This window comes from Rosa chinensis, chromosome 2 (genome assembly GCF_002994745.2).
Source record: "Rosa chinensis cultivar Old Blush chromosome 2, RchiOBHm-V2, whole genome shotgun sequence".
Classification (NCBI taxonomy): Eukaryota; Viridiplantae; Streptophyta; class Magnoliopsida; order Rosales; family Rosaceae; genus Rosa; species Rosa chinensis.
This window is the reverse complement of record NC_037089.1, coordinates 52,894,329-52,966,417: the sequence shown is the minus strand read 5'-3', so window position 1 is coordinate 52,966,417 and position 72,089 is coordinate 52,894,329. Positions and strand designations below refer to the sequence as shown.

The 72,089-nt window shown below is 38.4% G+C and overlaps 5 protein-coding genes across 5 annotated transcripts; 3 read left to right on the top strand and 2 right to left on the bottom strand.

Annotated features, from left to right (window-relative positions):
* The first annotated feature begins 13,522 nt into the window (after positions 1 to 13,522).
* LOC112184519 lies at positions 13,523 to 14,233 on the top strand. The gene has a single exon (XM_024322787.1). The coding sequence runs from the start codon at positions 13,523 to 13,525 to the stop codon at positions 14,231 to 14,233; it is 711 nt and encodes a 236-aa protein (XP_024178555.1).
* A 16,705-nt stretch (positions 14,234 to 30,938) lies between these two features.
* Positions 30,939 to 35,460, top strand: LOC112187453. Its single transcript, XM_024326243.2, has 2 exons — positions 30,939 to 31,184; positions 35,015 to 35,460. The coding sequence occupies exons 1-2, from the start codon at positions 30,971 to 30,973 to the stop codon at positions 35,152 to 35,154; spliced, it is 354 nt and encodes a 117-aa protein (XP_024182011.1). The 5' UTR covers positions 30,939 to 30,970; the 3' UTR covers positions 35,155 to 35,460.
* Positions 35,461 to 40,244: 4,784 nt separating this feature from the next.
* Positions 40,245 to 42,292, top strand: LOC112189723. The gene is made up of 3 exons (XM_024329076.2): positions 40,245 to 41,014; positions 41,184 to 41,356; positions 41,886 to 42,292. The coding sequence occupies exons 1-3, from the start codon at positions 40,376 to 40,378 to the stop codon at positions 42,049 to 42,051; spliced, it is 978 nt and encodes a 325-aa protein (XP_024184844.1). The 5' UTR covers positions 40,245 to 40,375; the 3' UTR covers positions 42,052 to 42,292.
* Positions 42,293 to 44,813: 2,521 nt separating this feature from the next.
* Positions 44,814 to 45,310, bottom strand: LOC112184518 (beta-glucuronosyltransferase GlcAT14C-like). Its single transcript, XM_024322786.1, has 2 exons — positions 45,061 to 45,310; positions 44,814 to 45,007 (listed from the first exon to the last, which is right to left on the bottom strand). The coding sequence occupies exons 1-2, from the start codon at positions 45,308 to 45,310 to the stop codon at positions 44,814 to 44,816; spliced, it is 444 nt and encodes a 147-aa protein (XP_024178554.1).
* A 14,035-nt stretch (positions 45,311 to 59,345) lies between these two features.
* On the bottom strand, positions 59,346 to 62,746 carry LOC112188899 (G-type lectin S-receptor-like serine/threonine-protein kinase SD2-5). The gene has a single exon (XM_024328128.2). It carries the CDS (start codon positions 62,108 to 62,110, stop codon positions 59,645 to 59,647), a length of 2,466 nt encoding a protein of 821 aa, XP_024183896.1. The 5' UTR covers positions 62,111 to 62,746; the 3' UTR covers positions 59,346 to 59,644.
* Between the last annotated feature and the right edge of the window lie 9,343 nt (positions 62,747 to 72,089).

Genomic DNA, 72,089 nt, shown 5'->3' with positions numbered 1-72,089 from the left:
TGTGTCACTCTCTCTCTCTCTCTGTCTCTCTCTCTCTCTCTCTCTCTAAAGCTAACTAGAGATTCCACGGATCACTAACGTTAACAGGTAGCAATTGAATAAAAAGAGATTACCTGGCTGAAAAGAATATCAAACCAACTCATCTGGCTTCTGCAAAACGACAAGTCAAATTTTCAGTGTTTTACCACATTTTAAAAATAAACATTGAATTGTTTGTGAATATGAACAACACAGTACCCTCCACTTGCTATTCAGAACATTGACAGCCTTCAACACCCGTTCGATTATCTTAAGATCTGCAAATAGATAAGAACTTAATTATAAACCAAGAAAAACATACCCAAAAATACCCATACTTAAAAAATCCCAACTCTAGATTGAAGATCCACTGAGTTCAAACCCAAAAATACCCATAAGAAAACCTTTTTTGAACCAAGAACTTCAGGGATAATCATATCAAGTTTTAGCTCATCTAAATTACCTCGAACCCAGCACTTAAAACATCTTAATAACATCCTAAAAGATTTTAATTTAACAAGAGAGGAAATTAAATAACATCTTAACAACACAAATATACTGATCAAGCACAAGTAAAAGACCGACATCCAAAGAAAAATTCCAAGGAACTTTAGAGCTCATATGTTCAATAGCCAACAAAGTGTCAAAATTTCTACTTGTTTTGCAAATTAAAAAAAAGAAACTTCAACTAGATAAATCACACCACCCACAAAGTTAGAAATGACTGACTCACTTGCTCTGCCCTTCAACAAATACCTTCAAACACAACACAAATTTCTTCTGCAAAAAAGACCACAAAGTTAAGCCTCGAAAAGCTTTTACTTTTCTTCAATAACAAAGAATATAACCCAAACCCTTTTACTTGCATATCGTTTCATGCCAGAGAGAGCTTATACAGAATACCTTCTCGCATGCTTCTCGGCGAAACTCACTATTGTTTTGAACTTTAGGGTTTTCAGAGGGCAAAATCTCGGTTTTGAATTTACAAGGAGACTGATGACGATCTCTTCCTTGGCCATCGATCTGGACGGTGAGCTTGACCCTTCCAGTCCTTGGCGATCTCGAAGAAAGAAAGAGAGGGCGAGAGAGCATAAAAGTCGGCCGGTGAGCCAATAGAGAAGATCTTCACCTTACTATAGTTGTCTGAATAGTAGTACATCGTCACCAACAAATAGAAATATCAGTCTGATGTGAAACACAGTTTAAATAATTTGATAAATAGAAAAAGAGAGTACCTTTGTACGAAGATATTCATCGGGGATGCCGAACTCTTCCGATCTCGTCGGCTCTGTACCTGACCTAAGCTTCGGCCGAGAATGGTCTGGATCCAGAAGACGGTGTTGACGAACCCATCACTTGTTGATAGCGCCGGTGATGACGACTTTCATATAGAACCGTTTGGTGTCTTGATCGGTGTCTGATCTGGTCATATCGGAGTTCGATCTATGTGCGATGTGCCTGTGTGAGAGTGTGATGGAGGAAGAGAGGCGGAAGAGAGAGAAAGAGGAACTGACGAACGAAGGGAAAAGTGAGGCTATCAGAAACTATTTATATCACGTTACTCATTAGGGTTCCTAACTTATAGCCAAAACGACGTCGTTAAAGCCTCTTCGGTTTTTGACACTGATGATATTTGGAATAAAAATATGTTAGGGTCACTATTGTCATTAAAATAATAATATGTTACGTGTACTGTTCATATTACCCACTGATAATCAGTGAGAGGGAAAAAAAACCCACTGATGTTTTATAACAGTGTGAAACTATTCATTTGTGACACTGAAGATTTTTAGTGGCACACAAAGAGGTGCTAATGGGGAAATTTCTAGTAGTGGAGCCAAAACGAGATAAGCTTTCGGCTCAGCTACAGTATGAGGTTTTGTATACTATCAGTATACCGTACCAACCGATTATACTTATACCAACCGACTATACATATATGTATAATCCACAAATATACAAAAGATTAATTTTACAAGAGGTGAGGTTCGAACCTCTTACAAGGAAACTCTGGTCTCAACCACTAGACCACAACATCCCTTTGTTATATTATATGCAAACACTAAATTTAGAGTGGTGCTCTTCACACACCCCCTCTATTTTCCTATTACTTTAATTCAATTTGTTTCTACAAATTACCCTAACTACCCTCTCTTGTAATTATGTTTTTTTTCTTTTCTTTTTTCTATTTGGCAAGTAAATCATGAATCAAATATCATTATACAATAAATCAATTTTAAGAGTTTCATACCATTGATTAGGCATGTGTCTGCATTTGTCTAGCTCCTCAGGTAAGTCTTGTTCAAACAATTAATTTTGAACTATACTCCAATTATTTATTTTTATTTTATTTTTGTACCTAAAAATTTCCCAAATTTGCAGATTGTGTTTGAAAATGGCTTATTGCCAATCTATAAGAGATGAGAAACTCAAATAAGGTAGGTGCAATATGGACCCTGAGACAACAAAGGAGTAAAGTATGCTTCTTACCCCTCCTACTTGTATGAGGATAAACTTTGCAATTTAGATTGATGAACGTAATTACCTTGGAAATATATTCCTTGTGTAATAATATAGTTCATTCCACTTAACGAACGTAATAATTTTCCTTCATTTATATAGATAAAAGAAAATTGATTTATTGGATAATAATATTTGATTCATGAGCATTGGGTCTTTGTACCCATTTTTTAATTTGTTTTGTTTTAACTAGCCTATTACTATGCGAACTTAGTTCATAGTTATGAGCTCACTTTAGATAAGTGAGCGATAAGTTCAAATATATTGGTCTATCATATGTACCACTGTGGCTCCTCCACGAATTCTTATCTGGCCATTGTTATGTGTAAGCGGATGGGTATGTAATGGCCTTCTTGGCATGCACTATTATCAATGAAATTTCATTAATTAAAAAAATAATTATTGACTTACTAAATAGAAAAAAAGAAAAAAGAGAAAGAATTAGAATTGCAAGAAAGGATAGTTATGGTAATTTGTAAAAAAAATTGAATTAAAGTAATAAAAAAATATAGGGGTGTTAGAATAGAGAACATATGTGTGTGAACAGCACCACCCTAAATTTATACCTTCCTAGGCTATAGAAGTTAAAAACAACTATTTCATTGTTTCCAACTTTCCATCCAATTGAATTCGAAAGACTCTCCCTTTCACACAGTTTCTATCCTCATCCTGCCTTTCATTCAATTCTTTCCTCCTCCGTCCATTTTTATCCAGTTCTTTCATCAATCTCTTCTTTCTTCTTTTACATTCCTCTCATTCCATTTCAGTTCTCAATCATCTGCAACATCAAGACATCAAATCAATATCATCTCCAATTCTCCATTAACAGATATGAAAAACTCCATCATCACATCTGCATCTCAATCATTGGATTTGCTGATTTCCTTCGATTTTTCCAAATCCGGGTAATTTCCTTCAATTTATTGCTAACATCGTTAATACCAAAATTCAAGTCGAATCGTGCCGATATCTCAATATATCAATCTATTGGTAACCGACGGCGGCAGTACGGTAACAGTTTGAAATTCTAGAAGACCAACGTGGGTCGATAACCAGTTCAATGATTTTAAGGTCGGTATTCAACCGAATCCAGCCCTAACTCAATCATTAGATTTTAGGATCCCACATCGATCAGGGAGGAGGAGGTGATGTAATTTTAGGATCTCATCTTTTTAAGAAGAAAAAAATCCAATGCACCCATACATTTGAATCGGTACGACTAATTAGTGGGCTTCACTTGGTACAACCAATCGATCTACCAATGATTATTAACAAATAAATAAGTTTGACCAATTCCTGTGCCTGACGACATGTTGCCATCCCTTTTGTGTCTCCTTTCCACATGCCTACATACTGCTATTTAAATTCTGCCTGAATTTTAATCAAATTCTAATCGAACGACTGAAATTTAAATCAGTAATATTTTATCATTCTCTTTATCCAAAAATTTCAGAAAATTCAGAAAAGATGTCTCAATTTTTCCTAGTATTTCACATTCACTTTCCTTCACTTCCCATTTATAAATTTGGCTTCCTATTTATAAATTTGTTTGAAATGTAATATTTTTCAATATTAATAATTAGTGTTTGATTAATCTCAAATTTTGAGCTTAAATAGTCTATTAACAGCAAATTGTCTTTCGTTGCTACATTGACAAACTTTAGATGAACAGTGAATTTGCAAGGCTAGTAGTTCGCTTCGGTCAATGCATTTGCTCTGAAATTACGCATGCATGCTCTATTTTGCGAGTCTATTTACATGCTTTAGCAATTAATCACATCTAAGAAGTTGACGTTTAGTATAAAGATGGTTCTTTACTTGTTTATTAACTAAGTACCATCCTAAGTTAACTTCATATTTATTTTCTTAACCAGTGGACTCCGGTAAGCCATATTCACTTGAGAGTAGTGATCAAGCTCTCCAGATTGGTTCAAGTCCTCCAGATTGCTTGAATATGTGTCAGGGTTGCACACCCTGCACTCCTACTCTGAAAACAATTCCACCTGAAGAATATTATCCACAAGCATGGAAATGCGAATGTGGAGGTCACACATATGAACCTCATCATTGATCCTACTACGATGTCATCACTACATTTATATTCAAATTTAAGTACGTAAAATAATTATTTAGATGAATAAAATTGAATCTGTGAAACTGCACTCCCTTTTTATTGTTATATAATTTTCTGTGGAATTCAGTGATTAATATAACAATGACTATGATTGGGCATTGGGCATTGGGAATAAGCCGCGCGTGTCTTGCTAACTTCTCGGTCGTCTTCGATGTAATATTGGACTAATTCTTTACATTTCTCAGCTAGTGTTCAAGTAAATCTAGAATATGTGTCTGACCGAAACTCTAGGTTACTTAACCTAGTTGTAATAGGGTTAGAAATTAGAGATATTCATAGATATCCGATTAATTGTACGATTAACTTTCCTTGTATAACTCTGATTCTATGTCTTGTAATCCTCTATATAAAGAGGCTCCTATTATCAATGAAAGCGTGACTCAATTATCTCCCAATTTCAGTTTAGGGGACTTGCAAACTCCCTTCTTCTCCCCCCCCCCCCCCCACCCTTCTTCATTATAGGGGAGACCTAATTAAGTCGAACTGTGGGGGTTCATGCTCACTCCAAGCTTGTAGCTTGTTGAGATCTCCAAACTTAGAGTCTGTAGAGAATTTATGATCGACCACTTACGTCATTGTTTCAATCTAATCCAATACCTCTTGGAATTGAATTTCTTGGAAGCGATTACGCTCAGAAATTTGTAATTTATTGGAAGTGACTACGCTCAGAAATTTTATATGTTTTCGTGGTAGCTTTTTCCGCTCCGAAACTAACACTTTTTCTTGTTCTCTTTCAGGATGAGTAACCTAAACAAATTGGACTTTGCTATATTGGAAACAATTGGCTCTGGATATCACAGGTGGGTTTGCGATGTCCTCCAACATCTCAAGGCTGATGGAATTCTGGATATGATTCTCGAGCCTAGCCAGGACGTGCTAACTGTTGAGCAAGCTCAAGCTTTGGAAGCAAATAGAGCAGCCTTAGAGGTAAATAAGGTGAAAGCCATCATCCTAATGACTCGTCATATGGATGATTCGCTCAAGTACAAGTGTATGAATGAAGAAGACTCCAGAAGGTTGTGGGTCTCACTCGAAGAAAGATTTGGCAACGTCTGTGACTCTCTGCTTCTTGACCTAGAAGTGAGATGGCATAGCCTCCGCTTTCTGTGATTTCAAGTCAGTTCTTGACTACAACTCGGAAGCACTTCTCATTAAATCCTTAATGGAATTCTGTGGTAAAGAGATCACAAATGCGATGTTGATTGAGAAGACTCTCTCTACATTCTCTGTCTCTGCATTGATGGTTTCTAAGAACTATCGAATTGATGTTACTGCAGGACGTTTCACAAGGTTTCATGAGCTCATTGGAGTTATGAATGTTGCTGAAAAGTATGACAACATCCTTGTGAAGAACTATAATTCGAGATCCGTAGAAACAAAGCATATTCTGGAATCCAATTATAATCGCGCCCCTAAGAGAGGGAGCCAATAGCAAAACCCTAATCTTAGGGATACTTCTGGACGTTCTGGTCCATATAATCGCTTTACTTGGGAAGGTAACCGCCAAAATAGGTGAAAACGGAACCGAAGAGGTCAATGTGGAAAGAGAGAGGGAGGCAACGCCAAAGAGATGTATGTTCTCAATGTGGAGTATCCGGTCATTGGGTACACATTTGTAGAGCTCGTGAAGTAATTGTCACCGCCTATAAAACATATTGTGAAGCAAGAGAAGCTCACTATGTGGAACAAGAAGATCAAGAAGATGATCTAGAGTGAAGGGTTGAAGACTACGAATCTGGCTGGGATCAATAGATCGCCAATTCTATTTAAGTCATTATTTTTCCAAGAGATGTAATAGGCTATTATAGTAAATGTCATTGGTTTAGTTTTTCTTCACATAGGCTCATCCAAAGTGAGTATGATGTCTAGGAAGGTTTTGAGATAAGTGGTACTTAAGCAAGTTTTGCTCCACCGACATCTCTCTACTCACCTGATCATATTTATTTTGAAGTTACCGAAAGAAGTCAAACGACTACCTTTGTTTTGCATTAGCTAGCATTTGGATTAGATTCTCCTAATGGTTAAGAGATAATGATGTACCCTGTTGGCTTATGAATAAAATTTTGAGTTCTTTTCATTGTGACTCAATTTTGATTCTTAGCATATTACTTTGTGACTATGATGGCTGGGTCATCAGTATTAATTCAAGGACATGGAATAGCCCAAGTACCCAAACAACACATTGATTACTATCACAGAAACTCTCTACGCTCATAGGGCAAATTGCACCTATGAATAGCCAACGGATTCCATGAGAAAACGCATGTAGAGAACGAAAATGAGTTCCTTCACAATGCCTCTAACGATTGCGAACAAAGGTGCATCTTAGAGAAGTTTATGTGTCCCTCTAGTGGACTCTATGTCACTATTCGAGATATTAAATCCAATAAAGTTATGAGAGAAGATCTCTTAGATTTAGACACATATTGGCTTTGTCACGACAGGATAGGTCATCCTAGTCATGATATGATGATCCATCTATTAAAGACTTCACATGGACATCCTTTCTTTCTAGCGAAACGAAGCATGAATCAAAAGTTGATTCTTGGACTAAGTATGATCGTCGCCGCTGCCTCTGATGCCACCGCAGTCCACCACTAGCCTAGGGCTGGCATAATCCCTATCCATGACGCCATGGATAGCGTACATCATGGTGATGACATGCCAGGTGATGTTGCAATCACCAACTTTACTTCAAATAGCATTTCAGACGCTTAGGCCCAACCAAAATCCTCATTGGTTGATTCTAAGACCTCTCGCTCGTTTGATGAAGCCCGTTCCTGAGGGAAATTAGGACTGAGATGGTCCTATGCAAAGGATATAAAAATACTCATTATGTTCTTACATAGAATCCTTAAGGATTCTATGGACTGATTCAACCAACCTGCGGACATTTAAATATCTCATAATGTTGGTTGACACGCAAACACGCTGGTCACGTATTATGCCATTGTCCACGTAAATGCTGCTTATATTACACTCCTAGCACATATCATATAACAACGGGCTCACTCCTTTGATCATCATATTCAGTCAATTGGACTTGACAATGCTAGAGAGTTTACATCAAAGACTTTCGATGGTTTTTGCAATGGGACTGATGTTGGACATCATATTCTCATGTACACACCCAAATGGTCTCACGAAAACGACTATGATAGTTGTCAGGATATTGGTAATGCGCACCAACCTCTTTATATCCGCTTGGGGTGATGCAATATCGCATGCAGCTATGCTAATTCGTCTACGACCTACCGCCACTCAATGTATCTCTGCGTTACAGCTAGTGATTGGGTACAAGTATTTTGTACTTACGCATATTTGAGTGAGCCATTTATGTGCCAATTGCGCCACCACAGTACACTATGATAGGTCCTTATAGAAGAATGGGCAACTACGTTGGAACTGAGATTCCAACAATCGTCCGCCACTTAATGCCCTTGCTAGGCGATCTCCTTACCGCAATATTTGCGGATGTCACTTTGATGAGACAGACTTCCCGTCGTTAGGGGGAGTTAAGAACATGGATATTTAGCAAGAACGATAAGAATTGTCATGGCCTGTCCCCACTATGTCTCATCTCGATCCCTGTTAAAGTGACGAGATCACACATCTGCTGCAAATATGCCTTCAAGGAAGGACGTAGTGCCACCCTACATGGAGGTAGGCATGGCGCCAACGCCAAAGAAAGTGGCACTCTGACGTTATAGACCTTGGCCCCAGCTAGGATGCGTGGGAGGCCCGTGGATTCGAAGGATACTTTGGCACATTCCTATCCTTTGATCATCAAGACTCAAAATCCATCTCATAAGAATCTACTGGGTTATGGTTATCGTTGGGGGACGCCTCAACGTCAGAACCTATTCCTGAGAATATAGAGCTCTTTGAAAATTACACTAGTGTACATGAGACATGGGATATAAACTCCATCATAATTGATGATGTAATTGTGCATGAGTCTGTTGAGTCTGATGATATCGAACCACGTTCCGTTGATGAATGAATGCCAACGTAGAGAAATTTGGCCTAAATTTAAAGATGCGATCCAGGTTAAGATGGATTCTCTAACGAAGAAGAAGGTTTTGGAGCCAGTGATGCCAACACCTCCTAACATAAAACATATTGACTAATGGGTCTTCATTAGAAAGCGTGTTGAGAAAAAGAGATAGTAATCTCGCCTTATGGCGCAAGGCTTCTCACAAAACGCCATGGAATCGACTACTATGAGACATATTCTCTCGTAATAGATGTCATTGCACTCCACTACCTTGTCAGTTTAGTAGTTTCCAAATAACTGAACATGCAGCTTACGAATGTGGTCACTACATATGTCTATAGGGATCTAGATACGGATTATACATGAAGGTTCATGGTGAATTTCATTTACCTAAGTCAAGTGGCTCTAGACCATGGAGCGCGTTTACAATAAGGTTGAAACACTCACTAAAGTGACTACTTTATTGGGAAAGGATATGCCCGCGCGTTTTCAAAATAATTTTCGGATTCTATTGCGGTTCATGTTGGACATGATCTTCATTGGAAGCCCTTAAAGAGTTAAGGGAAACCGCTGAACACTTGAAATCCGACTTTGAGATGAAGGATTTTGGGAGAACACGATTATGTCTCAGTTTGGAACTTAAGCATCATTTTGATAAATGCTTAGGCATTTTGACAAGGTCAAACCTTCAAGCACCCTTATGATCGTCTGTAGTCTTGATCTTGAAAAAGATCCTATTCGTCCAAAGGATGATGACGAAGATGTGCTAAAGGCAGAAGTGCCTTACTTAAGTACAATACACGCATTATTGTACTTAGCTCAATGCACAAGATCGGACATCTCATTTGTAGTGAACTTGTTAGCTAAGATATAGCTCTGCGCCAACGCAACGCCATTAGATTGGTGTAAAAGATATTTTTCGGTACTTGAGATGTACGATTGATATGGGCTTGTTCTATCCCTACAGAGAGACGATGGATTAGGACCAATCACACACTAGGAACGCCGCCAACACTGGCCTGCGTCCTCTATCCCCATCCCAAACAACATAAGTGTTTTGGAAGGTTTTACTGATGTTGGGTATCTCTTTAACCCACACAAAGATCATTCCTAAACTGGTTAAGTGTTCACCATGGGTAAAGACCATGATATCTTAGAGGTCTACATAACAGACCCTAGTCGCTATATCTTCGAATCATGCAAAGATCATTTCTCTTCACGAAGTGGTTAGTGAATGTATATGGATTGGATCCATAATTACGCATGTTCAAAGAATTGTTGTTTGAAGTCTACCACAGATGAGCCTACGAGCATATAGGATAATGCTACTTCTTTTGAAAAAATGAAGCAAGGCTACATCGAAAGCGACAACACCAAGGATACTCAACAACAACAGACTCTCCTCAAGATCAAAGTGAACTAGGTTCAATTTGAGGACAGTGTGGAAGACTTTCTCACTAAGTCATTGCCTAAATTCTACTTTCAAGAAACATGTTGGTAGCATCGTTTGCGGAAGTTATCCGAACTCCCATGATCGTTGTCATCAGGAGGGGATGCAGACATCAAGGGGAGATGTCTACATGTAGGGTCTCGAAATGTGAAGGGTGTGTTGTGCTCTTTTTCCCCTTCGACCGAGGTTATTGTTGTCCCACATGGTTTTTGTTACTTGGCAAGGTTTTTAATGAGGCAACGGAATAAGCACCACGTTTGGGCGACACAGGGGGAGTGTTCAAGTAAATCCAGAATATGTGTCTGGCCCAAACTCTAGGTTACTTAACCTAGTTGTAATAGGTTTAGAAATTAGAGATATTCTCGAAGATATTCAAAGATATCTGACTAATTGTACGATTAATTTTCCTTGTACAACTCTGATTCTATGTCTTGTAATCCTCTGTATAAAGAGGCCCTATTATGAATGAAAGCATGACTCAATTCTCTCCCAATTTCAATTTTCCATAAACAGCTAGCTAGTTTTACATTTTATTTTGACAATTTTATTAGAGGGTTTGAGTTATAATTTGGTCTTCAATGGGCAAAAATAATCCATTGAGTCTGTTTAACGAACGAGATAACTTTGACTTGTCAATTGCTTTGGTGGTGGTGATTTTGTGATTGCTTAAATAACACTTAGGTGATCTCAATCTTACCAGACCTGGATTCCAGATTTTTATGCAAAAACAACCTAGGTCCCAAACACAAATCAAGTAATTATAGGTTTAAACATAAATCACCCAGCCCCCTAACTTAAAGAAAACCTTAGCAGCAATGTTAAAAGAACCAGTTACCTGCATCACAAGCTATAGTAGCAAAACACTAGTCGATGCACCTTTAATCTCATAACTACAACCATGGAAGCCACCATTAGATCCGTTGGAACCATGACAACCAAAAGACCCATAAAAAAAATGAGTATATTTGAGCACCCACCACTAAGCGCAACCAAAGGAGAACACATAGCCCTCAAAAAGAGGATATCCCTTTTGGTAATCTCCATCAAACCATCACGATCTAGAGTTAGAATTTACGATCGTTAGTTGAGAAATAGACGAGCATGGTATGCTCGAAAAGCCGACTCTATGTTGAAAGAGACTACGCTACATGCCTCAAAGTTTTGCATATGAGACAGTAGTTTAAGAGTTCGTCACCATAAAGGGCACCATGAACAAAACCCTTTAAGAGCTTGTCGTTAAGGGTTGAGAGAGAAAACTCTCATTTAATCAAATATTAGGGAAAAATTCATGAATAGTAACTGAAGTAAGGCCCACTACGAATTTCAGTACATCAATTTCCAAAACGTAAACTTTGGTACATCAAATATGAAGTCCGACCTAATATATGTACACGACATCAATGACTCCGTTAGACGTCATGCCATTACACACATAATGACTGGCATAATTGGTTTTTCATTCTGAAAACCCTTATCCCTTCAACCTCGTCACCTGTCATATATAAGGACATATAGTCTACAAGAGTCAACACATTTCTATCTCTTATCCTTTTGATGACCACAGCTCAGAGAAAAGGGAAAGCATAACAACAGTTAAGGCAGAAGGAATAAGGATAGTTAGGACATAGGGTATCAGAATCTTATCAGAAACAATAGGAAAAAGTCAATGGCACAATACTGAAGGTATTTCAGGTTGAATGGAGATCCACATAGATATGGAGGTATGAGATAAATTATTTCCTTTTATTGATCTGTTTGCTTTTGATGCTTTTGTCGCAATTTAAGGGTGTTTGATTGAGTGTGATAAAAAATATTCCTTCTTTGTTTATCGGAGCCAAATATTGACTGTCTAGGGTTTGAGGGCACTATTTGTTTATCCCTTTTTTTTTTGGGGTCTTGTTATGCTTTTTCTACTAAAAAACCCTTTTTTGTCGGTGAAAATGGTTGGAATTGGTTGGGAATTGAATACAGTTGTGATTAGGGTTTCTGGTTGGTGACTGTGACCTAGTGGTGAAGTAAATGAATATGTTGACCCGATTTAGTAGATGAATGTACTTGTTGTCAATAATGGATGTCCCTTAATGACAACAGAAAAAGGAAACAGTATCATAGATATGTTTGATCTGATTGGATTATTGTTGGTATGATTTTAGTGTTAAGGCTATCAGTAGACATAGGAATTCTTTTGAATTTGCCAGATCCGAGTTTGTTTAGTATGAAGATTCATCACGACGGCAGGTTTTACAGTAATTGAGGTATCAATAGGCACTACCAGGGAGGGGGTAAAGATCCTGTGTTTGTGGATGGGGTTGATCCAGATAAAGTATCCGTTACAGGATTCAACTACTAGGCTAATGATCTTAGTTATATTGGAGGTCCGATCATTTATTGTTATAGGATTTCTGGGAGTGAAGATGGAAATGATATCTACCAATAGTGACTGATTCAGAAGCAATCAACATGATGCAGTTTATTCCCAGTAATATTAAGATGCTGGATGTATATATTGTTTGTCTGGGTGGAAGGAGGCCTTATCAAGAATGGGAGTTGGATGGTTATGATAGTGATGTGGACCACCTGCTTTAATTCGGGCATTTGATTGAGGATATGCCTTTATCAGCAATTGAAGAAGCAGGCTTGGACCCAGTTGCAGAGGGCAATGAGGAACCAGACGTGCCTGCCAATTATGGGCTAAGAGGAAGATAGGAGGGGCCAACAAGATGGGCTAGTGTTAGGCCAACAAGATGGGTCAACAACAGCTAAAATACACAATTCTGTGACTAGAGATGTTGGGCCAAGTATTGGTCAGGAGAGGACTGATGACCCAAGAAATGTGTCAAGTACCGGTCTAAGAAAAGGTTCAAGTTTTAGGAGGCCAACTACTGGGATTTCAATTAGGAAGCCTCAAGCCACTCAGAGCTCTCAAGCTCAATCTGTTCAAACATCCTCCAGGGTGACTTTCAACTCTGCAAGGGATAAAGGGAAGCAAAAAATGGATGAGGCACCAAAGAAGAAGGTTGGGAAACCTAAAAAGGTAGAGGGAAAGGGGTATCCAACAAGGGGGAATGAAGGTTGCTCTTATGCAGTTCTGAATGGAGCTTTTAGCTCTGACTCTTCTGATTTTGATGACCCTAATTATGATGGGATTGTTGATAGTGACTATGAGTTGTTCGATGAGAAAGATGAAGTTGACTTTGAAAGAAATGTGGATGGTGATCCAAGTTTAGTGGGGGAGTTTGAAGAGATGGGGTTTGAAGGTAATATAAGTGATGTAGAGGATGATGGATCATATGGTTTTCCAAGTATTGGTGGGTTTGATAGTGAGGGTGAAGATGTTGGCCCTTTCAAAGTGGGATGCAAGAAGAGGTTCTCTGATTAGGTGAAGTTCAACCCAAAAATAGACATGAGGAACCCAAGATTTCTGCTGGGAATGGTGTTTCCAAACTCTATGGTTTTTAAGAATGTTGTGCAGAAGTATGCTGTTTTAACAAGGAAAGAGCTAAGGTTTGAGAGGAACACTAAAGACAAGGTGCTTGTAAGGTGCAGGACCTCACCACGGTGCCCATTTTGGCTTTATGCAAGTTCACCGAATGAAAGGACAGCTGTAGTAATGATCAAGGTTTACAGGCCAGTACACGAGTGTTCATCACTAAAGGGTAGAGTTTATCACTTCCATGCACCATTCATTGCACAAGAGTACATGGACCAGTTCATGGCAGATGGGAACTGGTCAAGAGAGAGAATCCAGAATGCAGTGAATATGGATTTTGTCTACCAAATGGCTTACAGAGCTAAAAGAATGGCAAAGCAGAAGGCACAAAGGACATATGAAGAGCTGTACAATCGGTTGGAGAGTTATGCGTATGAGTTGAAGAAAAGAAATCTAGGAACTTCTGTCTGGATCCGAACTGAGCTACAAGGTGAAGTTACGAGGTTTAAAAGAATTTATATTTATTTTGAAGCTTTGAAGAAGGGCTGGGGAGCAGGCTGCAGACCTATCATAGGTCTTGATGGATGTGATTTAAGGGGTGTGCACAAGGGCCAATTGTTGTTTGCTATTAGGATTGATGGCAATAATGGCTTGCACTCAATTGCGTATGCAATAGTGGAGTAAGAAACTAGGGATTCTTGGACCTATTTTCTAACATTCCTGAGAGAAGACCTCTAAATATACTCTTCAGTGCATTATACATTCATTTTAGACAAGCAAAAGGGTCCGGAGCAGGCAATCAAGGACCTCTTTCCCAACTCTGAGCATAGGCATTGTGTTCGACACTTGCACAACAACTTCAAGGGAGATGGCCACACTAGTTTGGCTTTAAAGTAACTTACATAGGTAGTAACACGAGCTAATACTATGTCTCAGTATAACAAGGAAATTGAGGACTTACAGAAGGCATCTTTATTAGCTTGGAAGTGGTGTGTTGATGGGCCAACTTCCTATTAGTCCAGGTCAAACTTTAAGGATCAGATTAAGTGTGACATTCTCCTAAATAACCACAGTGAGTCATTCAATAAGAGTGTGCCAGATGTAAGGAAAAAACTAATTCTTCCATGTTTGGAGAACATTAAGAAAGCACTTATGGTGAGGTTAAACAATAGGAGGAATTCTGCTGCTAAATAGATGTGCAAGGTGGGACCTAGAATTGAAAAGTTGTTGAAGAAAATTGCAAGCTGGAGCCATGATTAAAGAGCACTTGAGTCCAGTGACATGAGGTTTGAAATACAGGGAAGTGGTGTTGCTTGCTAGAGTGAAGTTGTGAATCAGCATTCTGTGCATCCAGACACCATGTCATGCACCCGCAGAAGATGGGATTTAAGTGGACTGCCCTGTGGTCATTCAATTGCTGTAGTTTATAGCAAAGGATAGAGCCTAGATGATTTTGTTTCAGAATGCTAATACTAAAAAAGGACATATGGAAGCATATGAGGTGGTCATCAATCCCATTGCAGATGTTGCTGAATGGGAGTTGATTTAGAGGGCAATAGCACCTCTACTATATAGGAGGCAATCGGGAAGGCTTAAAACAAAGAGGACAAAGGAACCAGGTGCCAAATATGAATTTTCTACATGTGTTTTTATTAGCTGCAAGTGAATTTTCAGTTAGATCATTTTACTTAATAGAAATTCCCTGAGCTAATATTCTCAGATAACATGTGGAATGAAGGGGAACAACAGGAGGACTTGTGAAAGAAGAAACCAAGTATGGTACACAATATTAATGAAAGTATAATGATTATCAATATGTTTTCAACTATGGTATGTTATAGTTGTTTGTATACTCAATATGCATGGTGTCAATGAAGAAGGTGACCAAGATCATGTTGAGCCTAAAGCTGCAGAACCAGGAGTTCAACCTCCATTGCAGGAACAGCCTCAGGATGATGATCAAATTAGTGATGTACCACCTCTGCCAACTGAGGAATCGATTCAGGACAATGCATATTCTCAGGCATCATCTGTGCTGCCCAATCTGGTTAATGACAATGTCAACCAAAATGTAAATTTTAGGGTTAATGTCAATCTCAATCTCAATAATGATTCTGGAGGTGCTGATGAGAATGGAAACCTTTCTCAAAACATGACAGGAGTTGTGCAGAATGCTTCTCAAGTATATTGTAGTTGTTATTGTAGGTCATTGTGATTGTGTGGAAAATTAGGTTGGCTGGTTTGTTTGCATCAGTTTATTGGAACCATTGCTAACTCAACTGTCTATTTCATCATTTCTTAGATTGAACCAATGAATGAGACATCATCAGCAAGTGTTGGAGGGTCAACGAAGAGATACAAGATGCTTGCAGGGAGAATTAAGCCAAGAAAGTCATCCAGACTTGCTGCTGCTTCTGCATCTACATATGCATCTATTCAACCTCAAAAATCCAAACTGTAGAGGGCTTTGTGGAAACCCTGAATTCTATGTTTTAGGAACCAAGCATGGTAGTTATGGCATGAAACACCACCTATTAATGTGGCATTTGTTTTCTTTTGTTATAGGACAAATGCCATGCTATAAGCTTTTGTGTAACAGGTGGTTTTTGGAGAATCTGTAGTAAGGGGCACTATGAACAATTGCTTGTCATTATTTGGTATTTCTATGTCATGCACAATTGAACCATTTTACCCCTTGAAATACGGACAACTGGCACGAAATGCATTTTTCGTTACCTATAAATTTTCAGGGAGTCTAGTGGTACATGTACTATCCCTCTATTATCCCTTATAGTACTTCCTCCATTATTTCATTAAAAATGCATATGTAGCGGTCATATGACACTCATGTGAGTAAAATAACAAGGGTAATATAGTATTGTCATCATATTTAGAATTATAGAATTTAATATATTGAATATCTATAATTAAAAATACTTTTGACACATAAAAAAATAAAAATAAAACCCAATTTATTCTTCACTATTTTCGAGATACTTTGGGCAATTAATTTAAGTATTTTTGTTTAAGTTTAGTTTTTTTTTTTTATGAAAAATTAATATATATATTAATTTGATTCAACTAATGAGATAACTTTTTTTTAGAAAATTACATATCACTACCAGACCAAATACTTAAAAACAAAAAAACCACATGTTATAAGATTTAGACACACAAGGACATGAAGCCCAGGTTTAGAATGAATTGGAGCAGGCTTGGCTCCGCATTTCAAGAGAAATTGAACAAAAACCTACATTTTAAAAAAATATTACGACATTGCCACTGAGTGGATCAGATAACCCCAAAACGGAGGTCTATCGTCACCAAACATGAACACTGATACAAAAACGTTGAATTTGAGAGATTTAGAAACCCTAATTGTTTTAATCTCATTAAATTTGATCGTAAGTTGTTGAGGAAGTCGGCTCCATGGTGACGACTGCATAAAGAAGACTTCATCTCGGCTTTAAACTGACAAGACTCACCCTGGATTTCACCTAGAAATTCGAAGTGGCCCTGCGAGATCTATCTTAGAAGAAATTCTATCAAAAATTTGGGGAAACTTCCCCTAAAAGTGGACTACCCAAAACCTGTAGAAAGACATTTACACTTCTAATATCAAACACCATCCTCAACTCCTAGAGCCACCCTACTCCTCAAATCACAACATCTTCCAATTCACATTACACAAGTCTCAATAACATTAACCCCACAGGTTATCAGAGCAATCTAATACACAAGGTATACAAGAAAATAAAATAGAAAGGTAAATGATTGATAACTCCTACAATGCGGAAGCAGTGACAGTTATGCCTCAACTCCATGTACGCTCGACCTCATCTAATCTAGCCTGCAAACTGGACATTTGAAACCGAAAGGTCCAGGGGAAAAGTATTTAAAAATCCATTAGAGTGAGTGGACGAAAAATAAGTAATCTCGAAGGAAAGCAAATGTAAGATTTAATGCTTTCTCAAATTATTTTCTTAAAACCAAGCATCCAATAAGGTCTCGTGAAAACTCTTTATCCTCCTTTTTACTGAAATCTCAAACTACAACGAAATCCTCTGTAAATCATCTCAAAATCCTTTCAAAACCTCTCATAAAGAAAACTTCTCAAAATCCCTTATCAATCCCACCTCAACACTCATGAAATCTAAAAAAAAACTCATAAAGGAAAATAGGCGATGGTTAGAGGGAACTGCCGGCTAGTCATCTCAGGTCGACCAGACGAGGAGGTGATGGCTAGAGGGAATTGCTGACTAACCATTGATAGTTAGAGGGTACTGCTGACTAACTACCTCATGTCATTTGGAGGGGACTGCCAACCGAAATGTTTTGGAGGGTACTGCTGACCAGAATATTACCTACAGGGAACTGCCGACCAGGTAATGCATGCTAACATAATTACCTCCTCAACTATACTGAAGTCAATAATTAATAAATATTTAACTCAAGAAATCTCGATATCTCAAATATTCGAAATCAATAATTCTCAGAATATTTTCTTAATCAACCACTTTCTGAAAATCACTTCTCAAAACTCAGTAACTCATAATTTAAATAGCTCGAAAATTACTAAAAGCTTTCGGAAAGGAAATTCAATATCAATCTCGTAAATCATAAATAAAATCTCAATAAATCAAAGCTCATTAATAAATAAATACTCGAAGTATTGCATGCATAATTTAGTTTAAAAATAAATGTCCACTCACAGTACGACTTCGGCGGTCACAAGTAAGAATTTCCTCATTGAACAGTGGCTAGGTACGTCGTCCTGTACACAATAATGCATCTTAAATAACCGAACGAAATGTCCTAAATAAATTCATAAATTGAACCGAAAACTTGTTATCCTTGACCCTCCAAAATCTACAAGTTCCAAACTTCACCAACAACATCATTTCATCAATTTTAGCTTTCTAGAATAGAAACGAGAGAAATCCAATGGTTGGATTTCAGGAAATAAGCACCCGAAACTTCGTAAATTCGCAATCGATACCAAACTTCCTCCGATTTCCACCAAACTCATACCCAGAAGTTCTATACGCTAGAAGGAACCTAATCAACCATAATAGGAGTCCAGAATAGGTCCCCATCCGCCTCCATGCGCCACGAACAGTGGCTGCGCGTGGGCTCCAAGCGCCGCCGGTTAACCCCCGAACCGGGTATCAGTACCTATGTTAAAATCTTTCTCTCTTCAAGCCCAACAACTTTCATAACTATAACAAAATTCAATTTGAAGCCAAAAGTCTAGAATTTACCTCGAAAGTAAAGAGGAGAAATTTGAACCCTAGATCTTCAATCATTCGATTCGTGCTCCGCACTTTAAATTGGACCAAGAGATTTTGAGAGATTGATGTATGATCCAAGAGCACCAAGACCGACTAAGTATTGTTGCTGGAGGTGGCCGGAAACTCGAGTCCCGACCAAAACCCGAGAAAATGGCGACGTTGCATTCTTCTTCTCCTTGCTACATGTTCCATGGTTCAAGTTACCAAACATCGTAGAATTGAAGAGGATGACGAGAGCTTTCCAATGGTACCTGTGATGTCAAAATCCGTCGCTGGACGGAGGAGATATCGCCAGAAGAACATGACTAGGTCGGGAAGAGAGAGAAACTCTCGGGGGAAAGTTTCTGAAAATAGAAACTTACCACAGTAACTCCTCCTTTTATAGAAAAATTATCATGAACAGTAAGTTTAGTATTTTGACCATAAGTTTCGTATACCAACTCTGATTTAAGCGTGCCACGTGTCTACTGACTCGGTTTAATGTCATCTACAACTTTTGTGAAGAAAATTTTTCTCAAAAACTGGCCCAAACAAAAAGTCAACTATTGGTCCACTAAAATTATCGAAACAAAGTAAAAAGTGAAACTTATTGTCGTTTACCGTCTAAATAACCAACAAATGGGTAAATTAAGGTACGGGACGCAACATAAACTGCGTCCAGATCGATGTCAGAGTCGAATGGATTGATTGAAGGCACATAGTGGAGAGGTACCAACGAAGCCGATTGAGATACGAAGATTCCATTCCTACAACCTCCAATTTAGGATTGTAAATGACATGTATGATTGAGATACGAAACTGCTATTTCTACAACTCCAATTAAGGATTGTTCAAGTTCAAGCCCATCTTGGTAAGAACCAATCTCTGTTTTGAATCATTGGCCTTTAAGTAGGTGCTTGAGAATTTTCAAGTTTCACTTGTATGAGACAATGGACAACCTAATTGTTGAAGTTTGGAGCTTGATTTACTTACTGATCCACACACAAAAATTTCCATATATATTTTGATATTTGTGGTGAGTTCAAGGAACAGATGGGGTAGTGTTTTTGGGTCGATTGGTTTAGTTTTCCCCTAGTTTAAATTGAGGGGGTGGAGTGGAGTCGGATCCCAAAATTTGCACTTTCAAGGTCACATTATACACTATTGATCAAATTTTGTTCATAAAACCAGTAGCACCGGCAATAGCAGTAGCATAGCTAATCTTCATCTATTTTCCATCTCAAGCAGTAGTAGCACCTAACTTTCAATACTTTATTGATCTTCAAGCAGTAGCAGCAGGGTAACAAAAATTTGTCCTTCATCCCTAAGTAGCAGAACTAGACAAGTACGAGTACAAGTGTAGTAGCAGAACTGGACAAGTACGCGTGTAGTAGCTAAAAGATTAGACGAGTGTAGTGAGTGTACTAGCAAAACTGAACGAGCACGAGTGCAGTAGCAACACTAAACGAATATGAGTGCAGTGAGTGCAGTAGCAGGATTGGACGAGTGCAGTGAGTACAATAGCAGGATTGGCAAGTGCAAGTGTAGTAGCAAGATTTGACGAGTGAAAGTGCAATAGCAGGATTGGACGATTGCCAAATGTTGTTTCTCTATTTTTTTTGTCTCACATGGTTTCTTTCTCTTTATTTGAATAGAAAAGAGTTTGAATTAAAGAAAATAATTAGTATTTAGTTATTCATGTGTGAAGATTAGAATTGTAAATGTATTACTGACACATGACAATATAATAACAACTTGTCCTTATTTGAAAAGTTTTGTCCAAAAGCAACTCCAACAGCTTCCCAATAATTTCTGTATAATAGGGAAGCAAAAGTCAAAGCTTTAACATCATTTTCTTCTCTAACTCCAACAGATTCCTTACTTTACAGCAATATCTAAAATCTCCACATTTTAGAGATTGCTGTAAATATAGGAAATTTGGTTTTCTCTTTCCTCACTTTCTCTAAAGGGCTAAATACAAATTACTACCCTGTGGTTTAGGTCCAAAATCAATTCAGTCCCTGAACTTCTAATTTCATCAAAAACACCCCTGCACTTTCAATTTTGATCTAATAGGTCCAATTTGTTAGTTTTACGACAATTGAGTTATTTAACTTGTTAATGTGGCTCATATATGGCCTATGGCCTATGTTTTATGATGTGGTGTCGAGGTGGTCTGCACAGTCAATTTAGGAGTGAGTCCTACTATTAAAAATAAATAGTTTTTCAACAAATACTCCAACTATAACTTGAACCCATAACATAATATTAATGAATTGGATCTATTAGATCAAAATTGAAAGTGCAGGGGTGTTTTTGATGAAATTAGAAGTTCAGGGACTGAATTGATTTTAGACCTAAACCACAACGTACTAACTAGTATTTAGCCCTTGTCTAAAATAGAAATAGTTATAGGGAATTTGTTAGAGCAAAAGAGACTAATTTTTCCCTAAAGTAGAGAAAAATCAAAATATGGGGAAGCTGTTGGAGTTGCTCTATAAGTTTGAAATCAACTTATATTGTATGGATGTATTTGTGAATCAATTCTTTGTCAAGGACTTATGTGTAGTTTGCTAAACTTTTTTCTTGAACAATTAATATGATTAATCAATGGAGATGCTAGTCAATCTAGATATTCACTAAATTCAATTCTGGCTCTTTCTTTAACCTAGTTTAATTTATTTTAATCAAAATTTCGAAAGAAGTATGAAAAATAGTTTTTTTTTTAATAATTTTTTTATACGATTTTACACATACTTTAATGGAATAATTGACAAAAGTACTAAGAGGGCTAACAGAGGGATAATATAGGTACCACTAGACTTCCTAAAAGTTTGTATATACTAAAAAGTGCATTTCGTGATAGTTCAGGTATCATATAAAGATTATACCAATATTAATTGTATAGATGTATTGAATATAAATTGTGAGAGTAATGCTATATAAACCACTTTTTTGATACATGCATGAGAGATTTTTACTTAGGGCAGTCGTGTCACGTGTCTGTAAGTTGACCAATCAGTGCACATGCATGGGGGTGTTTTCATTATGTTCCATCATATTACCCTTCTTCCTATAAACTCAGACCCATATTCACAATCTCACTCCTTTCACAAACCCAAGAATCCAAGCAAATCATAAAAACCTTGCACAAACCAAAGCAAAGCCGACTTCAATCCTCGAGCATAAAACCCTTGCACAAACCATGTCTTTGTTTTATCATCTTCTTTCTTCTCCTTCAGATCTAACTTCGAACTAGCCGGTTGAAAACTCAAAACCGACCGATCCCAATTGAGATTTTCGTTACCGACTAGTCAGTATACCGATCATGTTTGATCGGTATCGGTTCGAGAATTGGATTATCAACAAAAGTAAGTTCGGCTTACGGATGAGGGAAAAACTTCTCGGTTTGGCACCTAGGCCAGCCCTCGTACTATTTCACATAATAAATGAAGGATAATTTCGAAATCGAAGAAGCTAAGTCCCACCTAGTTTTTGAGTTTTGATTTGGCAGCCGTACCAAACAAGTGACACGGCTGCCCTATATAAAAATGGGTTAATGCTCATACACTCTGATTCTATCAAAATACTTCCCAAAAACCCCAACAAATTATTTCCATTCCTCTTCACCCAGGCATCCGTCCCTTTCTTCCTTACTTACACAACTCTCACTTTTTCTTTCCATCAGTACCCTTCTGATGTTTTATATATATTAGTTTAATATTTCTATTACGATTGATGAAACGTGGTGGGCCCATTCTTAAAATTATTTAAACAGAAGTCTGATAAATATTTCATCCTCTATTCAAAGGTAAACAGTACGATTTACTATTCATAATTTCGATCGTTGACAGACTCGAATTAGTAGCCATCTGTAGAAATACTAGCAAAGAATTGCAAAAGGAAAGAGAAGATTGAGAAAGCTGAGAGCCTATAGAGATAGTCTTAATAGGGAATCACCCAACTATTGGGATATCATTTATAGACTTCAGACTAGAATCTATAAAATAGAACAAGAGATTAATAACCTCTTATATGTTCTTGAAGAGGAACAAAAACCTCTTGATTATTTGAGCATTGGTTAGATCCACAAATCACTGGTATCAGAGCTTGTAAAATAGCTCAAGGAGAACCCCTCCTTAACGGGGACAATGTCAGAATTATTATTAGAGAAAATAAATTCTCTACTGAAATCTTCTGATGAGAAATATCAGAAGCTGTTACTAGAAGTATCTAGATGTCAAACTCATCTAGAAAAACTACCTTCTATAATCCACCAATTGGAAAGATTGGAAAACAACCTGGATTATATCAAAGAACTTCCAAAAACGGAAGAAGAAAAACTAACGAGTGTTAGTAGAAAAATCAAAGAACAGCAAAAAACGCTAGATTCTATACTGTAGGACAAGAAATTGCCTACAGTAAAAAAGAAGACTAATGGATTCAAACCATTAGAGAAACCAGACACAAATCGTGTTCCAAACATGATTTTTCTGGAACCATCTACTAGTCAGACTAGTATCCGGTATGAAAATCCGGAGAAAAGAGAAATGAAGATGTTAAGCATCTTTGGAAAAAAGAAAGGAGTTCAACTCCTAAATGCTGAAGAATTTGAGTTCAATGAGATTGAACAAGAAGTAAAAAATTCCTCAATCCCAAAGCTAGATTTCAAACAGATCTACAAAAGAGGAAAGTTTGATTTAATGGACAGCCATTATTTTAAACTACTGGAGATTACAACCCCAGCAACAGCAGGTGGAGAGACTGATCTTCTATTAATCACTCCAACAGAAGTTGGCAGAGCACAAGCAAAAAAATATCAATTTATGCATATTGGAGCAGTCCAAGTAGGCATAAATCTGCTTGCTCATGAAGGTATCAATTGTTCAGTCCTATGTGTTCTACAGGACAACAGGTTAACAGACTTCCAAGCTAGTCTGTTGGGAACACTCGAAGCATCCTTATGCGACCAAGTGGCGTATTTCAACTGCTTCCCCAACTTCACCGCCAGCTTGAAAGATGCAGCCCACTGCCTCAGACTGAGAGTCAAGACAGATGGCATATCCATGAAAGAAGATATGCAAGAGCTCGCAATAGTATACAGAATATACTATAAATTGATGAGTACTACAGTAGCCCCTAAGACAAGGATAACAAATATCCCAGGTCTTACTACTGGATTCCTCACCAATCAGAAGAACCATTCACAGCAGATCCACAAGGTTACTTGGAATGAAGTAACATTCCCTCTTGAATGGAAATTATCCGGTCCAAAAAAGTAGCCGGAAAGAGCAAAAGCGAAGATCTATGAGAGTAGAAGAACTTGAGAAATCAGCCTCAACTTCGACAATCACAGAAAAAGTGATGTCTGTCCTGAGAACATCAGGATAAACAGCAGTCTTCTGAGAAGAAGCTACAGCACCAGAGAAGCAGGTGTCAGTGGTACAAAACCCACTATTGAAGAACCAATATCAGAAGAGGATCTGGAAGCTGATCTACTCAGACCAGTCCATATGCTCAGAGCTGAGAGGCTCTATGATCTTTATGAAGAAGCTGAGAATTGTGAAAATCCTCAACGATTAGAAAAACTAATCGAAGAAATGAAAGAATTCAAATGCAGAAAGACAAGAAAAGTCTTTCCTTATCAAGATGCTGAAATGGAAGATGGAGAAAGCTCCAGAACTTTCATAAAAAAAGAAACAAGGGAAACAAAACTCCCAGTTTAGAAGGCCCCCACGGGTAAAAAAGGAGAAAGAAATTCTCAAAGATTCGTCCCCAAGGACAATCTGCCAAGAGTTCCGATCACGAACTATGGCATCTGGTTGAATCTAGACAAGAGTCTAGACAAAAGAAAAACCATTGACCAATGGGTAGATAGCCTGATGATGGCGTCTGCACTCACCCTTGGCAAATTTGAAGCACCAGATTTGCAGGTGTACTATGAAACTACTCTTACTGGAGTGGCAAAAAAGTACTACCTATCTTTCAAAGAAACTGCCAGAGGAAGAGACTGGCTTGAAGAAATAAAAAATTCAAAGTCTCCGTATGATTTTGCAGTACCCCTGTACAATCAGTTTTGTGGAGATATCTCAAATCTGAGTGAGAAAGCCAAAGAAACGGCAAAATCGAATATCTATGCTCTCAAAATCTGTGACATGAGATATTTCGAAGAATACCTGAATGAGTTTCAGGAATATTACTGTACAATTGGTGAACTAGAGAATACTGATCTAGTTAATCTGTTGCACAGAAAGCTCCCTGAACCATGGAGAACAGCTGTGAGAGAAAGCATAGCTGAGAAACCAATTGAAAGATTTTCAGTTGGAGGAATTGCCGACAGAATCCGGCAACTACTGAAGGAGCAATGCAAAGCCAATCTTAGAGCTAAGATGACCAAGAAACAACTCAAATGAGTTGAAAATTTCTGTTACGGAATACTGGATATGCCCACAAACTGGGGATGTCATGAATCCAAATTCCACAGAAAGAAGAAAAAAGAAAAATATTACTCTAAAAAATTCAAAAAGAGTAATCAGAAGAAGAATTAGAAATTCAAAAGAAGTTCCAATTACAAGAAGCAACAGGAAGAAGATCCAAAAAATAAATTCTTCAAGAAAAATAAGAATACTTCTCAGCATAAACAACCTAGCAAGAAAGCTTGCAGATGTTGGTTGTGTAAATTAGCTGAAGGACACTATGCCAATGAATGCCCTGAAAAGGGTAAAAGATCTACTAAAGCTCTCTTTGAAGAATATGAGCAAATAGTAGAGGTAGCAAACATGAAAGGCTACGAAATAGCCTATTTTGATGATGAAGATGACGACAGGACAGTCTACTCTGCCTGGTCTGAAGAAGAAAAAAGTTCATCAGATGAGTCTGAGAATGATTCTGAAGTAGAATACTTCGAATCCAGACAAATGAATGTTTTGAAAATCAAAAACTGGGAAGAAAGCAAGACAGAATCCTTCATGTCTTCTTATCAGGTGAACCCTGGTACATTCGTTTGTGACTACTGCTTTTGTCACGAAAAGAATGGTCTCCCTATGTTTTGTGAAGAGTCTAAGAAGACCTATCACAAAGAATGCTTCATAGCTGAAGCAAGAAGAAAAACCAAGAATGGCCTTGTCAGCCAATTGGTTGAACAAGAATATGAAGAGTATTTCGCTGAGAAAAGAGCGAAAGAAGTGGAAACTCTGTTCCAGGAAACCATGGAACCATCTTTCTCAGAAATAAAGGAAGAAATCATCGGTGAAGAAAGAATCGATGAGGATATTAAACTGGTTGAAATACCAGAAAATGAAGAACTGGTGAAACCACCAGAAACTGTTCATCTCTTAGAACGACAAGAGGTTGCTGAAACATGGGATCTACTTGGCCAACCCTACGGCAAGTTTGATTACAAAGTCAGATATGATCCTCCATCCTGGTTCAGTGATCCAGACAGCAAAGAGATAATTCCTACAGACTGGGATGATACAAAACCTTCTAGTTTTGAAAAATCACCCATTCAGGAAAATGTTCCAGAAGAATGCAAACCATTCATTCCTCAGGAACAAGCTCAAGAAAATGAGCTTCATCAATCGAAAGTCGTCTCTACAAGTAGGTACAGCAACTACATAGAGATTGGACTCAAGTTCCCTGTTCACAGGAAATATCATCTACATGCTTTTGTACATAATGGATCAGGTTTTACTGTTGCAAAGAGATTTGCAATTCCAGATGAACTCTGGAAAGAAGATAAGAAAAAGACAGCTACTAGTGTTACATTTGATGGAAGCCATCTCACCATGAAGAAAGTAGCAAAAAACGTTCATATCACCATTGGTGGAGGAACATTTATCATCCAGAATGTTTGGCAATCTAAAGGCCAAGGATTTGATTTCTTGTTGGGAAATGATTTTATTCTCCAACAAAGATTCATTCAGGATGACGAAGCGATAGGCTTCAGAAAAGGAGAATGGGTGTTCTGGGCAGACCGACTCACACAAGCAAAAAGTGTAGTAGGTCTTGGTTTTACTACTCAGTATCAGAGATCGCAACAGAATAGTGGTGATCTTACCCCCTACAAACCCAAATTTGAGCCCATACTCCAAATCAAACAACAAGAAGAACTGCTTGTTGAAGAATCTTCAGAAGAAGAAGAAGAAACTAGTGAAGATGAAGAAGCTAGTTTCATCCATGAGCACAACCTCAAGCACTTTCAGAACAAGCTTGAGTCTCAACAAATTCCCACTCTTGAAAAAATCAAGAAACTATTATAGCAGAATGTGGATACAAATCCTCAGAAGTTTTGGGAAAAAGACCCAATGGTCTGTGAATTAAGATTGCATGACATGAATGCTATCTGCCATGTCAAAGCTATTCCTCAGTACAAAGAGGAAGATCAAAAAGAATTCAGAAGTGATATTGAAGATCTCCTGAAAAAGAGATTAATTCAACCTTCCACCAGCCCTCATCATGCTCCAGCATTCTACGTGAGAAATCATGCAGAAACTCTACGAGGCAAAGCTAGAATGGTTATTGACTACGGAGATGTCAATAAGAAGACTGTCAAAGACGGATATCAGATTGCTCAAGTAAGAGTACTGATCAACCAGCTCAGAGGAGCCAAAGTCTTTTCGAAATTCGATGCAAAGTCGGGTTTCTGGCAGGTCAAGATGCATCCTGAGAGTATACCTCTCACGGCATTTGGAACACCACAAGGTCATTACGAGTGGCTGGTAATGCCTTTTGGTCTCAAGCAAGCTCCCTCAATCTTTCAAAGAAAGATGGACAACATCTTCAAGCATGTAGCGGAGTTCTGCGTCGTCTACATAGATGACATCCTGGTCTTCTCCAAAAACAGAGAAGAACACATGAAACACCTCCATGAGGTAGTAAAGCTGATAGTTCAGCATGGAATTATCCTAGGTGAGAAGAAAATCTTATTTATCCTTGATGAAGTTGATTTCCTAGGGATAAATATCAAGAATGGAGTCATAAAGCTCCAACCTCACATCCTTGAAAAGATCTGGAAGTTCCCAGATAGAATTCCTGATGCTAAGAGTCTAGAAAGATTCCTTGGTGTCATAAATTATGGGAGAGATTTCATCCCTAGAATCTCAGGGCTAACAACAATGTTATCTCCCAAGACAAGTTCCAAAAGAAAATGGAACTTCACAGAAGATGATGAAAAGATCGTGAAGCAGATAAAAAATCTCTGCAAAAACCTCCCTCCTCTTCAACAAACAGAAGAGAATGATGAAATTATCCTCCAGACAGATGCGAGTGATAATTACTGGTCCGGTGTTGTTCTGGCGAAAGCGCCTGGAACTAACATTGAAAAGATCTGCAAATTTTGTAGTGGCAAGTTCAGCCTTGCAGAACTGAATTATCCCACAGGGGAAAAAGAAATTTTAGCTGTCAAGAAAACGATTTTAAATTCTCCAACTTATCTTGGAAAACCCTTTACTGTCCGCACCGATTGTGCTAGAGTAAAGAATTTCAAAAATTTTAAACTTGACAAAGCTGCTGATAGAGGAAGATTAGCCAACTGGCAATTGTTTCTTAACCAATATGATTATACTGTTGAATTAATTGCAGGAAACAAGAACTATCTTCCAGACGCATTGACCAGAGAACTGGCAATGTTCAGCCAAGGAGAAGACGACGAAGGTCGTAATCCCAGAAGCAGAAGGACTGGGAAAGAACAGGAACCTGAAGAGGATCCTAAAGAAACCAAAGAAAAAATTCTTAAAAGGTTTCTGCTAAGTCCAAAAGGCTTGGCCTCAACTGATCAATCCCAGGGTAAAGGATTGGCTAGCCCGTCTTAAACGGCAGACGGTAAAGGCTCATCAAGACCGTTGATGGCTGTTGCTTTGCCAAAAAGCAGACCAACTCCAAGTGGAGTTATAAACGTTTTTAATTACGAATTAAGAACTTTTGATACTCCTGTGTTCAGAACTGGCAGGAGACTAGCTTATCACCAGAAGGCAATCCTGGATAATCTCTTATTTGCCTTTCAAGAAAGAAGCAGTGGTTTAATGTTCCCAGCTCTTTTCGCATTAGCTGAAGAACTCTACGAGAATGGTAGACCACAGGGTGAAGAGCTTCATACACAGCAGAGTGCTGTAAGAAAAGAAAAAATTTCCTTCCTTGAAAGTCCAGAAAGTACTAGAGTCCCTATCATGGCACTTAATGAATCAGATTGGCATGAATTCCATAATCTGATAGGAAGGCACAATTCAGAAGACCTAGTTCCTCCAACTCTCTTCATTGTCTCAGGACCATATGTTGGAAGATACCTGGTAAATATTCAGAGTGAACATCCCCAAGAACACAAGCTCTGGCTTGTTGAAAATGGTTTTGTCCATAATCTGTGGACTAAAACTAATGATAATCTGAAAGGTTTGCCACCCCTTATTGTCAACACAGTCAAAAACGTACATCAGGAAAAATGACTGTACATTTCTTCTGAAGTTCAGATCTACTCCTCCATAATGGAGTCAGAAGGCAAACGGAGAAGTTGAATATATTCCTCCATATCATTATGTTAGAATCATTCAAAGGAAATATCTTCAACCCGCCTGTATAGCCTACAATGGTCAACCAAATTCAAGCATCCCTTGGATGAAGGCTATGGCTCTGGAATACATGAAGAAGATCATCTCCGAAGACATCAGCAATACCTTCCTAGCAGCAGGAGAAAAAATAATTATCACTGCATACGATCATCCTGACGTAGTCAACAGTGACCTATTCTTATCTCTCACCAGAAAAGAGATAGATTTGACTATGGCATGCATGCGCTGGGTGGAAAAGCTTGAAACTGACAACCACTATAAAATGTATGTCGATACAGATGTCGAAGATAATGCTACTACTGTGAGAATGGCCCAGGCAGACAACAGCTCATTTGTCTTTGGCTACCATTCAGAAACAGATGAGAACATGTAGCATCACGGGTGAAGCTACAGGTGATATTCCCAAAAGGTAACTATTGTACTTTTAACTTTTTAGAAAGTTAAAGCTACCTTTTGCTTCAAAAAAAAGAAACAGCAGAAACATTTCACCTACCAGCAGAAACATTTCACCTACCAGCAGAAACATTTCACCTATGCCTTTTATTTTTCTCTATCCGACCTCCACCAGCAGGAGCACTCAGAAAAGCAAAAGTTCACGGAGCTGTCCTGTACATCTTTATGTTTTGAATTCTAGTTTGAGTTCTGCTCTCTATATAAAGAGCTTTAAGTTCCATTTGTAAGGCATCAGAAAATTGAGGAGAAGAGTCTTCTCTCAAGAAGTAAGAGAGCCATAGTAGCAGTGTGTTTTCTGTTCGGTGTGCAGTAGTGTGCTTTCATTACAAGTAAGTACCTGTTTTTCATTCTTATGGATAACTAAACAGCCTAAGAATGAGGCTCTGTATTTCTAGCATGTATTTCTGTTGAATAAATAAAAGAATACCCACCCATGTTTGTCAAAAGTAGCAAAATTAATTAGCTTTATCTATCACTATCCAGTTTGCATTATATCTATCATTATCTCATAACCTTGTCTTCCATCCATCACCATCCACTTCCTATATGCATCTGAAGTTTGAAAAGCTTTGTTCACCAGAAAAAATCAGTTTTAAAACCAAGATTAAGACAAGCAGCAGTGATTCCACCTGTTAAAGTATCCGCTAGGCAGGAAGCCGTTAGGAGAAAAACTTGGGTATGTTGAAGGCTAGTCTTGTTTTCAAACTTGCTTTAAAATAAAGTTTTTAAGGTAGACAAAAGCTCTAAAACTCAGGATAACACATAGGAACTCCCTTTTTAGTCTTTTCTTAAGCAAATAGTAAGATACGAAAAGTTTGGTGCATTTGGGAACAATACATAGGATTTTTGGGCAAAAGTTAATTACCCCTATAAAAATTTCTATGTATGCATTCTATTTCATGAGGCCGGTGATATGGCACGGCCGCATCATCCCGATCAATAGATCTTAGAAGATAAGTTCAAGTCTTTGACCTAATGTTTCGGTTAGAAGAAGATCATTTGCGACTCTTTTGTGGGCCTCAGTAAAGCCCAACTTACTTTGTAAAGCCCAAGCTAGGAATGGAATTAGAACCACAAGCATAAATCGAAGTATTCCACGGCATCAACAGAAAACAAAACCTCCACGGTAACCAAAAATGGCAGCAGCAGCAACAACTCTCTTCCTCAAACTCTCCTTCACCCGTCATCACTTCACCCCTCCTCCTCTTCCTCTTCCTACTTCCACCAATCCCTTCCCGCTTCATCGCCGCCGGTCATCGAGTTCTCTTCCTCGCAATCCCGGCCGTTGCCTCGCCGCCAACTCAGGACCGCCCCAGCCTCCTCCGGAATCTGACCAGACTCAGCTCTCAGGTATTCATGATACTAATATTTCTTTCATCAATAGCTCCGTAAGAAAGACTCCAGAATTTTCAATTCCCATGGAAATGAGACGCTAGATAAATTGGAGGTTTCTATAATTCAATTATACATCTTCATTATAGAGACTAAAGTTTGTTGTAAAAAAAAAAAAAAAAATTTATGTGTGTGGTGCTCTGCTTTTTGAGCTGGTTTCTGCGCTTGTATGCATGAGGTAAATGTCGAGGGTTAAAAAGTAAATTTCTGAAGTGTTGTAATTCACTCTTTCGACACTTGAATATATGGTTCTTAGGATGGTACCTTAGTAAGAAGGTAGATTAAATGCTAAATGACATGGAGTGAGTAAGCTAATATGTAACGTTTAGTCTTTGACTCATTGTTAACACATCATTGTAACATTTACATGAGCATATAGCATAAACCATTGAACATACTCCGGAATCATGCTTGGGTGTAACATTGCACCGAAAATTGGAGCTAGCTTTAAGGGTTTCTCCAAATGGTTTGGACATGGACATGTCAATGATATACTATCGCATGATCAAAATGTCATATATGCTTTTACGAGTAATATTCCTCAAACCACCATTGTTATGAACTCGCATTCTTTCATAATCCATCTTCAAATACTACCAATTTTCAAACTAAAATAACATTCCTACGTACATTGACCATTGCCTTCGCTTTCTCTTTGTTAAGTTTATCTTAATAGTAAAGATGTAGCATGCAACATTCAAATATCTATAGAGGAAATGGAGAATGGTGCTTGATAAGAGCATCTCTAATGCAATGCCATTGCTATGTGTTAGCAGGAGATTCTCTCCAATGCGTGGGCTGTTGACATGCCAAAGGACATTTAAAAATTTGCATACTGCTGTTAGAGTGGATTTGCCGTTTCCATTTTGGTGTGCCACTTGTGGTAGTGCACAAAGAAAATGGAATTAAGCACTAGAGATTGTCTAATAGTAGGACGTATTTCATTTGGTAATTATTAGACGATGTATAGATGAGGAACTTTGTACTAATCACATGTTGAAATATGAGAAATTTATGCATTCTCTACATGCACGTTGTACTTGTAAAAAAGAAATATTGTACACACAGATGTTCGTGAAGAACATAAGTGGAAGACGTCTAGGGTTTATCCAAGGCTTCATATGAAAGCTTCCAGGGCCAAAGCCCTGATTTGCTGCCCTCTAGACGATGATGGGCCTTGTTGATATTATTAGGATTTTACTACTAGGATTTCTTTTTTATTCTTCTTAATTTAGAATAGGAAGGTTCTTTATTATATGAATTTTATTAGAGTATCTTACCAAGTTGTTCTAGAACTAGCTTAGCTTCTCTTTATATAGATGTATTATTACAGGTACAGATTTGAGTTAATAAAATTGATAGCTTATGCTTCTCTCCATGTTTGTGTAATGCAGCCTAACCCTAGGTGTGATGCCTCAAAACCCTATTTGGAACCACAACATAAGCCGAGACAATGTAATTGAAAGAATATAGGGAAACAGGAATAAGTTTTGGTCTAGGAATTGATTGTAATGTATGGAACAATAGCATCAGAGAACTCATGTATAACATAATATTAAAATGAAAGATGCAACTGTTATTTTCAAACAATGCTATGTTAAATCTTTATTTAAAAAAAAAGAAAAAGAATTCTTCATATCGGTATGGGTGGTTTAGTACATCTAATTTTGAGGTTGGACATCCTAGATGTTGACTTTACTGTTAACATAATTCGTGTATGACCTAATAAAATCAAGGCTAATGTTATATTGTAACAATAGAATCTCAAATCTTTAAATATTGTTCATATTGATATGGTTACAGTCATTTATAGTATTTTGGAGAGCATTGCTTTCTTGTTTCAAAGTGGTGTTGCAACTTGCAAGAGACAATAAAATAATATTTGCATCTTTAGTACTGTGATCACATTCTTCCTCATAGATATTGTTGCTACTTGTCAATCTGCATACTATAGCTAGAAGTGTGTGAACTTCGTTGGGTTTGGATACATGGAAATCTTTTCTTTTGATAGTTTCTTTGAGGGAAAACTTTGACGTCGAATAGTAGTGGATACAATACTTTGTCTTTTGTAAAGATGGATACATAAGAGTGCATCATTGTTTATTATTGTTAATTTCAGTTTGTTCCTTCAGGTTTGATGGTTTGTTGTTTTTCGGGTCTTTGGTTGTTTGTTTGGGTGCTGTTCTCATCTTGTTTTGTACTTGTCTTTTCGACTTTCAATAAAATTCTTGTTTCTTATAAGATGTAAAAAAGATGATTAAACCCCAGTTGTTAGGGTTAGAAGCATTGGAGGGGAAAATCTAAGTCTTCAATAGAAATTGATTTTAAGGTAAAATAGCTGGCTGCTGGGCCATCATTTTCACCAAAAGAAAACGAAGCAAAACAGCTGGTTTCCATGTCTGCGAGTGACTGCAGAAATTTTTGACAGTAACTGTTGAAAGATTGATGTACTGATTACAGGAAAAGCCCATGGAAATGAACTCCTTGTGCATTCTCCATGGCATATAAATTAAGTTCTTTCCGGAAATGGAAACCGCTTGGGTTATGTTGAAAATTTTGATATAGTCTGTATTAAACCAGATCCTAATTCCTAAGCATGATGCTACACATCCAAAGATATAAAATTATCTCAATTAAGAATAAAATCATTCTCTATTTACAAGACTAATCTGATAAAAATAAATAAACCAATAGTTGCATGAACGCACATGTTTTAGCTCTTCGCATGTTTCAGGTTCAATGCTCAAGCCTAAATATTGGATGTAAAGTAAATCAGTAGATTAATATCTTCTTTCCCTCTATATGGCTATCTGCAATACTTTTCATATTTATGGTTAAATTGTCAAGTCTAAGATGCTGCCTGAACTTTATTTCTTTGATGCAAGCTTTATTGTCTTGACACCTTTATCTGTATTAATTTGTTGCATGATATTTGTAGAGATGGGTGAATTGGTTTTGATCTCATGTGTTTAACATAGAATTTGCTATACTTAGCACTATCCTTTTTTGCTTTCATATTATCAAGTGGTGAAATGGAAGTACCAAATCCTTAATACAGTAATCTTGCATTTGGATGAGGTATTTTGAATCACCGAAGAATTACAGAATGATAGGATATAAAGTTGGCATCTGAAGTCCTAAGACAATCTCGCTGAAGAAGGAGATTGAATGTTAAATTGGAGGGCTGGCCCTGTGTTGAGTGAGAAGTGTCTGGGTCAGGGGTTCAGGTTGTGGGTCCGAGACCAGGGCCTGTTTTTCTACTGTTATTTTTTGTTTAGCTCTATATGAGTTTAGGTTCTAAATGATTTGATCAAGTTATAATTTTTAGAGAAACATATGCTGATTTTTGTCCAAAATGTGTAAGCATTTAAACTTGACGTCAGGTGGTAGATCCTTTCATTTGTATAATAGTCACTGATGGCAATGCATGTGAGGGGCACAAAAGAGAGCCTGCTATATGAAAATAAATGCACGCATTAAGTAATAAGTTTTCTTATTATGTAGCTCCAAATAAAGTAGGTAGTTCTATGAATATCCTGTTGGAGTCCCCAATCCATCTGAGCATGAATAACGTCTCACCTCCCAGCTCATCCCTTCCTCTCCTAATGCATAATGTATAATTTGCATGCTTCTATATTCTCATTTTTTCTCACAAAGCTAAACATGTCCTCATTTTGTCATAGAACTACTTATGTATTGCATGTATGGTTAGATGTCATGGGGAATTGGGGATATGTAACTGACTCGTTGTTACTCACTGGCCTCTTTCACCCTTTTTGTTGAAACAGGTCTTGCTGGATCTTTGTCCCAATTTCAGGACAAAGTGCACATCTTCTTTGCTGTTCTCTTTTGGATGTCTCTGTTCTTCTGGGCTTCTGTATGGGACGACAGGGATAGACCTAACAAGGGCTCACGATTTAGAAGATGACCTAGTAAGCATTTATTTGTATATAATGATAGTCTGGACAGGTAGGATTAGCATATGCACTGAAGCAGTGATTTCTTGGATAATATAGTGCAAGCGGGCTAGATTACATAATCAAATGATGTAATTAGTAAAGGATGACTGACTTGTCCTTGTTTGGTTAATATGCCTTTTTGTGAGTTCTTGTTTAAGACATGATAGGTATCTACACTACCGTAAGGATGAGCCTTTTTAAACCTACAATGAGAAAACTGGTCAAGTATGCTGTTTTGCATAAAATTGACATAATTAATGTTCAATTCCTAACCACCCACTTTCTTTCTCTCACACACTATTCTGTCACCCTTTGCAACCTACACTACAATAACTCCCTACTCCATGAGCATCACGTGTACTGCTTCTAAATATATAGATTGGCCAACTCCTAATAGCATGTTTCTTTAGAAAATTCTTGAAGTTCTGTTGAAATTCCATTGTGAATTTCTATCAACCACAGGTATCTAGGGATGGGATGTGTGGTTTGAATCATGCTTGTTTGTCCTTTTAGTAATTTTGAATTAACTTTGAGCGCAAAGCTTATATTGTTAAGAGTTTGCGTCCTCTACATCTATTTTCTGTAGTGATTAATGCTTATGAACTGAACTATGTTGCTTCAAACTTCTATTTGATTACTTTCAAAGCTTATATTGTTACGAATTTGCATCCTCTACATCTATTTTCTGTAGTGATTAATGCTTATGAACTGAACTATGTTGCTTCAAACTTCTATTTGATTACTTTCATGGTATGAACTTGAAGACATTCTAAGAACAGGCTATAAGGGTTGCAAGTAGGACAGTTAAGATGGGATAGCACTAGTTGCCTTGAAAAACTGAAATGTATGATAGTCTTGCTACGTGGATTACTGGAGTAGTACAAATTTGAGAATCTCATTACAGTTGTGAAGTAAGCTTGGAAAGTGTTCGATCTGGCATCATGTGCTCATTGGATTCAATCATGTCCTAGACTAGACTCATAGCTGTAGTTTTGTATAGTACTCCAGTTAGTAGTGGATAGTTGGTACCAAAAATAGAAATGTGGCCAGCAGAACATGACAGGTAACCAAATAAAGAGTCCCTGGTGAACATTGGTTTGTTATCAACCACGGTCATGTCTGCACTTTAAATAGCAAAGAAGTTGTATTCGACATTTACTGTTATGCCTCTGCTGACTGCTGCAATGTACTGCCTTTCAATGCGTATGGTATACTGAGTGATTGCTGATGCTGTGGTTACATTCTGGGCTCAGTTATAACTTTTTACTTGGTGCATTGTATGTTGAGTGATTGCTGTGGTTAGAATTTGGATTGGAATTATATCTTACTGACTACTCTCTAGAACAATCTGAAGGGACGTGCGTGTACCTGTTTGATGTTGATTTGCCATTTGTATCTGTTCAAATAGGAACTCACAGATATTCAATAAGAGAGCAATAACACTAGAACTTATCTTTCACTGAGATAGTAACTTTTATGTGATATTTAGTTGGGATGATCGAATCATATCATTTTAATCAATGACCATTCTATTCTTTGGCTCTATCCATGAGAATCAGAGTGAGCACCAGATAATGCAATGGGTTTCTTAAATTACAAGTGGGGGTAAGCTCCAGCAAGGTATTCTAGACTTGGACACAGGGTTTATGTTTGATTTTTTTATTTTATTTTATTATTATGCGAAAAGAGTTTTCATTCCTGTTGTCATTTCCATTCCTCCAATGAACCTTGATTTTGCGACACGTACAATTGGTGTCGCTAGACTGAGAAAGGACTGAATTGAGTGGGATGAACTTTTTGTGTAGGTGGTGATAGAAATCATGAAATCATCCAACAAAACACAAGCTTTTACTAAAAATCCATGGACTCGTCTTGTGTATTATTTCTCATTTCTGATAACAGTAACACTAACACAAAGGAAAATCACCCATAAGTCATCCTCTACCATCCTTGGCTACAATGTAACAAAACAATGCTCTCAATAATTCATCCTTCTTTTAGCCAAGAGCATTCCACCAATCCCATTCAATCTTGCACAACAAGGAAGGGGGAGATAGATTGAGACGGAAACCAGGGTAAGACGACAGCGTGTGATGTACAACAGTAGAAATGCTCAGTTTCCAAAAGTGAGAGACATGGACTGTCCAACCAGCCAACCAGAGCAAGGCTAAAGCAGAAAGCGATATCATATAAAACGGCGGTGGTGAGTGCCTACCGTCACGTGAAGAATGGATTCAAGGTGTTGGCTGCGCAGAGGTGGTAGAAGCTTAGTGTACTTTGGCCAACGGCCGTGCGCTTATACGGTGTCGACATCGCAACACACTGCCATCAACTCACATAAGCAGCTGTACATTTGTCGCCTACCACTTGGATGCAAATTGCCAAATTGCTACTCATGGTATGATAGGAGTTCATGGTATGATAGACTCCAGTTTCACTCCCTCTCGTTTTGGGTTTTTCCGCCAAGGATTTGGCTTGGCTACGGTTGTAGTAAGTAGAGGATCCTTTCATTCTTTCACTTCTGGTTTCTTCACATTTTTATATAGTTATATAGCTAAATTACATAGTAGAGGTAGGGATGGTCAATTGTGAAACGATTCGATAATACTCATAATACGATTTGAACTTATACGAAGTAAAATAAATTTAAGCTATATAATTTAAAAATAAACAATTTACATGTCAGCTTGTAAGGATTCATTCGTATGACCTTTTTTTATTTATTTAAAGAGATTAAGTTGGGTTGTATATCCTATACAAGCAGGGCCTACTAAAACTAAGCAATTTTAAATGTAGTTAGGAGTTGTATCTCTCAAATATGGTCAAGTGGTAAAGTATTATACTATTATTTCATAATTTTATGCATCTTTTTAAGTTGAACATCTAAAGTGGATGTATATGATTTGAAAGGGTAATCAAATTTAACCTGACATGAGATATTTATTATAGGCAGAAATATCACTTTGGTCATCGAACTATGGCTCGCTCGACACTTTGGTCATCCAACTTTTAAAAATTTCATTTTGGTCATCGAACTATATCATCACATATCACTTTGGTCATTCTGTCTGTTTTCTCTGTTAACTCCAATGGTATTTTGGAGATTTAAAGGTTTACTCGCCATTTTTATAACTTAATCCAACTTTTCCCGCCTAAACATAAAACTTTAACCAATTTTGCCAACTTTTCCCTCCTTTTATAATTCCTCAATTTATTAAATTAATATTTTTCTTCCTATTATATTCCCTCACTTTGAATCATTCTCTGACTCGATTATTTTTCTTTGTTGCATGCTTTGATTATTGATGATGAATGCATGAATAAAAGGAAGGAAAAGTTGGCAAAATTGGATGGAGTTTTATGCTTAGGCGGGGAAAATTAGATTAAGTTATAAAAATGGCGGGTAAAACATTTCATCTCCAAAATACCCATGGAGTTAACAGAGAAAACGGAGAAAACTGACGGAATGACCAAAGTGATATACGGTGATATAGTTCGATGACCAAAATGAAGTTTTTAAAAGTTGGATGACCAAAGTGTCGAGCGAGCCATAGTTCGATGACCAAAGTGATATTTTTCCCTTTATTATATAAGTTAAGACAGGTCACGACATGTTAATAATTTCATAAATAGGTTAGGTTTAGGTTTAGGTTTACACTCGATATTATTACTAAATAGGTTGAGTCTGAGTAGATGACACGTTTAATATTTTTACACGACCCAATTCATTAACAGCCATGAGTTATGTGTAATTTCACCACAGTTGATATCAATAATGTGTCTGTTTCAAACTTTGATATGTGATCCTTGTGATTGGGCCGAATTCGACATTGAACAAGAGAGTTATGACCAAGTTAGGTCGCAAGCTTTCTAGTCTCAATACAGTAATTGTTGATCGCTTCAACATCTCTACACCAATTATATAGTTTTATTGTCGAGACAACAAAACCGCTTTAGCCCGGACAATGAAATTCTAATTGGTAAAAAGTAAAAGTTTACATTTATTTGAGACAACCGGAATTTCTGTCAATACTTCCATAATTTGGCTTTACCTTTATTTAAGCTATATATGCTATTTCCTCAAAATTATCTTTTACATACCCATATTTATAAAGAATTTAAAGTTTTTATGTAAATCTAAAGTATCAAAACTTCTGGCAAAAAATTTCATACTTTTTATTTTTAGACATCCTCTTTTCAGATTGTACGCCGTATGCTAAAAACTTCTTAAACTCCAATATCCGTAATAAAATAAAACATGGAGATTCGACCGAGTGAAATGATTGTGTCGTTACTTGTTAGAGTTGCCCTTAGTTGTACCCAATGGCGGAGTTAGGATTTTAAAATAGGGTGGTGGGCTAAAAAAAAATTTAATAAAAGTTTACTAATGCTTTAAATTATTATTTTTTTCCAAAGTTTTACTAGTGACATGTTTTATTCTTTCCTTAAATTAAACCACATCATATATTAATTACATATTAAATAATCAAATAGCTAACTGATCCAAAAAAATCAACATTATAACATTTGATAGAAATTCAATAACAAAAGTTTAAGACAAAAGAACATATCTACTCAAATTTTATCTTGTGCTCTTGAATAAAACCAAAAATATTTAATTATTGAATTTGTACCATAATTCTCAGCCAACTCTTATTCTGACCTAATTTACCTAAAAAAAGCAAGATTTTTATGCGAATATATCTCTTAAAGCATAATAGAAAATAAAACACAATCAAATATTTCAAGCAAAGAAATAACATAGATATGACCGAAAAAAATTAACATATGGACTAATTTAGAAATTTAAAGTGGGTTACTTTTTAATATTTAATTTTTTAAACTAAAATTAAGCTATAAATTAATATTTTTTCAAAATTTGAGGAGCGCTGTAACCTAACGGAGTTCATGTGTAGCTACGCCCTTGGTTGTACCTGTTGGACCCGGTGCTAAAATTTTAGTAAAAGCATAAAATGCCAAATTAATTACGATATTTGTTTATAATGGAAAAGTATTGTGGTATAGAAATATCATAAACCCCGACTTAAACAGTATACCATTCCAAGAGAGGGAGGTTTTCTTCTCCTCCCATCTCACTAACCAGCACTTCTCCTCTCATTTCTCTTATATATATATATACCTGGAACAACCTTCCTTTTTTCAGTTCCATCTTTTGGTAAACCCATAACCATGCTTCTAAGGAGCTCTTCAACACCAATCTTGAACTCATGGCTCTCCCACTCCAAAGACCCCCAACTAGAGCCAGAGCCAGTTCTCAATCTTCCTCGAACCAAGTCAGTCAACTTATCATCTTCTCTCCACACCCTCACCTTGGACCCAACAAAGAAAGCAACCCAATTCCTAGTCGAATCAGACCAACAAACCTCGCCAGTTAAGCCCCAAAAGAAAACCCCCATACCTCAAATCAAGAGAAAGCAATCTAAAAACAGAGCCAAAGAAGGTATGGAACAAGAAGAGGAACTAGAACCCATTACCATATCATCATCATCATCATCTTCTTCAACCCAAAGGCTGTTTTCAAGCTCTGGATTGGGTGAGAAACTGGTGGATGATGAAGCTTGCGGTGCAGGGAAGAAAGAGTGTGCGCTGCAGACACTGACGTTGGGTGGTGGTGTGGGAAACAATGGCGGTAAGATCTGTGGTGGTGGTGGAGGGAGGAAAGGATCTGACGGTGGAGATGAGTCTGGCTTCTCTGAGAGGAACGATAACCATGAGATTAATAATACTGATGCTTATTACCAGAAAATGATTCAAGCAGACCCCAGCAATCCACTCTTACTTAGCAACTATGCAAAGTTTCTAAAAGAGGCAAGTTTTTTTACCAAATGACACTTAGTTTCCCACTTTCTTGGATTATAGTTTGGTTACTCAGAAATGTAACAGGAGGGGTAGATTTTCGTATATGTTGTATGTTTTAGTTGAGTACTTTCATCTTTGATTCAATTTGGGATGTTCTGATTGTTAATGATGTGAATAGGTCCGAGGAGACCATGATAAAGCGGAGGAGTACTGTGAGAGAGCAATTTTGGCTAATCCGAATGATGGCGATGTTTTATCAACATATGCTGCTCTCATATGGAACACACAGAAGGATGCTCAACGAGCTGAGAATTATTTTGATCAAGCTGTTAAAGCTTCCCCAGATGATAGGTAAGGAATGAAATCCTGTTTTATCAATTTTTTTTGTTCATATTTGGATGCATAATTGTTGCGGTTTGTACTAGTTACAGCTCTTATTGCACTTCACCATATTTAGTTCCTTATCTTGGTTTGGTTGTAATAGTCATGCCTGATCAAATTGCGAATCCCACAGCTGCGAATCAGTGATACGCTAGTCTGATCAAACAAGACCTAGAGTCCAAAGTTAACTTTTATTAGCACTTTTGGATGAGTCCTTGGGTTGTTGCAGGCTTGCAGATACACTACATGCACGTGTATAGTATCTTGCAATTGTGGTCTAGTATGTGCAGATTTGCTGTAGTTTGATCATACTCGACTTTAGATTTGTTCAGCTCATAAATCAACATGCTTTTGATCAAGTTTCACACACTAGTAATTGGAGTATTTCAAGAGATTCTATTTAGATATAGAGATTGTTTTAGGGACTTGGCTTAACTTTTGGCATTGGGATTATCGTTTTCCATGGGCTGATCAATTAATTCTTCTCTTTTTTCTGCAGTTATGTCCTGGCTTCGTATGCTCGATTCCTGTGGGATGCTGAAGAAGATGAAGAAGAAGATGAAGGAAATGAAAGGCTTCAACATGGAACTGATCAAAGCCACACATCTTCATCCAATTTCTACCACGGAGCTCATCAGCAATCTCCTATAACTGCAGCTTCTTAAACAACTCTTCATCATCTGAGATAAATAACATACTAGCTGTGACATGTAAAATAGTTGAAATAACATATTACCGGATATATGATATCTACCGTTCATGTCTTGTTCCTTACTTACCTATGTCTGTTGCTGTGCTCATCCTTTTGACTGTAACTTTCTGTTAATAAGCTTCATCCAGAATAAGAGAAGACTTGGGGGGACTTTTTGGACTTCTGTATTAGTGAAATTGAGTTTTATGCAATTAGGCTTTGTCTCTAATTCAATCGATAATTTTTCTTGTTCTCCTTAACATTGAACAAAAATCATTGAATTAGTCCAGGACACTACAAAATGCTCTATGAGAAAAGCAGAGTCCCATCACATTGACATTGCTGTTATAATATGACATAATATCAAGATCAGTTGCCTAAGGGGGAAGAAATGCTAGTGGTAATGGTAAACAAGATTTTTTTGAAGGAAAAATCTGGTGTTCCTTCTCAGTTCTCCCTATGCCAGCAGAAATCTTTATGATGTATTTTCAATGCCTGAATTGATATGATTTTCAATACTTTCTTCACCTTTAATTTAGGGAAATGAAAGTGAGAGAGAAAGAAAGATGTGGAGGAAGATTGTGACTCTGAAAAAATATCAAAGAATAGTTCATCAAAATAATCTATTTCCTTTTTTTTCTATGACAAAAATTTATTTCCTTTCCCCGGATGTTTCACATATATTCCATCTCTGTGGTTTGTGATGTTCTGTGTAGTCTGTGCATGGGTCCGCTGATGAATACATCTTTGTCTTGCCTTTGTTGGTGATAACTTGATGTCTTTTTCCATTGATTGATTCATTTACTTTTGTAATTGTCTCTGTTTATTTGTTTTTTCTATTGGATCTCTAGCTAATTATTGTGTATGGGGCAGGCTTCGGAAATTAGAAAGTCATTACTCAGCCATACTTTGTGCTGTTTGGTCAGAAACTCAGAATGATTCAAAACTTCGGACCTTTTCTCATTATCTTGCATTCTAAACTAGTGTGTTCTTAAATCATAGACTGGCTGTTTAGTGCTCTAATTAGCTTTAAAGACTTCTGCCCACTAGTGGGTGGCCCATATTTTTTTTGTCTTTGCATGGCAGAAAAATCAATAGGTTTATATAAAGAGAGAAAGAAAAAATTTAATTACTATTAAAGATATATTCACACTCCCTATTTACAATTCATATTCCATATTTCTCTTTTTAGTAATTTAAATTTTATCTTTAATAACTTAGTTTTTGTCTTTTTATAAGAATTTCAATCAAATAGAGGGGGAAAAAAATTGTGGATTGTAAAATAGAGTGTGGATTTCACTCCCCATATACTAATATACATTACACAGTGGAGAAATTGTTCAACATGACCTTAGCTTCAATTATTTTGGATTGGGAAATGTTAGGTGACTTATATTGTTTAATTCCACCTATATTTCGTGTCGCAGCTCATGTGATATAGTCCCATTATCGAATAAACATTTAGGGTTTAGGGATTGATTATTTTAGGGTTTAGGGATTGCCAAGTGATTCATTCATGATGTCTTAATAACTGAACGGTTGAGCTGCTGATATATGATCAAAAAGTGGGTCCTACAAAGAATCCTTTAGAATAACATAAGGGAATCCCTTAGCGGAAAGGCTCTACATATAAGGGGCTATGTTAGCGAGGGATCCCTCATTTTGACCATCTTAAGTGATTGATTATTTGCATTCTAAAAAAAAAAGTGCTTGATTATTTGATTAACTTTTCAATCATTTTTAACATCTCTATTGTTCAGTTGGGCCTAATGAATGATCAATTCTATAAATTTTTAACCAAATTGATAATTATTAAGGCATTCCAAACTGTATAAAGATGTGGTGGGCTAAAGGGGTTTTATTATTATTATTTTTAAAACTGTGTTTCATGATTATAAACATGAATGGTTTAAGTTTGACAGATTTGATTCATCGATTGATTTAATATAATTTGATACATCAACGGTAACCAATTTGGTTGAAAATTTGTAGAAGTGATCTATTCATAGAGTCCTAAGAAGTGAACGATTGAGATACCGATATATAATAAAAAAAATAGGTCCCACAAAAAATCATTTAGGATAATTAAAAAAAGAAATCCACTAATGAAAGCCCCTTTTTACTTCAACAGTGTCTGAACTCTTCGAGGACTTTTAAAATGATACCTGAACTTTCAAAGTTGTCAATGTGATACCTGGACTCAAGTTTTCTTATCAACGGCATACCTGCGTCCAAATTTCGTTACGGCTCCGTTAAATTTTGCACGTGTGACGCACGTGAGTCACTTAATGAGGGTAAAAATATTAATTTACCCTCAAAAGCTTTTTTTTTTTTTTTTTTGCCTTTCTTTTTTTTTATGACATTTTTTTTGCCTTTCTTTCTTCTTCTTCATTTTCGACTTCTTCTTCCTCCTAATCTGAATCATCAAGACCTCACCCTGCAGGTTCTGGTGAGAACCTGGCCTCAAACCCAAGAAGCCCAAGTTTGATCTCCAGCTGATCTAAGGGAACCTAACTAATTTAATCGGAGATGCAGGTTCTGGTGATGGTGCTGCAACGTGTACTGAAGTTTCGCGACGGCGAGGCGGGAGGTCCAGAACTCGGAATCCATCTTGGACGGTTTCTACTGATTCGATCAAATTTGAAATCAAAATCAAACTCGTTCCCAAAATCCCCGATTTCCGATTCCCAATCTTTGAATCCGGACGACTTTTCCGGCTTTGAGCTTCTCCAGAAATCAGAATTCGGTCACCAAATCAGCGGTTCCAACCACCATCGCCTTCCGAAACGCGTTCATCACACTCTCCGACTTGACGTATTTGGCGCGCTCGAGCCTCTCGGCGTCGGAAGCTTCCAGATAGAGGTGGGGCAAGTAGTAATTTCTCGAGTGGTATGCTGCCTGAAGCAGCCGCGTCAGCTGAGGGCCGTCACCTTTAGAATCGGTAATCAGGTAGCGAATCTCGGGAGTCTGCGGAGCCTTAGACCGTAGTTCTCGTTGTCGCTGTTGACGAAATACTGGTCGGGATTAGGGAATCGGCGGTGGTCGTAGGGGAAGTCGGGGCCGGCGGAGGAGGAGTACTTGGAGTTGGTTATGGTTAGGGCTATGAGAGCGAGGAGGAGGAGGGCGGAGGTTGCAGTTAGAATGATGAGCCATTGACGCCAATTGTGGCCGGTTGTTTCAGGAGTTCGATACCAAAAGGATGAGCAGCCTCGCCGAAGATAATATCCAATCATCGGGTTTAGGTTGATTCCGGGGATATGGTGGTGTAGTTGGAGGAGGAGTAGTCATCTAGGGTTTGGGTGGTGGCGGTGATGGAGGAGGTGGGGCTGAGAGCTTGAGGATTCGTCGTCATCTTCTTCGTGTAGTCGAGGAAGAGGCGAGTCTGCATTTAGATTTATTTTTTTTATTTTTTTTGTTGGAGGAGGAGAGGCTGAGAAAAATTTCAAATTTTCTTTTTATTTTATTTTTAATAATAAGTTAGAGTCAAATGACAATTTTATCCTTCAAACTCCAGTCACATGAGCGTCACGTGCTCATATTTAACGGAGCCGTAACGAAATTTGGACGCAGGTATGCCGTTGATAAGAAAACTTGTGTCCAGGTATCACATTGACAACTTTGAAAGTTCAGATATCATTTTAAAAGTCCTCGAAGAGTTCAGACACTGTTAAAGTAAAAAACCCATATATATATATATATATATATATATAAAATAGAGAGCCGCTAGTTAGTACCATGAAAACCATTAAATTGGGGTGCCGCTGGATTTGCGATCAACACATAGTTTCATAATTTTTCATATACAAAGATTATTATTTGTACAAGCTAATTGCAATTTGCGAATATTATATAAAACTACTAACTCAGTGGTGTTGTGCAGTTGACCTTTGATTGAGGTTATCAAGAGATGCTTCTTCATGATAACATTTCTTACCTGAGGATTTTGCTTCTCGGGACCCAGTGGATGCTCACAATTCTTTAAATTATCATAATGAATGCCCCACACTTTGCTTGATAATTCTCAATAGGTACCTTTCATCTTGATATCGCTCCATTAGGCTGTTCTAGAAGTGTTATTTTGTAGCAGTTGCTTTGTATCTTTCATCGAAAAATAAAGGGCTAAATACTGGTTATTATTTTGTAATTTAGGTCTGAAATCAATTCAGTGCTTAAACTTTCGATTTCATCAAAGACACCATTGCGTTATCAAATTTCGTCTAATAGGTCATTCCATTAATTAGAGCCATTATCTCACTCACAAGGGATACCAGTCAGATCATGTTGGCCCCACCTATCAAGCAAAATTCCAAAAAGATGTACCTCCAAATCCAGCGCCGTCCACACAACCAAATAAACCCCATGCCTCAATTATGTATCCATTTTGGTGACCAAACCAGATTGCCCCATATAATCTTGCTCTCCCTTGGGGTTTATGGAAATCTAAATCTAAAATCACATTTCCAATTCAAGCACGCTCTTCTTGATTATATTTATATTATAAATATGGCAGCACCATTTCCAAGTAGATCCAACGAAACATCTTAGATAACCAACAAAGTTAAGATGGGAGATGCAGGCTACATGGTAGAAAAAGAAAAAGAACCGTGTGCCTTTGATTAGCTAAAAATCGATGGCAAAGGGCTCTCAGACTCCAGCATGGCCAAGATTTCCAGAATCTTCATCCACCCACAGGAGACTATAAAGAACACAGCACCAGAAAATGGTGTCAAACTTCAAATCCCAATTGTTGATCTCAGAAGCATTGGCAATGATCATGCTCGGGATGGAATGGTGAAGGCAATTAATGATGCATATGAAATGGGGGTTCTTTTGGAGAGTTAACCATGTTCCTTTGGGCCATGCTGCTGTTCTCGTCGTTCTCTAGGGCAATGAGAAGGTGCGAGGGGTTCGTCAGGGTCAGGTGGGGCGTCTTGTACTTGAGGAACCTCGGGTCAGGGTTTTCAAGCCTCTGGATCTTCAATTTGATATCCTTGCCGAGGCGATCTTAGACCATGGCAATCTGCGGAGGAGGCCTGGGCGGTGGGGATGATAGCGAGGATGCGACGACGGGTAAGGAGGAGTTGGATAAGACAGCTTGGGTCACCACCGGCGAGGTCTTGACCGACCGGCGGTGGGCCAACACTGACAGGACCCGCCCCAGATTTCACCTTGAAATCCAAAGAGGCCCTGCGGGGCCCACCTCAAAAGAAATTCTACCAAAAATTTGGTAGAACTCCCTCTAAAAGTGGAGTACCCGAAAACCTGTAGAAAGACATTTACACTTCTAAAATAATGCACCATTAATTTTCTGGAGCCACCTTGCTTCCCGTATCACAACATCTCCCTTTTCACAAACAATTCTGAACTTAAGAATATTAATATCCTGGGTTATCAGAGCAATCTAATATACAGGCGTACAAGATGATAAAATATAAGATAAAGGACCGATACTTTTATAATGCGGAAGCTATGACAGCTATGCCTTAACCCCATGTAAGCTCAACCTGAAGCTAAACTGCCCTGCAAACTGGGCATTTAAAACCGAAGGGCCCAGGGGAAAACATTTAAAATCCGTTAGAGTGAGTGGACGAAAAATAAATAATTTCGAATGAATAAGTAAAACTTAATGTTTTCCCAAGTTATTCTCTAAAACCTAGCATGCAGTAACAATATTGGAAATACTTTTAATCATCATCTTTACTGCAATCCTAATCACGTAAAAATAGAACATCTTGCAATCTCTTAAAATCTCATCCTCAATCCTTAGAAAAATATCATTTTCAAGAGACTCGTTTGATGATTAGGAAGGACTGTTGTCTAGTCATCTCATGCCATCTAGGAGGGACTGTCACCCAGATGACGCATCGGAATGGACTGCCAACCGGAATAGGAGGCAGTGGGTAGAAATGATTGCTAACTAGCCACAGGTAGTTAGAAGGGACTGCTAACTAACTACCTCATGTCATCTGGAAGGGACTGCCAACCAGGTGACGCATCGGAAGGGACTGCCAACCGGAATATGAAGTGGTGGGTAGAAGGGACTGCCAACTAGCCACAGGTAGTTAGAAGGGACTGCTAACTAACTATCTCATCTCATCAGGAAGGGACTGCCAACCAGGTGACGCATCAGAAGAGACTGCCAATCGGGATTAATCTGGAAGGGACTGCCAACCAGACTATTACCTAGAAGGGACTGCCAACTAGGTAATATACGCATGCGCCGAAGATAACCTCCTCAATAAACTGAATAGCCTCCTCAATAAACTGGAGACAACCTCTTTCAATTACTTGCTTTCGGAAAGAAACTCGCTGTTACTTCAATAAAACATTAAAAATTCACCGAAAGCATAACTCAGGATTATCTCGCTAACTCAAATTTCAATATCTCAATAAATCCTCGAAAGCATAAATCAAATACTCTGTAAATCAATAAATGATTTCGGAAAGAAATCTCAATCTAATTCAAGGCTGATAAGTGCGGAGCTCAATACTCAATAAATCTCGATAATTCAATCATGCTCAAATATTTGCTAAATCCTTCGTACTCGTATATCATCATAAAAACTGATATTCGAAATCAATAATTCTCATAATATTTTCTGAATCAGTCACTTCCCAAAAATCATTTCCCAACTCAATAACTCATAAATAATTAGCTTGAAAATCTATTGAAAGCCCTCGGGAAGGAAATCCACTAAAAATCCCATAACTCATAGAGCATAACAAATCTCAAGAAATCAAGCTCATAAAATCATAATACTCAATAATTCAAATAATAAATTAAACTTCAATCGGAAAATAATAATATACTGCATGCACATTTAATTTAAAAAAAATGTCCACTCACTGTACTATTTAGGCGACCACACAAACGGTTTCCTTCGTCGAGCAGTAGCTCGGTACGTCGTCCTGTACACAATTATAATTCGTGAATAACAATCCGGAAATTAAATACCATTCCCACATCATATCCTCAGAAATCACCAATCCACTTCTTCTTGGATTCAATCCAAACTTTACCACTATTACCAATTCATCGATTAAGTATTCCAAAGCGGAAACAAGGGAAAATATGAAGGTCGGATTCCCATAATCGACACCCGTCTCACTAAACTTCAGAAATTCCTAATCCATAACAAATCACTCCAAAATCACATTTACAAACTCTACAACAAATATAGGATTTAACTAGCTAAAAAAGCAGAATATAAATCACTGTTCATACACCGTACTAGTTACCCGTTGCACTATTCATGCGGCGACACTGTTCATGTGCGCGGCCAACTCCTCCTCCGGCCATCAAATTTCATCCACAGCATCATCTCAACATTTCCAATAACTTTCTCAACTGTGACAAAGTCAGAAAATACCTTGAAGTGGCCGAACAATTAAGCACTCCGAAGTACAGTGAAATTTTCCAATTATGCTTTCTTCCTCTGTGCTTCGATCTGGGTTATGAAACTTGGCGAGCATGAAGAGTGGCTCAAGGCGCTTCTAATGGACCTGAGTTTATGACTGGAGGTGGCCGGAAATCGGCGTTGACCAATTCGCTACAGTAAAAATGTTGGCTTCGATCTCTACATTTCTGGCCAAATCACCGTAAACAACTCCCACATGCGTGTTAAGGAGGAGGAGACGAGTCTATCGATGCTCACAGCTCGCCATTTGGTGGCCTAGAGGTGGTGGAAGAGAGAGTTGCAGAAGAGAGACAGATAGAGCACGGGGGAAGGAGAGAGAAAAGAAAGAAAAGTTACCCGGCCACAATAACTTTTCAAATTTATACAAATCTATCATAAACAGTAATTTTTATATTTCGCTTATAACTAGGGCTGTCACTCGGTCGGTTCGAATTGGTTATAGGTATTACCAACTTCAAAACCAAAGCTTTCGGTTTCAAAACTGAGCTACCAATTACTAACCAAAATTTTCGGTTTTTAATTATATCTACCAAATCCGGTATTTCGGTTTTCGGTATTACCAACTTTAAAACAACTAATTCTTTATAATATAAATTAGAATGAACAAAACTAGGTTTTTGAATTTTATAATCATAAACTTTGTATTCATCTATTGATTATAGCTTTCTTTTGTATATATGACATCAAGTTTTAGCAATTTTCAATAAAACTAGGTTATTTAACCATCTTTGACTAGGTTACTTAAAATACATGTACTATTAATATAGTATATGTAGAATGTTCATACTATTATAAAAGTTTTTATGTTTATTTCTTAATATACATGTATGTGCATTGAAAACTGTAGTATATAAATATAATATTTAAATAATCGGTAGATTCGGTATTTACCAAAACCAAACCAACTTTTTCTGTAATTTTCGATTTCGGTATTAATTATCAGTCTCGGTTACCAAAACGTCGGTTTACCGAACCTAAAACATCGGTTGGTATTCGGTCGGTTTAGTAATTACCAAACCAAGTGGCAGCCCTACTTATAACTTTTGCATACGAACTCCGATTTTTACGTACCACACATGCACGCGCTCGATTTAACGTCCTCTACAACTTTCATGAAGAAAATTTTCTCAAATTTTGACCCGAATAAAAAGTCAACTTTTAGGGCCCTCTAAAATATCGAAACGGAGCCAGAAAGTAAATGTAAATGTCGTTTACCCATCGAACGACTAGTAAACTGGTAAATTTAGGTTCTGGACGTTACAAGCGTTGTGAGCAGGAGCTTCATCGCCATGGCTGTTAGCTCAGAGAAAGCCTTACGGTTTGCTGATAGAGACGAATCCGAATTGGATTTTCACAAATGATTTTGGAGGTGTAATTTCAGAATTTTTCCTGATTAGGTGGGGCCCACCTGATCTGACATGGCATGGTTCGTTAGAGAGTTAACAGCTCTAATTGACGGATGATTGACGAAATGACCTATTAGACGGAGATTTGATAACGCAAGGGTGTTTTTGATGAAATTGAAAGTTCAAGGACTGAATTGATTTTGAACCTAAATTACAAGGTAGTAACCAGTATTTAGCCTAAAAATAAAAATAAAGTTTCAATAGTACCAAAATGTAGAGTTTGGTGGGTTTATGAGAAGCTGATAAAAAAAATCCAAACCTTTTACGCGCCCTACACGCTGGAACCCTAGGAAACTCTTCGCCGCCTTCACTCATGTCCGGCTGCACCGTGGCGCCGCGTCTTCGCCTGTGTATGATGTGTACGGTCGGACGGGATCCTTGTTGCTTGGGCAAGTCTGATGCTTGGAGATCGGAAGAAGTCTCTTTCCATTTCTTTTGGTCCAAGGAGGTGGCTGCTTTGGAGGGGAAGATATGGAGATGGGAAGGGATCGTTGGGGGTGGGCTGGATCTAGGACTTTTTGCAGTTGGCGGGTGGTGGATCGAGTTTGTTGGCTCACTAGTTTGCTGGGTGTCTGTGTTTTGGTTCTTGCTTTGGTGGCCGCTGCCGATCCATGGCGGATTGGTTCTTGGCTAAATCCTGGTTCGCCGAGTTCGACGGAGTGGGAGAGGGATGATGGTTGGGATAGCGTTGGTTCTAGATCTGGACTATGGCGGGATGATGGTTGGGATGACGTTGGTTCTAGATCTGGACTATGGCGGTACGATGTTGGGAGAAGGAGGAAGATGGGTGTTGCCTGTCACTGGCCTGACAACGATGGTGGTTGATGTCCGACACTGGTGGTGGCGCGGTGGGTGTGAGGGCAGAGGGGTTGTGCAGCTACTGACTTGGGCCAAGATGGATGGACCGTTCAGTTCCTTTGCTGATTTGGGCCTCTGGGCCCTGCCTTTGCTTGTGGGCTTGGTTTCGGTTTTTGTTGGCATTAGTCTTAAGTTGTTTATTTCAGTCGTGTCTTCTTGTGTGGTGTATCTTAGATCTATTTGTCAGATCTCAAATAAGTCCTTACTCTCTCGAGTTAAGGTTGTAGTCATGGTTTTCTTTGGGTTTGGTTTATGATTTTAGCTATTGTTCCAGTTGTGTTAGGTTTTAGCTGTCAGGTCGGGCGCACTACAGGTTGCGGCAGAGACAATCTTCTCCTTCGTCATCTAGAGGGTCGTTCTTGTTCTGGAGTTGGGTTAGCAGTGGTGGCGAAAAAGTCTGGCTATGGCTTAGACAATCATCCTTGGCCTTCTAGTGGGTCGTTCCTGTCTGGTTGTGGTTCAGAGGCGATGGCGATTTGGAGCAGTAGTGGATTGACAGTGTTGACATTAGGGAGGTGAAGGTGTTGGGTTTACTTTAGTCTCATGTCTAACGGTCCAGAAATTCATTTTGGTCGGGTTCGAAGTCACAACTAGTGTAGGCTTGGTCGATCAAAGGCTGGTTAGGTGGATTCGTGTTGACAAAGTTGAGTGTCAAGGATTCACTACTTCTGCACATGTTGTTTTTTCAGTTTAGTTGTTGTGCAAGTTTTCTTTTAGTCGGAGCCTCTTTGGCTCCTTCCGTCAGTCATTATAGAGTTCCAGTGTGAAGTCTAGCTGTCATTTCTATGTAAGAGATGTTGCTCAAAATTCATTGTAATTAGTTCATTATTAATGAAGTTTCTTCTTGATCAAAAAAAAAAATAATCTCCATTCACACATGCCTATTTTACCCAACTTGGCTCTAAGATTGCTTGAAACGTTAAAGTATTTTGCTCAGAAACGTTCAAATTATGGTGGTTGTCTCCCCTTGGACTAAAGTTTGGATTTGAATGTAACAACCCAATTTCTGTTGCTTGCAATATGCTCAAGGACATTGACCTTCATGTGGGGCTGGACGTAAAATAGCTGGTTTTTCTTCATCCTGTTGAAGGAAAAATCGATTTAGTGTGCATATTCAAACTAGGAGTAGCAATAGGAGAGAATGTTCTAGAGTTCCTAGTTCTTCTTGGATTAAGTTTTCCTTGTAACATTAGAACATGTACTTTGTAATCCCTATATATAAGGCTCCTATTCTCAATAATGAAATACAATTCTCTCATCAATCTCTCTCAAATCCTTTTTACTTAAACAAGTTATCAGCACGAGTTCTAACCAAAAACCAAAAACCCGAAAATCTTCTTCATCACCACAGCTCCTAGCCCATGCTAGCCTCACCTGCACGCCTGCCCCTGCAGCACCAACGCACACCAACTGAATCCTTCTCCTTTCCTATGCGCGTCCGTCTACTTGCAAGCCCCGAAACGTCTACCTTATCGGAGTTATTTTGAGACTTGTACACCAATCGAAGTGAAAGCTGTTCAGAAGAGAATCTGCTCCGAATTTCAACAAGTAAGTTTTTAAATTAAAGTTCCTGCTTTCCAAAATTTAAATTTCTTCTTCTTTTTCTTCGGGGACTTGCAACCTCCTTCTTCTACATCCCATCTTTCTTATAACGTGGGTTCGATTCTTGAGAAAGCGGAATCGTGGGGATTCACGCTATTAATGAACTAAGAGCGTTCGTAAGATTTCCGACTAAGAGCGTCAGTAAGCATTGATTTATGACCATATAAACATCATTGTTTCGGTCTAATCCAATCATTCTTGGAAATCGATTTCTTGGTAGCATAGCTCGGAAATCTTATTTATTAGTTGTCGTGGAAGTTTTAACTCCGAAACTAATATATTTCTTCTTCTTATTTTCAGGATGTCGAAGCCGAAGCTTGACTTTCCTATACTTGACTCAACTGGCTTAGAGTATCATAGTTGGGTCATGATGTTGAGAACCATCTCACTACAAAAGGGATCCTACTGGTAATTCAAGCACCAAATCCCGAGCTCATATTTGAGCGTACGGCTACAAATAATGCCACCGCTCTCATCTTGATGAGACGCCACATGGATAAATCACTCCAATTGGAGTACATGGCAATCAAGGATACTAGGTAATTATGGGTTGCGCTAGAAGAGCTTCTTGGTAATGTCAAGGATACCCTCCTCCCCGACTTGAAAGTTCAACGGAGCAATCTACGATTCGCCGACTTCAAGTCTGTAGCTGAATATAATTTAGAAGTTCTACGCCTCAAAACCATGTTGGGGTTTTGTGGACAACCAGTCACAGAGCAAGAGCTAATTGAGAAAACTCTCTCCACCTTCCCCGTCTCAACAATTTTGCTATCAAAGCAATATCAAACTAAATACAATACTGGACTGATCACGAGGTTTCATCAGCTAATTAATGTCATGTCTGTAGCTGAAAAACATGATAATATCCTCGTGAAGAATTATAATTCAAGGCCTATCAAAACTAAGAGCGTTCAAGAGGCGAATTATAATAATGCACCCAAAGGAGAGCGCAAGGAGCGGAACCCTAAAAATAAGGGACATAACGGACATTTTGGTCTATATAACCGCCCTACAAAGGAAGGAAACCGCCAAGATGGAGCGGGAACACGTGGCAACAAAGGCCAACGTGGGAGAGGAGGGCACAAGGTTGCCGGCCATAGGGGTGGCGCCATTGTCCAACAAGGACGTCAATCTCGTCCTCATGCACAAGAAGCATCTCAATTCAAGGGAGGAAATCGTAATGATGCATGCCATAGATGTGGATCTATTGAACATTAGTTCAAGCAATGAAATGCAAGCAATCAACTAGCTGCACATTACAAGGCATATAGAGACTTTAGAGAGCATGAAGCCTATCTTGCCGAAGAAGAAGAAGATGGTGATGATGCCAACGTCAATCTCACCATAGCGGACTTCAAATTTGACAAAGAATTGCACAAAGATGTTGCAGATTTTGATTAGTATAGTCCTTAGTTTTATTTTTTTGCAAGAATTATGTAATGGCAATATGCCTTAGTCAATAAATAACAATTGTATTAACTCTTTCTCATGTGACGCATCTAATAAAGTATGATGTCTAGGAAAGTAATTGAGATTAGTGGTACTTAAGAGAGCTTCGCTCCACCGACATCTCTCTCTACTTCCCTAGTCATATTTGATTGGAGTTACCAAATGGATAGAGTGACTACGATTTGATTTTTATTTTGGATTAGATAAATGGTCACGAAACTTTGATGTAATCATTGTCTATTATTAATATAAAGTATCAATTTATTTTATCTCATGTCGTGGACATATTTTTCAAACTTTTTATTAAGCTTGAAAGATATAAGAGCCAATGGTTTTCATGTGGAAACACATTGTGAGAATGGACAAGAGTTTCTTTGCATCACCTCTAATGACTACGGACATAAAAGAGTCTTAGAGAAACTTATGTGTCGATCTAGTGGGTTGTATGCAACCACTATTCGCATAATTGAATCCAATCATGTTATGAGAAATGATTTATGGGATTCTGACACATATAGGCTTTGGCACTACCGTTTGGGACATCCAGGTCATGACATGATGATTCGAATATTAAAGACTTCACACGGACATCCATTTTTCATAACGAAAAGAAGTAAAAGTCAGATTTTGGACAAAGAAAGAGCACATGCACCTCACGGCACCGTTCGCCCCCAAAACCGACCATCCTTGGCCGGTGCCGCCATCCCCCTGCAACCTCAGGGTGGCATTGACGCCACCAATGCTCTTTCTACTCCAAATTTTGTTTCTAAAGTCAATTGTGACTTCGTGGCTCAACCAAAATCCTCATTAGTTGTTTCTAAAGCCCACCATTCATTCTGCAAAGCCTGCTCTTTAGCAAAATTAGGATCGAAACCATCCTATGTAAAGGACACTAAAGAAAATATATCATTCTTACAAAGAATTCAAGGTGATATTTGTGGACCTATTCAACCACCATGCGAACCATTTCGATATTTTATGGTGTTGGTTGATGCATCGACACACTGGTCACATGTCATGCTTTTGTCCACAAGGAACGCTGAATTTTCTAAACTCCTAGCACAAATTATTAAGTTAAGGGCTCACCACCCTGATCATCCTATTAAGTCTATAAGATTAGACAATGCTGGGGAGTTTACATCAAAAACTTTTGATGATTATTGCATGTCCATTGGGATTGATGTTGAACATCCAGTTCCTCATGTTCACACCCAAAATGGTCTCACAGAAGCCGCCATTAAACGACTACAAATGGTCGCTAGGGCATTGGTAATGCGCACCAATCTCCCTATCTCTGCTTGGGGCTATGCAATATTGCATGCAGCTGTGCTAATTTGTCTTAGGCCTACTGCCACTCAACCATTTTCTGCGTCCCAGATGGTGACTGGGTATGAGCCTGATGTCTCATACTTACGCATATTTGGGTGTGCAGTTTATGTTCCTATTGCGTCGCCACAGTGCACCAAAATGGGTCCTCAATGACAATTAGGCGTTTACGGTGGATATGATTCTCCAACGATTGTCAACTACTTAGAGCCCTTGACAGGCGATCTCTTTACCGCTAGATTTGCGGATTGTCACTTCAATGAGACAGTCTTCCCATCGTTAGGAGGAGATAAGAACATCAATGTTCAACAGGAATGACAGGAATTGTCATGGTCTGTCCCCACTCTGTCTCATCTTGATCGCCGATCCGCACAGTCTGAAATTGAAGTAAGGAGAATTCTCGATCTTTAGAACGTAGTAGAATAGATGCTTGATGCATTTTCTGATATCGCTAAAGTGACGAGATCACATATACCTGCTGCAAACGTGCCTGCAAGGATTGATGTCCCTAAAATTAAAGGACATGACGCCATCTCAAGGGCAACTGAGCATGGCGCCAACATCCCCTCTCACAGTGATGGTGACGTTGTGGCTAGGCCCATGGCTCCTGCCAGGAAGCGCGGGAGGCCCATAGGTTCGATGGATTCTCGCCCAAGAAAGAAAGCGAGTTTGGCACAAAATAATCCATTAATTATCGATGTAAATAATCCATCTCATGAGAATATTCCGGATTATGGTTATGTCCAAGAGACATCATTGGGGGACGCTCCAATGTCAAAACCAACTCCAGCTATAGAGAGATCTTCATGAATTACACTAGTGTATATGAGATTATGGATAAAAATTCTATGGCAATTGATGATGCATTTGCATATCATGTTGCAAAAGGAATCATAGAATATGATGATATCGAACCTAGCTCGCTCTGTCGAAGAATGTCAACGAAGAGTTGATTGGCGTAAATGGAAAGATGCGATCTAGGTTGAATTGAATTCACTAGCAAAGAGACAGGTATTTGGGCTTATAACGCAGACACCCCCAGATGTAAAACCAGTTGGCCATAAATGGGTCTTTGTTAGAAAGCGTAATGAGAAAAAAGAGGTGATTAGATATAAAGTCCACCTCATGGCGCAAGGTTTCTCACAACGCCCTGGAATCGACTACGAGGAAACATATTCTCCCGTAATGGACATTATAACGTTCCGCTACCTTATCAGTTTGGTAGTTTCCGAAAAACTTGACATGCAGCTTATGAATGTGGTTACAACATATCTCTATGGGGATCTAGATTCATATATATATATGAAGGTTCCAAATGGACTTCAATTACCCAAATCAAGTGGCTCTAAACCACGGAGCGCGTTTTCAATAAGATTAAAACGCTCACTATATGGATTAAAACAGTCCGGATGGATGTGGTATAACCGTCTAAGTGACTACTTGATTGGGAAGGGATATATTAACAATGAAATATGCCCATGAGTGTTCATTAAAAGAACAAGTTTCGGATTTGCAATCGTAGCAGTTTATGTCGCTGACATGAATCTAATTGGAACTCTAGATGAGTTAAAGGAAACTGCTAAATACTTGAAATCCGAATTTGAGATGAAAGATCTTGGGAAAACATGGTTTTGTCTTGGTTTAGAACTCGAGCACCGTAGTGATGGGATTTTGATCCATCAGTCTGCATATACTCAGAAAATTCTAAGACGCTTTAATAAAGATAAAGCAAAGCTTGTGACTACTCCCATGATCTGTCGTAGTCTTGAGCCCGGAAAAGATCCGTTTTGTCCAAAGGATGAGGACAAAGAATCATTAGAGGCCGAAGTGCCCTATTTAAGTGCAATAGGCTCATTATTGTAGTTAGCTCAATGCACAAGACCGGACATCTCCTTCGCATTGAACTTGTTAGCTCGTCATAGCTCTGCCCCAACACGCTGCCATTGGATTGGTGTAAAGACAATATTTCGATACCTAAGAGGCACGATAAATATGGGCCTATTTTATCCCTACAGAGAGAAGAGGAATGACGGAAAATTGGGACTGGACCGCAAGAGGCAAATTGCTGCCGTCAAAAGAATGACAGCCATCCATGCTACCAACGCCTCCGCCTCCTCCCATGGTGGCCGGCATCCTTCATCTTCCCTCCCTCAAAATGAAAATGATGTTTTGATGGGTTTTGCTGATGCAGGGTACCTCTCTGACTCTCACAAAGGTCGCTCCCAAACGGGTTATGTCTTTACCATGTGAAGCACTGCGATATCTTGGAGTTCTACAAAGCAGACCCTTATTGCTACTTCCTCAAATCATACAGAGATTATTGCTCTACATGAAGTCGTACGTGAATGTATATGGCTAAGGTCTGTAATTAGATATATTCAAGGAAGTTGTGGTTTGAAGTCTACTACAGATGAACCTACATGCATTTATGAGGATAATGCAGCTTGTATTGAGCAAATGAAGTTAGGTTTCATCAAGGGCGACAACACCAAGCATATATCGCCTAAGTTCTTTTATAATTAGCAACAACAATCACTTCTAAATATTGAAGTGAATCAAATCCGATCAGAGGAAAATGTAGAAGACTTATTCACTAAGTCGTTACCTAAATCCACATTCGAGAAACATGTGAAGAGCATCGGATTGAGAAAGTTATCCGAACTCCCACGATTGTAGCAATCAGGGGGAGATATCGACGTCAGGGGGAGTTATGATGTCTACATGTTCGATCTCGAAGAATGAATGACGTGTTGCACTCTTTTTCTCCTCCTCGAAGTAATTTTTGTCCCACAGGGTTTTTCACTCGAGCAAAGTTTTTAACAAGGCAACGGATGAAGCATCACCACCAAGTTTGAGCGGCACATGGGGGAGTGTTGAAGGAAAAATCGATTTAGTGTGCCTATTCAAACTAGGAGTAGCAATAGGAGAGAAGGTTCTAGAGTTCCTAGTTCTACTTGGATTAAGTTTTCCTTGTAACATTAGAACATGTACTTTGTAATCCATATATATAGGGCTCCTATTCTCAATAATGAAATACAATTCTCTCATCAATCTCTCTCAAATCCTTTTTATGGTATCATTGTTTGGTGTTGTGCATGTAATAATCTTTCTAGTCGTAGCTCGTCACACTTGAAAGCTACTGTTTTTTGGAATCTCAATTACAATTTACAAGCACCATGTTTGTGATTCAAAGTGTGTGCTAGGGAAAATAGACATCTCAGTCACTGGTAGAGCTTGATTTAGCTGTGGAATTAAGCACCACTCTTGACAATTTGTTTGGTGGCAGGTTCGGCTTTTCAGCTGAATTTGGATACTTAATTTGAACTATCAAGCTTGCAGATGCAAAGAAATGTAGCTCAAAATCAGTGGGAACTAAATCATATTGAAAATGGAACATGCAATGAGGCATCAAAACTCTTAACTGTTAATGATACATGAGCTAACATTACACCTTGCTTGAAAGCCTAAAACTCCATGCATACATCTCCATTGATAATATGAGCTTCTGTCATCTTGGCCCTGAAAGCCGAACACCTGACATGGGCATATCACTATAGTAACCATTGAGTCCTGCTGGCGAAGTAACTTCTTTGCTGCACCAATGCAAAAAACTCAAATGAGGACCTGACCGTGGGGAGGATGTCGGCGATGGTGGTAGATCACAAAGACCTTCAAGCATCTGGACCACTCTAGTCATTGAGGGTCTCAACTGCATCTCAGCTTGAATACACCACAATGCAACTTCAATTGCAGCCACTACTTTCTCATCTTTTTCATCGACATCTAACTTTGGATCAATGAATTCTTTCAAGTTTCCCTCTTCCAAAAGTTTAAAGGCATGAGAAGGAAAGTGAGATTTCCCTGAACTCTCCCCGGGAGCAAAATTCCTTTTTCCACCAACGATCTCAAGCAAAACCATGCCGTAACTATAAACGTCACTTTTCTCTGATATGGCAGCATTGGTGAGCCATTCTGGTGCAAGGTACCCTCTCGTGCCCCTCAACGTCGTGTGTACAAGGCTTTGGTCCCGGTTCATCAGCTTAGCCAAACCAAAATCTGAAACTTTGGCATTGAAATTTTCATCAAGAAGAACATTTTCAGGTTTTATATCACAGTGGACAATCTTCTCTTCACATTCTTCATGGAGATAAGCCAACCCTTTTGCAGTTCCCAATGCAATATTGAATCTTGCGTTCCAATCCAAAAAATGGTCATCATTTTTTTTGTTGAATATCCATTTATCTAAAGACCCTTGTGCCATATACTCATAGACAAGAAGCCTGTGAAGCCCTTCTGCACAAAAGCCTCTCAGCTTGACCAAATGCGCATGTCGAATTTTCCCAATGATAGTAACTTCAGCTCTAAACTCTTTCTTCCCCTGAAGTTGTCCCTCTAACTTTTTCACAGCAAGCCGGATGCCATCTGGAAGCTCACCTAGGTAAACAGAACCAAACCCTCCTATGCCAATTTTTGTGGAGAAATTTTTAGTTGCTGTTTTAAGATCGCTATAACTGAAACGAATAGGCATTCCTGAAAGACTGTCCAAGAAAGTATCCTCTTCCCTGATTTCTTCAGAGTAGTCCAGTAATCTCTTCTTCTTGCGGTAGTACAATAATCCAAAAGAAACTAGACCAACACACACCAATAATGTTACAGTCACAATGACCGCTATAACAAGGATGTGCATTTTCCCATTTCGGTTTGCCTTCTTTGCAGGGCTTAGCCCTACATCTTCAGTAAAGACCTTCATATATGAGGTATAACCAGTACTATTCGCAGCCGAACGTTGCAAATTCCCGACCTGGTCAAACAGAAAACAATTTCCAGTAGTGTTTTCGAAGAACAGAACAAGGCAAGAACAGTCACCAAGGCAAGCTTCTTTGCAGGAACTCAAATTGGATTTCAAAGAGGGTTTAGTGAAACCAAGCGCAAAATAATCAAGCTTCTGATCTACATAAAGAAGGTCCACTGAACTTTTGGAGGTACTACATGTTGGGACTGCTGGAGGTCTGCAATTAAAGCGAGAGGTGAGAAGCGAGGGGCATTGGCACCAACCATCAAAAAAGCACACAAAGTAAGGCTCACAACGCTCAGGCAGGCTGCAAGACTCTTGTGGGATCTTAGTTGCTTCAGCGACAACAGAACTTCCTTTCTGAAAATTAAGGAAGGTGATTGAGCCATCCTGGCCTAAAACAGTGGCCCAGAAGGCATTCGGATCTTTGTTGTCGGAGAAAACAAATTGCCAAAGTAAGGATTTACTTTGATAATAGAAATTCAATGAATTGGACACCAGAGACACAGAGTGAACCTTTCCACTGACATTGTTATTGCTTTTCCTGCTCTCATCTGCTATTGACCAATAGATCTGAGGAGTTTGATATCCAGCATACAGAACCAACTCGCCTGACTGAATCTCGAGATAATTAGACAAGTTGTTCTTGTCCCGAAAGCTCTTGAGTTTCATTCCTTCCAAGAACTCCTGACCCGGTAAAAGAGTATCAGTCGGGTGGCTAAAACTCTGCCAAAGAATGCTTCCGTTCTCTCCAAGCAACACCAAGTTTCCCGAATCCCGCAATTCCATGGCTGTAACTACTTCTCCCGTTGTGTTGGTAGACCAAACCTTATCATCGCCGCTTTCCAAGTAGACATTGCCATTTTTATTGAAGGCAAATTTATCAGAATTTGCAACCAGTAAGTCTCTATTAGCAGTCCAAACCACTTTGGACGTGCCCAAGTGAATGATCACCAGTAAAAACGACTTGACCTCAAGGACATCAAGGCCTTGGTAGAATCCAAGAGCAAATGCTGAGTTGTTGGACAGCAGGAACCGCCCCGAATTATCAATCCATTCCATCTGGGATGCCTGGAACCCGGGATAAATCCTAGTTGAATGTTGCTGACTAGCTATGCAGGTATTCAACTCAAGGAGGAGGATCATAAAGAGCCACAAAGCTCTAAACTGGAACAAACCCATGATTAACTGCACCAAATCTGTGGACTCTGCTAAACAAGACCCAGGATTCAGTCCAACAACATGGTTTTATATCAAAACTTCAAGGCTTTTGGGTGAATAAAGGTGGAACCCCATTTTAAGCCAAAGAAAGCCAGACACTTTGTTTGTGACCTCTTGGGATTGAATTGCAGGAGTGTAAATAGTTAGTTACACAAACCCATCTGGGAACTTCTATACTCGCGCTAAAAACAAAAGATTGATTTGAAGTTGGACTACAATTCAACTTATAAACAGGGATATACCACAAAAAGACTGATTGAAACAGCAACTACCCAATACAGAGAAACAAAATCACAACGATCATAACCAGAAAACAGGTGGTTCTGTTTGCCTACAGTTTAATAAATTCTTAAAGCAAAACAGTAGCAGCCTATATCTAGGAGCGGGAGAAAAGATTAGAGACTATGACTGACTGACCAAATGTGTTGGAATAGCACAGAAATCAATGGATGTGCATATGCTGCTGCTTGGACTTGGAGGAAAGGGAATATAGAGAATCTTGATGAATCTACGTGTTTCTGATCCCGAGTTACAAGAGAGTGAGGGAGAGGGCAGGGTGTGAAATCTAATGATATAGTAGTTCTGGCTCATGTGCACAGTTATTTGTACACAGGTCTTATTCGGTGTGAAAGCATCAACGCTTATTAAATGACCAACTACATTTCTACAATGTCACTATTATTGTGTAAACATGGGACTGAATAAAAGACTCGTAGAAGAAGACAATGATGAACTTCTTTACCGTAGGCTTTGGGTTTTTGTTTTTGTTTTTTTCTGTGGATTCCAGTGTTCCGATTATTTTTTACTTTCTATTTTAAATATTTTCTGAGAAGTTTAATGCCCAAATATTACTTTCTGCGCCCACTCCATAATTAAACAAATATTACTTATTATGATTGAAAATTGTTGGGCTGGTGGATGATACAAAGATTGTTGTCAGGTCCTTCCCATAATGTTTCACTATGCCATGCTCCAAGAACTTGCAATGGAGTGGCATATAGACTAGCCAATATTGCTTTTGAGTATAGTAGTAGTAGTCTTTGGTTTACTAGAATACCAAACTGCATTGTCGATGTAATGCAGTATGATTGTAACCATATTGGCTAAAGCCTTCTAATACAGTTCTTTCTTTGATTAAAAAAAAAATGAAATTTGAACTAACTAAAAAGCGAACTATAAAAACAATAAAAATCTCTGTCTTTCTAAATGAAAATTTACTGGCAGTCTACTTGTATAAACGAAACATTTTAGCAAATAAATAGAACACCCTCCTTATCCTTGGGCACTAAGTAACACACGAGGTAACAACACACTCCTTAATATTTAAACATAAAAAAAAATTACAGCCAACCAGTAAGATTGTTATAAATTTATTTTCTTTTCTTTTTATTATTTTTTATTTATTAAATAAACAACTCTTATATACCAACTAGATTATTATCAGTTGAACTCATGACCTCCCACTTGTTTATACTACTAGACCAAATGATACTGAGATTTTCTTTTTATTGTTTGCACTTAAAAAATAATAAAATAAAAAACAAAAAAACCTCCAAGAACAACTAGACTCAAATTTGGGGCAGGAGGCATGTCAGTAATGGCCATTTGGGCATACTTTTGGATCTCTTTTTTTTTTTTTTTAGAATAACCTTTATTGATAATAACCAAACTTACATAACATGGGAATGGTTATGTAAATGACCGGTGGTTGACAAGAACTCCCCACTCTCCTCCCTAAAGCCTAAACCAGTTACGGATTTGTCATCAAGCATGACCTCCTTGAGCCGAAATGGCCCAACTCCTAACCACCTATATCACCCAACCGCTCGGACTACAAAGAATCTGGATACCACCTCATACACAACCGCCATAAAAACCAACGCTCTCTTCCACACCATGTCCCAATGATACCAAACCATGTGCAAGGATCGTTTGTCAGCTCATTGACCATAAGATAAAACTGAAACTAAACCAACTCGTCCCCAGGAATGACACCAAATCCATGGCACCTCAATTTGACCCAACCCTAGCTAAAAAGAATAGGGACATACTAATGACCAAAAAAACTAACCAAAAATAAAACTCTAAACAAGGCCAGAACATAGCCATTACAGTCATCTTCCCTAGCCTCTCCCCAATTTCCCTGCCGGCAGACCACAGCCGCAGATCTTTCCGTTCGAGCTCGCTTCCATGGAGATACCCAACCAATATCGCAAGCCACACTAATTCACCAGCTTGTTGCCGGCCGGATCCAGGCCTGATAACAGATCCCATCCAATCCAAACCAGGTAGAAATAGGCAAGGAATCACTGTGCCCTTCCACCTCAGAGCGAAAAAGCTCCACCCATCTGTGTCCATTCGCCTGGGAGCTCGAACCTACCTTTGCAAACATCGCCAAACAACCCACCTCCGAACAGAGACTAGTGCCATACGATCCATGGCATGTTGCCGCCATGATCTGGTCTCTTGCCCTTTGCTCCAAGCTTGCATCGCCGCTGATTTCCCCAGCCACGCCTGGGCCTCTACCTGAGAGTAGAGAAGAAATGTGCACAGCCCAGACCAACAAAAAGAAGACAAAACCGACAGTCCCAAGACCCCCATCTCCCATCCAGCAACACCTGCCACTCATCTCTGAGGCGGGAAGCCACGGTCCACTAGAAGGCGCCGTCGGACGAGCAGCAAGCTCTCCTTCGCTCTTTCCAGAACCTAGGTTTCTATCCTGTTTTCTTGGTGCTTCACAAAAGAGATTAACTCAGGCATAATTTAGGATCTAGAACCATGATAAAAAAAATAATAATAATAAATAAAAGAACTTTGCGTTCGTTTTAGACTTTTAGTTTATCCGTGGAAATATTCCTGCGGCTTATTAGGTACTTTGTACATTTTTTTTTAATCCACCGAAACCGGGCACCAATATATTCATCACAAGCCAGAATAGGCCGTTACATACCCTTCCGCTATCATTTATAGACAAACAAGAAGCTAGTGGTAGTACCCACAAGTGGTACGTACATATACTCTTATACTCATTGTACAATCACATACGTAGAGATAGTGGATAACCTCCGTCGGAACTACTCCAGAGACGCTAAAGAGACATAGAGTGCACATCGGTGCTTAGTTTCCTAATTCAAGGAATTATTGTAATTTAGATAAAACTAAAAAAAAAACATAGGGTTTGACCTAGACCCTAAACCCTAGCCCAAATAAACATTGGACTAGGGCAGAAACCCAGCCCAACAATTTGCAGCCCAACATGGTAGTCCTCAAAGAAATTCCTCCCAGGCCTATCAAACTGGTTCGGGCCAGTCAGCTTGCTCCTCCCATCCCCCCGTCGTACAGCACTGTCCAGCAAGATCTGTCCGACCCACATTGCCCGATCCACATTGCTACGCTTTGCACTGCCACGCCATCCTCTTGGCGTTCCAAACCGCAACGACCTGCATCACCACGTTGCCCAAGCCACACCGCCGCGACCTGCATCACTACAGACCAAAACCATCCCCGATCCAGGCTGCCCAAAACCCTGCCGCCATCGTTCGAGATCCCTAACGTCTGCGATCCAGGAAACCCATCGGTGGGGATGGTAATACCGGCTCGTACAGCCCGACCACCACCATCTGAACCATCCCAGCCGAACCAACTGAAAAGCCAAAGCGCATTCCTCCTAATAAGTCACCATGGGCAGTAGTTCTCCCATCCGACAGCAACCCCATGACGGCAGGAGGCCAGAGGCCATCCCAACATTCGGGCACCGCCGAACGAGAACAAGAATTAGAACAGCGTAGGCCTTAGGGTTTCCCGAGGTGAGAGAGAAAACCTTGGGTACTTTGTACATGACGAGCAAAGTAGGAACAAATAATTGAGAAAATGGTTCTTTAATTTTTGCAACTTTAGAATTAAATAATAAATAAAAATAAAATTAGACTAGACTAGACTAGACTGAAATTTTTATTTATTTAAATTTTTTTTTTTTGGGTTTGGTTTTCTTTTAGGAGACTGTAATCTTTCATTTCCTTCAAGTTCTCCTATAGAAAATTGAAGTCGAGTCCTTAATATACACCCACAACCCCTACATTTTTTTATTTTTGTCAGTTTATAGTGAACTCATGGAGTGATGTTACTTTAAATAATGTTGAACATGAAGTTAAAAATCAAGTTAGCTGAACCAGCAACTTATGTTGATGTATCGAGTACTGTACGTGCCCAGTCTTCATTAATCTGTCTCGTCTGGTTGTTTGTTAATCTGGTAGAAGTGTGTCCAACTATTATGGTCCTCGATCTACTTATGTGGCTGAATAAGAACCATACGATTACATGGATGAAGATTTTACAAACTTCACAAAACTTCACCGAAAATAACTTTAGAGGAGTCGAAAACAGCTAGGGACTGGCTTGTATTGAATCTTATAAGTAAAGCGATAGGAATCCTTGTTGGGGAACAATCATATATATGATCTTTAAACATAACAGAGATCTCAATAAGAATTGTAAGAAACAGATCAATCCTCAATCAATAAAAGTTATTCGTAAACAACTGTATATGTGTACGACTAGGATTGCAAGTAAAGTATTAATCCTAGTATACGAGTGCAATAGTGTTTGAAATCTAATGCATGAGTGAAATCAAACTTACTGGTATACTGATGAAATAAGTAATAAAGCAAAATAGAAAATGAGAAAACTGACTTGATTTTCTGATCGAGGAATGCAAAATGCACTGGACTAAGGATAGATTTCGTCCCTGCCTTTGTGCTTGCAGTTCGGTGGGCATCCATCTTATAGAATACAACAATCAATGATCCAAAATGAAAGCACTATAATTTTGGACTCTGGCGAACCATAAATTATATTTTATACTCTCTTGACACAAAGAAGACTTGTAGAAGAAATGTGAAAGAACTCAATGATTCAATGACTTGCTTCTTGATCTATCTTGTTATCTCTTTAATCTGATATATAATCTTGACGTGTTTTGAAGGAAATATGACTATGAATTTATATAGAAACTCAAGTGAACCAACATGTCTGTTCACTTATCTCTTTGAGAGACCAACTAGTTCCTACAAACACCTATTGAAAATAAAGACATGTACCCTTTCAATTTGAAAGGTCATGATGATTTGTATTTTCATTCATATTTAATTGGAATTTAAGATATAATTTCCAACGATCCTTTATTGTATTGGAAGCACTTTCCATATGAAGATTCCAGACCAGAATCAGCAAGAAATGCAGTCATGTCACTGTCGATGATAACGTTACTAGGCTTTAAATGGGAATGAGTTATTGGCATGTGAAAGAAGTTGTGCAAGTCAATCGCAATGTTTACTCTCTGAATAGGATTCAAGTGACCTCCATAAGTTTACTGGTTGGCTGCACTTGCTTGGCTCAGCTAATAAAGAGCCATTCCTCTTTATTTTCATTCATCATCAACTCAAAACCAAAGCCCTTGAAGTCATTTCCTTCAAAATCAATGCTTGAAGGGATGAACAGTTGGAGCAAATAGATGAACAACCGGAGTCTTTGTTGATTTTGCACTAGTTTTGTTGATTTAGTCTCTTCATACTCATGAGCATATAGATGATTTGTTTCTCTTAAGATCTTTTCTTTTTTTTCTTTTTTTTTTTTTTTGCTTAAGTCTCTGGTTTGGTTTGATTGAATTATGATCGGTAACCCTTGTTGATGAGGGCCATGAGGCCACATGATATGCATTTTAATTGTATTACATGGGATAATTATCTGATTAGTGGACTATTAGGTAATATGATGTAGGACGAGAATGTGCCCAGTTTAGCCAGAAAACCATAAAAGCAAAGAAACGGCGTAGAATCAAGAAGAGTGATTGGAAAATAGGTAACTCACGCGTAATGAGATTATTAGCCGCTGGAATATTCAAGAAGATTTGGTTTTTTTATTGATAACTTGAATCCAAATTACAATCGAAGAGGTGCCTTATATATGGCACATTGAATAAACCTAATACAACTAGAAAACAAAAAGAACAATTTATTATAGACTAAAACTAGGAAACCTAATTAAATAAAAATCGGAAATAAAATCCTAGATATTAAAGAATATTACGCAAATATATATTTGGAATCCCAACTAAGATTTCGCTCGAGAATCCCGATATATCCAAAAGAGTAATTTATGATTAATTCCATCATTAAGAAGCCTATTTGAATACCAATTTTCAATATTCAAATCATTCTTCTTAATGTGCAGACGCTTCTTTCTTTTTGAGATTCTTTGTTTAAGTTGGATAAAATCTAGCCCTACATCAGTCTCCTCCACCTTAAAAGAACTCGACCTCGAGTTCCTCTTGTATGCAGCTCGATCGTTAGTAGGAATAAAACATGAGAAACCATCAACTTCAATATTTTTTAAATTAAAAGGTATCACCATGAATCCAATACCGTAGACAAGTTTAGAATAAGCATCTTGAAACTTGAACTCCTCCACTTGAAAAGGAATGGCCATTGACTTCTCCTTGGGTTGATCTTGAACACAATTAGGCATGCATGACATGGATATCGGTGTGATAAATGAATCAGCTTCCGTGTCCCTAATGAGTTTCTCTTCAATCTTCAAAGTGGCTTCTTCATGTTCCTTTTCACATACCTCAGGATGATCATTCTTGGTGTTCATCCTTTCATGCTTGATTTTAATTTTGTGTGACTCCCACCGAAATAAATATGTGTTGTCTTTGCAATAACCACCTTTGACGCTTTCATGCCATGGTATTCCAAAAAGCACATCAGTGTCGTCCATGTCGATCACATGACAAGTAATCTCTTCTTTATAAAATTGTCCCATAGAGACAGGAACTCTACAAACCTCTGTTACTTGTGCATATTCATCCTCTCCAAATGGAATCCAGTATGGATCACTCAGCTTCACTGTCGGTAATTGAAAATAATCCACAATTTTGTTTGCTACAAAATTCTCTCGTAGACCACTGTCAATTATTACAGAGCATACCTTGTCTTTGATGACACATGTAGTTCGGAAGTCGTCGTAATCCGGCATTGTGAATATCCAATGTTCCATGTTTCTTCTTTCTTTCTTTTTTTTTTTTTTTTGATTAATGAGGTTGTCCTAGGGCAAATCCCTTGGTATGTTCCTCTTCAACGAAACTTTCTTTGATAGATACTCTACGACCAGCGTCGTTGAGGTTGGTGGTAGTGAACTTCTCCCTTGGACCGTCGTCTGCTAAGGAGCGGGCGATACCCGCTCTGATACCAAATGATGCGGGAAGCGTGAACACGATAGTAAGAGGCTCCGTCAAGCGTCGAAAGCCATATGAGATGAGCTAGAATCCACTAGCAATTACGGGCACAGCCGTAAGAAAAATAGAGAAACTTCTCCAAGATTTGGTTTTTTTTTTTTTTTTTTTGATGTAGGACGAGAATGTGCCCAGTTTAGCCAGAAAACCATAAAAGCAAAGAAACGGCGTAGAATCAAGAAAAGTGATTGGAAAATAGGTAACTCACGCGTAATGAGATTATTAGCCGCTGGAATATTCAAGAAGATTTGGTTTTGGACCTTTCGAGTTACTCGTACAAAAAGTCAGGTTTTGATTTTGAATCAGATTTGACTAACTTTTGGCCAGAATGTTCGTTTGAGACGTATGATAGCTTTCCAGAATGGGAACGACGAGATCTTCAAGACTCACTTTAGTGAGCCCTATCAGATTTAAGCCAAAATGTATCGTCTTAATTATCCGATTCGTGATTTAATATTTTTATGTTAGTTTTACATTCTTTTTATTTTAGGTTTTCTAGTTTATTTTGGATTTGTTTTGTTTTAATCCGTGGGCTTTAGGGTTTCATTGTTAGTCGCCCTAGGGTTTCTTTTCCCATATATAAGCAACCTTAAACGGCTGCAGAACTATCTTTCATCTTTTAATCAATAAAATAGAGATTTTCTCTTTTATCTCTGGTGGACTCCAGAATCTTTTGCTTAAGTTTATTGCTGGTAAACCTAGTTATCAATCCGACTGCGTCAGGTGGTATCAGAGCAGGTCTTCTCTGTCTCTTTTATTTACCTTGGTAGCAATGGGTGAAGTTACAAAAGCAGATATTGAAGCTCTTACAGCAGCGTTTACCGCTGCCATCAACTCCATGAACAATCAGATCGGAGAAATTTGTGGATTGTTGGGAGAGAGGAACAATAACAACAACAACAACAACAACAATCGGAATAGAGGCGGGGAAGGAGGCCAGCGGGCTAGAGCTCCACGTGGTGGTGGATGTGATATTAATTATGATTCCGAGGTTCTCATAACCAAGGCTGATATTCCTTACTTTTCTGGTCACATGAGCGCGGAGGATTTTCTGGATTGGCAGGTTGAAGTGGATAGATTCTTTGGGACCATGGAGGTTCCAACACACAAGCAGGCTAAGATGGTTTCTCAGAAGCTAAAGAAAGATGCTGCTTATTGGTGGGATCAGTTGCAAAGCTCTCGTCAGAGGCAAGGCAAAGAGCGTGTTCAGACATGGCGCAAGATGAAAGGTCTTCTTAGCGAAAAATTTCTGCCAAGAGATTTTTCAATCAAGAATTATTCTCCTAAGGTTTTCGAGAAGAAGTTTGAGTTCAAACTTTCTTTGCCTGTTGAGATTAATAGTTTATCTGAAGAAAAGTCAGAAGAGTTTCTAATGGAAGGAGTTCCACAAGAAATCATCCATGATAACCAAGAAGAGGTTAAAGATGAAATTGTTCATGTAGACATGGTTATTAATAATGAGGAAGTCTTGGAGCCTGAAATAAATCACTCAGAACCAGATATCACTCAAGAATGCAACCTTGAGAGTCGAGACGAATCTACGAAGGTTGCGTATGAGAGCCAAAATGCATATGACAGACTCATTTTTGGCGTTGGGTTCATGATTATGCCATCAAAATTTACAGAGGATCAGGCCAATAATCCACAGGTTCAACTGTCTAATTTTTTCTCAGGTCTTTTGTCTACATATTCTTGTCCTTTATTCAAGATGAACTCGAGGGCGAGTTCTTTCATAGTGGAGGAGAATGATGTAGGACGAGAATGTGCCCAGTTTAGCCAGAAAACCATAAAAGCAAAGAAACGGCGTAGAATCAAGAAGAGTGATTGGAAAATAGGTAACTCACGCGTAATGAGATTATTAGCCGCTGGAATATTCAAGAAGATTTGGTTTTGGACCTTTCGAGTTACTCGTACAAAAAGTCAGGTTTTGATTTTGAATCAGATTTGACTAACTTTTGGCCAGAATGTTCGTTTGAGACGCATGATAGCTTTCCAGAATGGGAACGACGAGATCTTCAAGACTCACTTTAGTGAGCCCTATCAGATTTAAGCCAAAATGTATCGTCTTAATTATCCGATTCGTGATTTAATATTTTTATGTTAGTTTTACATTCTTTTTATTTTAGGTTTTCTAGTTTATTTTGGATTTGTTTTGTTTTAATCCGTAGGCTTTAGGGTTTCATTGTTAGTCGCCCTAGGGTTTCTTTTCCCATATATAAGCAACCTTAAACGGCTGCAGAACTATCTTTCATCTTTTAATCAATAAAATAGAGATTTTCTCTTTTATCTCTGGTGGACTCCAGAATCTTTTGCTTAAGTTTATTGCTGGTAAACCTAGTTATCAATCCGACTGCGTCATAATACATGCTAATACTGAAGTCTTCCATTTATGTAAATTAGATTACGTGCTCAAGAAAAGCAAAGGGGCAGTTGTAACTCTGACTATTATGGCTGCTAAAGTTCTTCATGATCATACCCCATTACAATTATTTATCGGTCAATTTTGTTAGCACGTTTGGATCCCATAGTCAAAGCCAACTAGTTAGCTGATAACAACTAACAACTTTTTCTATTGTTGTGGAGGTTGGACCGCAAGATTTATGAATTGGACAGTATTGGAAAAAACAGATGCATCCACAGCACTATGGAAAA

Excerpts from the sequence above, each read along its gene's own strand:
- LOC112188899 (XM_024328128.2), bottom strand. The coding sequence starts at position 62,110 with ATGGGTTTGTTCCAGTTTAGAGCTTTGTGGCTCTTTATGATCCTCCTC.
- LOC112184518 (XM_024322786.1), bottom strand. The coding sequence starts at position 45,310 with ATGATTGGATATTATCTTCGGCGAGGCTGCTCATCCTTTTGGTATCGA. Across the intron at positions 45,008-45,060 it reads CAGCGACAACGAGAACTACG|GTGACGGCCCTCAGCTGACG; the intron begins GTCTAAGGCTCC and ends CCGATTCTAAAG.
- LOC112189723 (XM_024329076.2), top strand. The coding sequence starts at position 40,376 with ATGCTTCTAAGGAGCTCTTCAACACCAATCTTGAACTCATGGCTCTCC. Across the intron at positions 41,015-41,183 it reads ATGCAAAGTTTCTAAAAGAG|GTCCGAGGAGACCATGATAA; the intron begins GCAAGTTTTTTT and ends TGATGTGAATAG. Across the intron at positions 41,357-41,885 it reads AAAGCTTCCCCAGATGATAG|TTATGTCCTGGCTTCGTATG; the intron begins GTAAGGAATGAA and ends TTTTTTCTGCAG.
- LOC112184519 (XM_024322787.1), top strand. The coding sequence starts at position 13,523 with ATGAGGAACCCAAGATTTCTGCTGGGAATGGTGTTTCCAAACTCTATG.
- LOC112187453 (XM_024326243.2), top strand. The coding sequence starts at position 30,971 with ATGGCAGCAGCAGCAACAACTCTCTTCCTCAAACTCTCCTTCACCCGT. Across the intron at positions 31,185-35,014 it reads TGACCAGACTCAGCTCTCAG|GTCTTGCTGGATCTTTGTCC; the intron begins GTATTCATGATA and ends TTGTTGAAACAG.